General features: G+C 30.5%; 3 protein-coding genes, 1 non-coding gene and 1 pseudogene across 6 annotated transcripts; 2 read left to right on the top strand and 3 right to left on the bottom strand.

The window, feature by feature from the left end:
• Nucleotides 1–14,410: 14,410 nt before the first annotated feature.
• TRNAI-AAU lies at nucleotides 14,411–14,484 on the bottom strand. Its single transcript has one exon. It is a non-coding gene; the product is annotated as a tRNA-Ile (tRNA).
• A 16,360-nt stretch (nucleotides 14,485–30,844) lies between these two features.
• On the top strand, nucleotides 30,845–39,455 carry RIN (MADS-box transcription factor MADS-RIN). The gene is made up of 8 exons (XM_016691744.2): nucleotides 30,845–31,658; nucleotides 35,040–35,118; nucleotides 35,611–35,672; nucleotides 36,491–36,590; nucleotides 37,005–37,046; nucleotides 37,143–37,184; nucleotides 38,248–38,384; nucleotides 39,028–39,455. Exons 1-8 carry the CDS (start codon nucleotides 31,474–31,476, stop codon nucleotides 39,110–39,112), a joined length of 732 nt encoding a protein of 243 aa, XP_016547230.2. The 5' UTR covers nucleotides 30,845–31,473; the 3' UTR covers nucleotides 39,113–39,455.
• A 9,510-nt stretch (nucleotides 39,456–48,965) lies between these two features.
• LOC107846724 (truncated transcription factor CAULIFLOWER A) lies at nucleotides 48,966–58,066 on the top strand. The gene is made up of 8 exons (XM_016691030.2): nucleotides 48,966–49,292; nucleotides 52,754–52,832; nucleotides 53,290–53,360; nucleotides 53,857–53,956; nucleotides 55,225–55,266; nucleotides 55,965–56,006; nucleotides 56,710–56,819; nucleotides 57,678–58,066. The coding sequence occupies exons 1-8, from the start codon at nucleotides 49,108–49,110 to the stop codon at nucleotides 57,775–57,777; spliced, it is 729 nt and encodes a 242-aa protein (XP_016546516.2). The 5' UTR covers nucleotides 48,966–49,107; the 3' UTR covers nucleotides 57,778–58,066.
• On the bottom strand, nucleotides 56,033–56,098 carry LOC124889146 (annotated as a pseudogene).
• A 1,057-nt stretch (nucleotides 58,067–59,123) lies between the features above and the next one.
• Nucleotides 59,124–65,614, bottom strand: LOC107848149 (E3 ubiquitin-protein ligase At3g02290). 3 transcript variants are annotated; one of them, XM_016692838.2, is made up of 5 exons: nucleotides 65,483–65,614; nucleotides 63,160–63,346; nucleotides 60,899–61,799; nucleotides 60,625–60,734; nucleotides 59,124–59,559 (listed from the first exon to the last, which is right to left on the bottom strand). In XM_016692838.2, the coding sequence occupies exons 2-5, from the start codon at nucleotides 63,277–63,279 to the stop codon at nucleotides 59,533–59,535; spliced, it is 1,158 nt and encodes a 385-aa protein (XP_016548324.2). In that variant the 5' UTR covers nucleotides 63,280–63,346; nucleotides 65,483–65,614; the 3' UTR covers nucleotides 59,124–59,532. The 3 variants fall into 3 exon arrangements, with proteins under 3 accessions (XP_016548324.2, XP_047255449.1, XP_016548325.2); XM_047399493.1 differs by having other exon boundaries at nucleotides 60,899–61,682; nucleotides 63,160–63,397; nucleotides 65,483–65,566; XM_016692839.2 differs by having other exon boundaries at nucleotides 63,160–63,397; nucleotides 65,483–65,564.
• Nucleotides 65,615–72,089: the final 6,475 nt, after the last annotated feature.

Here is a 72,089-nt window from a genome sequence, read left to right as displayed (position 1 = left end):
CTTAGTTCTTTTATGTTGAACATGATTTTTTGCTATGTAAATGGCACTTGTTTTATCACAAAAAATAGGAATACATCCAACATCTATATCAAAATCCATAAGTTGTTGCTTAATCCATAACAATTGAGCACAACAATATCCTGCAGCAACGTATTCAGCTTCACCAGTACATAGGCAAAGCTACTGAATTTTTCTTCTTAGTGGACCAGGTAATCAAACATGATCTAAGGAAGTTTGTTATACCTGTATTGCTCTTCCCGTTAACCAAATATCCTGCATAGTCAGCATCAGAATATCCAACCAAGTTGAAATTACTACCTTTTGGGTACCATAAACCAAGATCACTGGTTCCTTTGAGATATCTAAAAATCCCTTTAACAGATTTTAGATGAGACTCTTTAGGATTTGCTTGAAATCTTGCACATAATACTACACTGAACACAATATCAGGTCTACTTGATATAAGATATAACAATGAACCTATCATTTCTCTATACACCTTCTGGTCCACATCAGGACCTGTTTCATCCAAATCAAGCTTTGTAGCTGTGGCTATTGGAGTGCTGATCTCTTTTGCCTCTTCTATGGAAAATCTTTTGAGGAGTCTTTTATGTACTTCTGTTGATGGATCATTATTCCAGATGTTGTTTGTTTGATTTGAAATCCCAAGCAGTAATTTAGCTCCCTCATCATACTCATCTCAAATTAACAACTCATAAGTTTGGCAAAATCATGAGTCATGTTCATGTTTATGGAGCCAAAAATGATATCATCAACATATACCTGGACAACCAACAGATCCTTTTCATTAGTTTTCAAAAAGTGAGTGTTGTCAATTTTACCTCTAGTATGGCCATGTTCCAGTAGAAACTTTGACAATCTCTCATACTGAGCTCTTGGAGCTTGTTTCAACCCATACAAAGCATTATCCAGTTTATATACATGATCAGGAAACTTCTTGCTTTCAAATCCTAGACGTTGTTTAACATATACCTCCTCTTTGAGAATGTCATTCAAGAATGCACTCTTAACATCCATTTGATAATTATAGCTACAAGAGCAAAAGTTTTATCAAAATCTATGTCTTCTTCTTGATTGTATCCTTGGACCACCAATCTTGCCTTGTTTCTTATAACTGTTCCATGCTCATCAATTTTATTTTTGTACACCTATTTAGTTCTAATTACTGTTCTGTCTTTTGGGAGAGAAACTAAGTGTCATACTTTGCTTCTCTCAAACTGATTTAATTCTTCCTGCATGACTATGATTCAATCGGCATCAAGCAGGGTTTCAGTTACCTTCTTTGGCTCAATCTCTGACAGAAATGCCTTGAAGGCACACATACATTTTAATCCAGACCTTGTAGTTATCCCAGAAGTGAGATCAGTGAAAACATTCTTAATAGGATATGATCCTTGATACTTGTTATCTTTTGGGACCAAACCTAGTGCACTGCTGGGATTACTGCTGATGTTTTGAGCTGCAGTAGTTGATGGCTTAGTTCCCCCTGTCACTGTGCCTCCAAATTCAGTTCCCTCTGTTGATGTGTCTCCTTGTTTGGTGGCTCCATTTGATGAGCCGGGTTGTGTAACCTGTTCCTCAGAGCCATTTCCTTCTTGCAGGTTAGTCTTAACACAGGATTCATCAAAAACTACATGCATGATTTCTTCAACACAATTAGTTCTGATGTTTCGAACCCTATAAGCCTTACTATGAAGTGAATAACCTAAGAAGATTCCCTCATCAGTTTTAGCATCAAATTTTTTCAGATTATCCTTTCCATTATTATGTATAAAACATTTACAACCAAAGGTTCAAAAATGAGAAATATTTGGCTTTCTTCCTTTTAGTAATTCATAAGGAGTCTTCTATAACATAAGTCTGATCATGCATCTATTTATGATATATGCTGCGGTACTTATTGCCTCAGCCCAAAGGTTTTTAGCAATATTTGTTGCAAGGATCATTGTTATAGTCATATGTTCTAAGTTTAAGAAAGAAAAGTTATGTAGTGCTTGTGTAAGGTGGGAGCAGGTAAGATCTTCTTTTAAGTCAAAGAACCATGTTAGCACCACCAAGTGTCTTGACCTGGTTCATATGAACTTGTGTGGACCAATGAGACTTCAAAGCAGAGGTGGAAAAAAGGTATGTTTTTATAATTGTTGATGATTATTCTAGGTTTACCTGTATTTTATTTCTAGCCTCTAAAGAAGATGCCTTTGATGTCTTTGCAATTTTCATCAAGAAAATTGAAAAGAAATTGGGCACTTGCTTAGTTTCCATAAGATTTGACCTTGGCACAGAATTTGAGAATATCAAGTTCTTAGAATTTTGTTAAGCAAATGGTATACATCATAATTTCTCTGCTCCTAGAATACTACAAAAAATGGAGTGGTGGAAAGGAAGAATAAAAATGGTCTTGGGTAATCCCAGTACTATATTTTTGGAGGAAAGTATATTTAGTTGTTTCAGATTTGTATGTCCAAGTCTCCTATACCAAAGGAGGGAATCATTTTCTATTGCACTAAGACAAGTCAACTCTGGTCCTAGTATTGCCATTACGTCAGCTTTGTATATATTTTTGTATCTTCTAGAAATGAGTACAATCTCCTTAGTGTCCATTCTCTTGACTTTGACACCTGCAGAAGTGAAAATAACTTTATTACCTTTACCACGCAGTTGTGAAATGCTCAGCAGGTTGTGCTTTAATTTTTCTATAAGATAGACATCTTCTAATGCTCTTGACTCAAATGAGCCAATTTTTCCAACTCCAGTAATGATTCTCTTTTTTCCATCACTAAAAGAAACTCCTGCTCCATTGATTCTTGAGAGTGAAAGGAACTTTTTATTATCACCAGTCATGTGTCTTGAACAAGCACTGTCCAAGTACCAATTCCTTTTGCTTCCTTTCACCTTCTCCTGCAAAAGAAATCAATGGTTAGACTTAGGAACCCAGACAAGCTTGGGTCCTATTTTATGAGTAAAAGGTGAATTGAATTTCTTCTAGTCCATGCTGGAAATATGTAGTGCAACCCATTTCTCTGTCCTGAACTAGTTCTTTTCTTTTTTGTCTGAGAAAATTTATTTTCTAGGTTTTGACTGTTTGATCTGCTTTTAGCAGCTACTGGACATTCAGTGGTTGGATGTCCAAGGTTGCTATAGATATAACACAAATCTTTAGGATCATCACTACCTTTGTGGAATCCCAAACTTGTCTTTTCATTGTGAATTCGTTCACTCAATTTGTGAACAATTCTTGAAGAATTTGTCCACCTATTAGCTCTTTCATGATCAAGTTTTAATTTAGAGAGTTCTTGACTCAGCTTATTTATTATGTTAGCTGCATTACTACACTCTAATTTGCACTTTTCTAATTCAAGTTCAACACTTTCTTGTTCTTTACTCATGGCCTTTTTCTCATTTTTAGTGAGAGTCAATTTAAGGATTTCAGACTTAAGATCATTATTTGAAGAATCAAGTTCTTCAACCTGTTTCTTGAGAGTACAATTTTCCTTGTCAATTGTAACTTTACAAGCCTTTAGTTTAATGAGATCAAATTTAAGGCTTGCAAAACTATTGAACAACTCATCCCTATCAGAAGTTAATTCTTAAAAATCATCAATTAGTGCACTCATCAAGAAAACAAGTTTTGATTTAGAAAACAAATGTAGTTTTTCTTTAAGTTCAAGTATGCTTACCTCAGAAACATCATCTTCTTTATCTAAGTCTGAATCTCCAAGTACCATGAATGTAGTTTCATCAGCTTCATTCTCATCTGAATCAAACCCCAAAGCTGCTATCATTGTATGTTCCTCTTTCCTTTTGGCCTTTTCCTTTAGTTCCTTTTCAGCCCTTTCTTTCTTCCATTCTATTTTCCAGACTGGACAGTCTCTGATCTGATGATTAGTCTTGCCACATTTGTAGCAGCCATTTGGATTGTCATTTAAACATTTCTTGCTACCTGTTCCCTTCTTCTTTTTAAAGAATTTACTGAAGCTCTTAGTTATGAAGGAAACTTGTTCCTTATCAAGTTCAAATTCCTCATCATTATCAGAAGTTTTCAATGCCAAAATTTTCTTAGGAACTTTTTGGTCTTTGGTTCCATCAACTTTCATTTCATAAGTCCTTAAGTTTCCTACCAGTTCATCCAGGATCATACCTGTGAGATCTTTATTTGCCTCCCTTATTGCAGTTACTTTGACATTCCACTTAGATTTTGGCAATACTCTCAGTACCTTTTCAACTTTTTCCTCCTCAGTGATTACTTTTCTCAATAAAGTCAGCTCATTTGTTAAGGTAGTAAGCCTAGTCATCATCTCATGTAAGGATTCATTATCATTCATCTTAAATGCCTCATACTCAGTGAAAAGAAGAGAAATCTTGAATTTCCTTACCTGAGAGGTACCCTCAAGTGTATTTACCAATGCATCCCAAATTCGCTTAGCAGTCGTGTATATTGACACCCTATTGTATTTAGTAGAACCTAATCCACAGACTAGGATGTTCTTAGCTTTTGCATTTTTCTTTAATGCCAATAAGTCATCAACAGTAAATTTACTCCTTACTTTCTTGACTGGTTCACCATCAACCATTTTCATTGGAATAATGGAACCATCAATGATCCTATCCCATAGTTCATAATCTTCACCTTGGATGAATATCTCCATTCTGGCCTTTCACCAGATAAAATGAGAACTATCAAAGAGTAGAGGTCTAGTAATTGACTGACCTTCATTGTGCCCAGTAGGATGTGCGAAATTCATCATTATGATCTTTCTTAGGTGCTTGCCTTATTAAAACAACCCCGCTTTGATACCACTTGTTAGAGTGCGTGCCCTACTGATTTTAATATATTACTCTACCGATTGCCTATCTATGGAACTAGTAAGCTAACGTGGTTCACAGAAGTTAAACTTGAACACAGTATTTTTACGTGAAAAACACCCAGCTCAAGAATGGTGTAAAAAACCATGACCTGTACCTCTACAGGATTTAACCCTAACTTCACTATAACTCTTGAGCCTCAACAATCAACAAATTACAAGACGTCTTGTAAACTAGGAATTAAAACTTCTAACTCCTACTTCTACAAAAATAGTAATCTTCCCAAGATAAGTCTTCGAGTTTCCCAACTTGAAGACGTTAATCCTAATTCAGTTTATACTTCACCGAGACTAGAGATGACAACTCAATATGACTCAATAACCAACCTATTACATATAGTCTATGACTCTAAGTAAAGAACCAGGTTGTTCCAATAGCTCATTCAAGTTGTCGAACTAATTTGCTAATTGTTGACTGTCTTTTCAGTGCGTGAGTAAAATACTTGAATGTCGTTTGTTGTATTTAAGCTATCTCCTGATTGAGTCTTTTAGTTGATGTATTCTTCTATCTTCAATAGGACTCTCAGGGAGTTTCACTCCTTCATTGCTCCCGTCCTTCCGTTCTTAGTTGAATAGGACTCTTCTCTTCTAACCCTTAGTTTTGCAGGACTCCTTGATCAACTCAACTTCTGGATGCTGTAATTATCCTCTCTTTTGCATGTACTCAGTTGATGTGATAAGTGTTGAGAGCATGTCTGAAGATTGTTGCTTATCCACTCTTATTTTTACGCAGTGTCATCATATTGATAGTCTTTCCTGTGATTCTTCTTCCTTCACTTGTGTGAAACCGCTTGCATAACATGTTTCATTCATATGTCCATCATCAAAACTTCACATTCCCTAACATCATGGATATATTTTCACATATTTTTTCCTCAAACCAATTCAATTTTTAGACTGGATTAAAATTAATAAGGTAAATTTATAATGGTCGAGATAGATAGTCATATTTACATAAGCTAATTTTTTTGCTCCTAAGCAATATAGCTAGAACTCCTAATAAACATCGCCTTTGAGTTTAATTTTTAATATAAGCATAAAGTATGATTACACAAATGACAAAATTGTGTATTTAAAAGAGATATAACGCTTCCTGCTTATATATATATATATATACTAGTTACTAATAGCCGTGCAAGGTACGGGCTCAACAAATATTTTTTAAGAAAATTATTTTAATTATTGTGATTTATAGTATTTTTTTTTTTTTACATATTTTTTAAAAATACATAACAAATTATTTTTTTTAGATATTTTAAGTTGTTAACTATTATAATTTATAATATTTTTAATGTAATTTTTAAATGCTTAGATGACCATAATAATTAATTATGAGTGATATAGTAAAGTTACGATTGAAGCAGCGTATCAGACATGTCTTAATGACTCACAACACCTAATTAGAAGTGATATAACAAAATTACTGTAAAAAATACCTGTGCAAAATTTCAAATGGTCATAATAATTAATTAGGAGTGACATAGTAAAATCACAATTGGAACAACGAAGCAGACATGTCTAATTAGAAGCGATAGAATAAAGTTATTATACAAAAATACTTGGTGAAGCAGCTGAAGTAGACATGTCATAAATATCTAGTTTATTTTTTCATTAAATATTATTATTTTTTTAATACATAAATAAATTTATAATAATTAATTAGAGATGATATGATAAAATTACGAAGGTAGCAGCTTATGAAGCAGACAGGAGAAGCAAGCAGGAGCAGGCATTTGGACGAAGAGGTGCCTGCTTCTCCCACCCCATTCCCTCTTATAATATAAGACTAGATACTGTAGCTCGTGTCAGCACGGGCCCAACATATGTTATTTACGTTATCTCAATTTATGTAGCACAAATAGCATTTGGAGTGTCAATCAAATTTTTATTAATATAAATTTTTAAATAATTTAAGTTGCTAATCATTGTGATTTATAGTATCTTTTATGTAATTTAGTAATTTATGTTACTCGCTTTGTCCCAATTTTAGAATTTAGTAAGTCAGTCAATTTTTTTTTACTAATATATTTTTTTAAATATTTTAAGTTGTTAATCTTTGTGATTTTAGTATCTTTTAATGTAATTTCAAATAATTTATGTTACTTGCTTTATCGCAATTTATGTGACACTATTAGAATTTCAAAAGTCAATCATACTTTTTTACTATATGTTTTTAAAATATTATAAGATGTTAATAGTTATGACTTATAATTATTTTTTTGCATAATTTTTAAATATATAATATTTTAACAAAATAAAGTAAATAAATTAAAATAAATAAAGTACTAATTTTTTAAAACATGTTAAATTCGAAAACATCATTTGGATCAACAAATTACTAAATTAAAATAATAAAACATGCAACTTATAAAATTTCAAAACTATCCCGAATTTACGTGATACAAATATAATTTAGATAATCAATCAGATTCTTAATATGTTTTTAAATGTTTTAAATTGTTAGCCATTGTAATTTATAATATTTTCTTATGTAATTTTCAAATAATATGTGTTACTCTCCTTATCCAAATTTTTGTGGCATTGATATTCAATTATATTCTTAAAATAATTTAAGTTTTTAATTATTATCATTTATAATACTTTTTCTTCTATTCCAATTTAAGTAACAGTGAAATAAATTCGAGAGTCAACCAAATTTTATGATTGAAGCAGCGAAGTGTATATGTCCTAAATGACTTATAATACCTAATTAGAAGTGATATAGCAAAATTACTATGAAAAAATATTTGTGAAAAAAAATTAAATGAGTATCATATAAGATGTCATGTTAATTTAAAACATCAAGAATTAATTTATCATTTTATGTCAATTTTATTTTTATTAAATATTATTAAATTTTTAATACCTAAATGACTTAAAATAATTAATTAGAGGTGATATAGTAAAATTATGGTTGAAGCAGCTGAAGTAGACATGTCATAAATGTCTATTTTACCTTTTTTTTATTAAATATTATTAATTTTTTATATGTAAATGTCTTACAATAATTAATTAGGGGCAATATTGTAAAATCATGGAGTAAACATACTTGTGAATGTTTTTAAATAAGCCTCATATAAGATGTCCTATTAATTTAAAACATCAAGAATTTATCTATCATTTATATCTATTTTATTATTTATTAAATATTATTAATTTTTTAATACCTAGATGACTTATTATAATTAATTTGACGTGATATAATAGAACTATGATTGAAGCAGCTGGAACAGACATATCATAAATGTCTATTTTACCTTTTTTTAATTAAGTATTATTAATTTTCTTATATATAAATAATTTAAAATAATTAATTGGAGATAATATAGTAAAATCACGGGACAACTGAATCAGGTGAAGAAACAGACATGTTGACGAAGAGCAGACATGTTGACGAAGAGTTGTCTGCTTCGTCACTCTTATTAATAATAGTAATATATATATACATAGAGAGAGAAATATTATTTGTTTCAGAAATTTTATGAACACTACAATAATTTAAATATAAACTCGTAAAATGATAATAATTTAGGTGGGTGTATTTAACTTACCCACCCTAATTTTATATTTCCGCCAAGTGATCCAAAATCAAATTCAACGAACTAATTTAACGGTCATTCTATTAGGGAGGTGTAAAAATTGAACCGACCGATAAACCGAATCGATAAAAATGTTATTAGATTATCGGTATTTGGTTATTGGTTTAATGGTTTTTTATTGGTTTTATAAAAATTTTTATTGGGTAAACGGTTTGGTTTCGATTTTAGCTTATTGGGTTATCGGTTATCTATATATATCTATATCTATATCTATATCTCTCTCTCTCTCTCTCTCTATATATATATATATATATATACTATTTATTCACTATTCAGTGATTCACAAAGTATTAACCTAGTCAGGGCAACAAAGGAACAATATAAAGCTCGGGTATTGTCGTATTAGAAAGCTTGAAGCATTTAGTAGCTTCCAACAATTAGGATTTAGTTTTTTTCAGAACTAACATTCAGTTCAAGTTTGAAGATTCTTGTAAACTAAAATGCATTGAGCAGGATTTTGGCTGTAACTAAGATTTTATTTTTTTATGTTAGTTGTTACTATTTCTATTTTATGAGTATTTTCTTATTGGTTAAACCGAAAACCGAACCATTAAGGACCAAAAACCGATAAATTAAAACCGATAAGAAAATATTTTATTGGTTGGTTATTGATTTTACATATTTAAAAATTGAAAACCGATCGATAAATCGAACCAATAACAAATAAAATCGAACCGAATCGACCGATGCACACCCTTACATTGCATGGGGTATCATTAGCTAAGTTACCTATAGCGCATACATTGTTTGGATACAATTTTTTCATTCATTATTTCAATCGGTTCAATTTTTTTTTTGTTTGGAATTCTGAAACATTTTTTTAACTCCTTACTAGGAGCTCTTGCCCCTTTTCCTCCCCTTATGACTCAAATTTACAACTTCCAAATTAAAAATGACAGATATTTTTCATCTGTGCAACTCTCTCTTGTTTGAAATTTCGAAACAAAAACTCAACAAGTGGGGATAATACACACGAACGCAACTATAAAGCAATGAAAAGTGAGATAGGAAAAGATATATACTCCACTTACATGTACTTCTTGGAAAATAGCTCTCTTTGTTTATTTGTTTAAAATAATCAAATTTGACATTTATGAATTTTGAATTTATTTGTAATTTAAATTAATAATCTATTCACATTAAATAAAGTTATAAGATAAATATAAAATTCAAACAAAGCAATTGAATCCGACCGAAACCAACCTTCTTCATCGGCTCCCATCAAAAATATCATTTACAACTTATACAAAACAAAAAGGAACAACCTGTCGCATTAAAATTCCCGCTATGCATGAAGTCTGGAGAATGACCGTACCACGAGGGTCTATACAATTAAATAAAAGCAACTCAATTTATCTAACAGTTTAATTTTTCAAATAAAATGATTCATATAATTCAATTCGATGGGAGATAAGAGTCATACAATTTGACAAGGTTCTCACGCTTAAGTGCTTATTCTAGACCTAGAAAGGTGTTTTTTTACCAAAGTAGACTGAAACAACAACAAAAAACGTACGTTAAGGTCCATGTTCTATACCTAGAAAGGTGTTTTTGTACCAAAGTAGATCGAGAGGGAAACAACAAAAAAAATCTTACGTTATGGTCCATATTCTAGACCTAGAAAGGTGTTTTTGTACCAAAATAGATCGAGAGGGAAACAACAAAAAAATCTTACGTTATGGTCCATATTCTAGACCTAGAAAGGTGTTTTTGTATCAAAGTCGATTGAGAGGGAAACAACAAAAAATATCATACATTAAGATCCATATTCTAGACCTAGAAAGGTATTTTTGTACCAAAGTCGATCGAGAGGAAAACAACAAAAAATTGTACGTTAAAGTCCCTAAGCAATTACTTACTGGAAAAGATGATCGAGGAATGACGACAATCGGTAGGTGGGCTTAAAAGCAATCATTTAAAAAAAAAAGCCTAATAGTTCACTCTAATAATTTAAACTATTTATTAGATAAGACGATTCAACCAATTAAATATAAATTCTTGATAAGAAAAAACGACTACAAAAAATCAAATCCTACCTTATCTAGATAAAAAGAAAGTGTTCTTTGTCCCTTACCTTTGGAAGAATCAATGCATTTAGAAAGAAAAAAAAAGTTGTTAATCAATATGACAATAAGGGTTGTATTTTTCTTGCCATTTTATAGACAAAATGTGGCCACAATATTGTTTTCATGATTTTATGTCTGCCTTTATTACTATTTTTCCATTGTCTGACTATCAAATTGGAACAGCATCTAACATTATTGACACCTAACAAGATAAACACCAACATGTTTTTCAAAATGACAACCTCATCAACCACTAAAAATAATTGGTGTATACATAGATTACATTGTCCAATGATAAACCAAAATGGTTTCTTTGAAATATCCACAACAAAGAATTGATTAGTAAAGTCTTACATTATTTTATATATCTCTACAATAGCTTCATTGGTTTTGAGATATTTTGGCTGCTATAGAGATTGGCTATTATATAGTAGTACCTATAATTTTATTTTATTTCTAATAACATCTAGATAATATTTGATTGGTATAGACAAAAAAGATGCATACAATCCAATCTTTCATTGTTAATGTTGTAAAACATATCTGACCTTGATCTTGACAAGCGACTATAATATGAAAGTTTATCAAGATTACGAGTTTTGTAAACAGATATTTCATCTTGTTAAGTCGATAACATCAACAAAAAGTGATTGAAGTAAATTTTGATAACTTCAAGTAAGAATATATGATATTTTGACCTTCACAAGGATGTACCGTTTCAACTTGAACCATGTACATCTAAAGTTTTTTTTTCCGATCGTACGAACACATTTTATTATCTTCAACTATCAGCCGCTCTTTGTGGAGCATTACAGTGCAAACGAAAAGAATAAAAGCACAACTACCTCATCAGCCACATCTCGACCCTACAACTCCTATTTTCCAGTTTTTGATCCTATACATTTGTTCTATGTATATAATTTTCTATCCAAAATCTATCTCTACAGTTATCCAATCAAAAATTCTATTTTTGCTCTCATGTTGGATTTTCCTGGTCACATTTTCGGGTCTTGGGACCATGTTGTTCCACAGTGCTTGATTCCTTGCTTGCCATATGTGATATATTACCGCTGCAATTGTTGCCCAGATGACACTTCTGCTGATCTTGCCTACTGCCTGCCTGCCTTGCCATTCTGTTCCATATATTCTGTCCAGGCATAATCTTGAGAACTTACATTCAAACATTAAGTAATCTATTGCTTTCGGAGCTAGATCACACAGTAAACACTTATCACTTTGGCAGACTCCCATTTTTAACAACCTGGTTCTTGTTAGCAGCCTTCGATGCATTGTCAACCAACTAATGAAGCTATGTTTTGGTATATTTCTACTATTCTAGACACACCTCTCCACCAAGACCATTCATTATTAGCCCTTGTCCTTCAACAATAGCCACTATGCATGGTGTACTTACCCCCTACAGTTAGCCAGTGATCCTGTATGTATCCACCCTGAAATTTCTCTTTAATTGAACAGATTTTCCTTCAATATATACTAACAACAATCTTGAGGTGGTTGATATTGCCACCAATTCAGCCCCTTTATATATACATGATCCACCCATTTCATCCAAAGGTTCAGACATACTTCGTAACTGCAGCCTTATTCCACACAACACTATCAACTATGCTCAGTCTACCTTCTGTACATCTAAAGTTGCACTTACCAAATTATAAAATTAAATAACGATCGAAAAAATGGGTCGTTGACTCTTATTGAAAAACATAACTAAGTATATCATATTTTAAAAAATATTTATCATTTATAGCTACAAAATTTCAATACATATGTGTTATTGGCCAAATCATCGACAGACACTCAAACTTGTTTCGAAAATTCTCTTAGACTCCTCAACTAAGACATGTACCTATCAGGCCCCTAAACCCCCCCAAATTTTGATCCAATTGAGCATTTTTTGCCTACATGGCACTGCGCGTGCAATGCACTTGCGGTAGGTGCGTGAGGAATTTTTTTTTACTAAATTACGAATTGAAATGTGCCAAGTGGCACTGAGGGGCCCAAAAAAAATTAATTAAAAAGTTTATATTTAAATTATTTATTCATATAATTTTTAATTATTATAATTTCTTAATTCTTTTTTTAAAAAAGCACTCCACCCCTCTATGTCATCTTCTTCACAACACCCCACCGCATCCCACCCCTGCGTCTTCAACCCCACCCACCCTACCCCGCGTCTTCATCGTTTCAACCCCACCCCACCCTGACGTCTTCACATGAACAAATTCTTTTTAATCCATCATAATTATTCCCATTTCTTGAAAACTTCCAACAAAATTTACTTTTTTTCCTCCACTAGTATCACCATTTCTTGAAGAATTACAATAAACATCACTTTTTTTCCTATTCCTTGAAAATTTTTACAATAAAGATCACTTTGTTGTTGAAAAATTACAAAAAAGATTACTTTTTTCTCCATTAATATCACCATTTTACAAAAAATTTCAATAAAGATGGCTTTATTCTAGACCCCCATTTGAATTATTGAAGTAGATTTAAACAAAAATTTTGTATGTGTGTGTTTTTGAGGTTCATGGAGAAATTTAATAGAAAAGAGGAACGTTGGGGGGTGGGGGGTTGGGGGAAGGTGGGGGAGTTTTTTATTTTCATTTTTTAAAAAAATTTATAATTTATTTTTAATAATCAGTTTTATTTTCATCTTTTAAATAAGATTATAATTATTTTTTAATAATTTGGATCCTCAATGCAATTTTATATTTTTTTACATTTTATAATTTCTTTTTATTAATCAGTTTTTTATTTTTATTTTTTAAATAATTTTCTAATTATTTTTTAATAATTTGGATCCTCAATGTCATTTTTTATTTTTATTTTTTAAATTTTTTTTTAATAATCAGTTTTTTATTTTTATTTTTTAAATAATTTAGATCCTCAATGAGATTTTTTATTTTTATTTTTAAAAATAATTTATTATTTTTTTTCAATAATCTGATTTTATTTTTATTTTTTAGTAATTTAGATCCTCAATGACTTTTTTTATTTTCATTTTTTATAATTTTTTTTTTAATAATCAGTTTTTTAATTTATTTTTTAAATAATTTTAGAATTCTTTTTTAATAATTACCTCAAATTTTTATATTCTTTTTGTAAAAAAATTATAATTAATTTTTAATCATTTTTGACCCACAATACCACGTGTCACCTTCCAATTAGCTCATTTTGCCACATCATCGCGTATGTGCAACACACATTTTGAGCTTTTAGCTGATAGGGAAAAAAATGCCCAATTGGATCAAAATTCGGAGGGTTTAGGGGCCTGATAGGTACAGGCGTTAGTTGAGGGCTCTAAGTGAATTTTCAAAACAAATTTGAGTGTCTGTCGATGACTTTAACCTATTATATATAATTCGCTTTTAATATATAGTGCAAATTTTTTTATCAAAACAAGTATTATACATTTTAAGATATTTATTGTACATTTATATTGCATGCATAATTCACTTTTAGTATGTAGTGTAGTACTTAATTCTATATTGCATGCGTAATTCGTTTTTAATATTTAGTGCAGTTTTTTACCAAAACAGATATTATGCAATTTAATATGCTTATAATACATCTATATTGCATATATAATTCATTTTTAAAACATAGTATAACAGCTATAAATAATAAATATTTTTTAAATATGATATAGTTGGGTAATAAATAAAAAGTATATTTAAAAGTAATAAATATTTTATAAAAAATACTCAAAAAGTAATTATTCCTCCTGTTGTATACCTTCATTGGGCTGCGAGCCCAAAATTTGGTGCAAGTGGACTTTGTTTTGGGCTTAATTAAACAAAGGAAAAATGAAGAAAAATATGAAACAGAACAAAAATCTTGGCCCATGCAGGTCTCGAACCTGCGACCTTCGCGTTATTAGCACGACGCTCTAACCAACTGAGCTAATGGGCCAATTGTGATAATAATTCTAATAATTTTAGTTTTATTGATGATGGGAATGGCATTCAGTTTACACCCCAAATGATTTGGTTCCCTTTTTGTAAGTCACTCTATATTAATCACTAGAGTTGATATGGTGATTTAGCACCATGACCCTTAAGCAAGAGGTCGGGGGTTTGATCCCCGCCTCTGACGAATGGAGCAAACTCTGTGGCCAGTTCCCTACCACTTAGTGCGCTGACACAGGAACGAAGGATTAGTCTCACGACTGCCGGGTGTGGGGATACCTTGGGAAACAAAAAAAAAAAAAAAGTCACTCTATATTACTTTCGGTCCATTTAAATTGCCGTGTTTACTTAAAATAATTAATTCAAAATAATTGTTATTTTTAAAGGTTATTAATTAATTATTTATTTTTAAATGTTACTCATTACTCCTCTGATCCATTTTAGTTATTTTTTTCTTGATTTTCATCTGGTGCTCGATCAACTCTAGATTCACCACGAGAAGTCTTACGTTGGGGTGTAAAAAACTTCTTAATAAAGACGACTTCGTATTCAGAATGACTTAAACATCAAAATCTCTAATTAAGATTGAGGAATACACATTTTAATTATTGTGCTTACTAAAAAACAAAGTTTTTGTTACAAGAAATAAATGAAAAACAACCAAACGGCTAATTATAGTAAGAAAACGATTTGTACAATTTTATCGTGGACCCTTTTTTCCTTCAATCAATTTTTTGTTTTTGACTTCATGTAAATATAGTTAATGTTCTTTTCATTTTAATTTGATATAATTTGATTGAACACGACATTTAATAAAGAAAGAAATACGTTTAAAACTTGTATCCTTTTAACGTATCATAATTCATATATAACATTTCTACGATTACGAGACTGAGGGGTCGTTTGGTAGAGTGTATCAGAATAATGTAAAATATGGTGTAGTAATAATACTTGTATTAGTAATGCTTGTGTTAGTTATGCTTGCATTTTTCTTATGCAGTGTTTGATTCGATGTATTAAAAAAAACATGAATTACATAATTTCTAAAAAAAAATTTGAGGGGTAATAGAGTCTTTAAGCATGTTAATGCATGCATTAGATTCATTGCATTACTAATTCCATGAATTTTGAGGTATTAGTAATACACACCTCAATACACACATAGGGTAAAAAGGTATATCAAACAAGGTACTACTAATACACATTAAACTAATGCATGCATTAACATTTTAATACACTCTACCAAACGACCCCTAAAATTAAGATATTTGGTTTGATAGAATTTTGCTATTTTGTTTTTTTTTTTTACGAGAATTTTCTTTTAAAGAGACAACTATATTGTCTGTATTTCTTATTAATTAACTCTACCATTAGTAGGTAGGTACTGCCTAGTATCTTTAACTTTGCTTTGTCCTTGGACAATTTCTAATACAATTAAGGGATCTTAATATTTTTACTCCGATTAAAAAAAAAAAAAACTATCCGCGAAGTATTAACTTCATTATTATAGTAGTAAGTGCAGTTTAATATTCCCCCGTCTCAAATTGAGATGACACATTGATTAAGAAAAATAATTAATAACATGGCTAGTTTACCATAGTATCTCTATTAAATAATGTTTACATTTTAATTTGAAGAAAAAGTAATTAATGCAAATGGTCAATATGGAAAAAAGATTGTGTCTCTTCTTAATTAATGAAAAAAGACAAGTAAAATGAGAAATTAAATTAAAAAATTTGGGACGGAAGGAGTACTTTCTTCGTCGCATTTTATATGACACTATTTAACTTTGACACGGTATTTAAAAAAAAAAAGACGACTTTTGAAACTTGTGGTTTATGATGATTCTTGAATAATTGTGTGGTTGTAAATTGTTTTACCAAGGGGAAAAGGGGAATTTAAGATTAATTTTTTCAAAAATATTCCTCAACCTTTCCTACAAGCCAAAAAAGTGAAATAATTATCCTTCACTACATTTGTAAAGAATTTTGTACTAATTACTCTACTATACAATAGTCCCACAAAGTTCACAAGAAAACGAATAAGTACTAATCTATATTTTATAAATTTTAGAGGGCATAATTATATTGTACAATAATTATGTTTAGACAGTGTACGCTTCTAAGTTTAATTTACTCATTGTAATAACAAAAATTAGTTTACTAAAGTGACTTTGTTGTTAATTACTAATTTTATCGATTTCAATTCGAATAACTAAAACAATTAGATGGTTGTCACTTAGAGACAAACAGAATATTACTATGTTTATGTTGATAATTTGATTCCTTTAAGGTATAAGATTAAATGTTAGTTTGATTCCCCTCTAAGTTTTAAATTGCATGTGAAACTCCTAGCAAGTGCACATATGCTACTTTTTCTTTTTCATAAACTAAAATTCTGGTCAAATTCTAGAAAGAATATATCTAACATTTTCCCAATTCTTAATGATCATTTTCTAAAGCAAGAACATTAAGGAGAAAGCAAAATATTCTTAATTAATAAGAAAGCAAAGATGAACTATATATTCGGCAACAATTTTGTGTACGAATTTTGCTTTTAAGTAAATAATTTTTGAATTTATATTCGGTATAATCATTTAGTATTTGTTACCTACTGATCCGACTAAAATAAAAATGTATCGCTAATTCGTACTCCAAAAAAATTATTTTGTATCGAAAACTCAATATTTTCTCCAACTCCAAAACAATGGATACTTGTAAAGAAAAAGAGGTACAAAAATATTAATTAATAGATGGGGTACCTAATTTTTTTTTTCTTTCGCAAATATCTTATTTTTCAAGTTATTAATCTACTTCGATATTTAGGTAGTTACAAGTTAAACGAACACATTTTACCTAGGGTCAAAAAATTTTAAGGGATGCAAACTTTCGAAAAAAATGAGAAATAAGGTCCAATACCTGAATGAAGTACAAATCACTTTGATAGATTATGTTACATATCTAAAACAGTTCGATTTTTATATATGATAAAATTTTGTTAAGTTGAGGAAAGGAAGAAGTCATTGTAAAGGAAGACGACATTGACCATTTCCGCTGCCTGCCTTCCCCGGTTCAAGGTATGGGTTCTTTCTCTATGTTTGAAAGTCCCGGTGTGAACTCCCCTACTGATCTGACTCCAGCAAGGAAATTTTTTTTTTTTATCAAAATTCTAAAAGGGTATATCAAAATTGAAAAATATCAAAACGGACAAGGTAAACATACATGATTATCTTGTCCATTAAAAGTTAACGCGTTTGGTTACATGCTAAAGTGTAAGGTAAAATCATGATTTTACATTACAAGTAAATGGACTCGCTTACCTTATTATATTCTTTGACTGAAAAAGTTGGTGGGGGTTGAGAATTTAATGACACCAATGTACTCCCTCCATTCATCTTTATTTATTCACTTTTCTATTTTAGATGTCCAATAATATTTGTCCAATTTATAAAACTAATGGCTAATTTATTTATTTTTACTTATTTTACCCTTGATATTAAATACAATACATCACTCATTGCATTTTTTTTAAATAAAAAATTTATTATATATTCAAAGGGTGATATAGTGAAATCACCCATCTATTTATTGTTTCATAAGACACATGTCAAGTCAAAAGTGAACACATATTTATAGACGGAGAGTATTTAGTGAAGAATTTATTTCAACTTTAGTGCAAGGTAAGGAGACTATTTTACCTTACAAGGTAAAAATTATTATTTTCGGATACACAAAAATCTGTATTTTGGCAAAACAATTTCAACACAAGTTCAAGAATAAATCAAGAACACTTATGAAATTTCCAACACCTTCAACACAAGATCAAAAATGACCTTTCAAAGAAGTGTGTTTTCAGTATTTCAAAAAAAAAAAATAGATCAAGCAGAAAAAATCAAGTCATCTGAATTCACGGAGTATGTCCTTAAGGAAATAATTTCCCTCAAGTACCTGAGGTTGCGAATTTTTTTCTCTCAGGATAAAATGACATAACAATCTGACTGTAGTGGTACCTCAAATGATCGGATTCTCTTCGAACTCACTCAACAGTTAGATGATCACACAAAGTATTTTAGAAGACAAGAAATGTTTTCAAGTGCAGAAAAATTCGTACTAAACTTGTGGAAAAATATAGGTTTATATAGTCATTAAGTGCCCTTTTCAAAAGGTGACAATGGTTCACCGGAAAGGTGTATCCTTTCTGAACAGTCATGTCTGTCCATTCGAAAGAGTGTACCCTTTCCAAATAGCCACAACCATCCAAACAGTCATATCTTATTCCGAAATAGTATGTCTTTTATTCGAACAGTTGTGTCCCTTTCAAGCAACTTTTCATTTTCCATTCACACCAATTGAACCCAACAATCCCCCAAATGAATAGGGAATGACTACTCTTTGTAAAACTTAACGGATAAGTATGTGATCATCAAGCAAAGACTGATTGCATCTGGATAAGTAGGTTTTCCTTTGAACTTTTCGTAGTGAACATACATCGTATGCACTCGATCAATCGGTAGATTTGATATCTTTGAACCGTCGAGCTTTAATGTACACCTAGACAACACATGTCACACAACCAGCCTTTTACCGTTTATAGTTCTCACGGTTTTGTTCGTTTAAGCCATGAACACATCCTGATCTCATGAGAGCTTAGAGAATAGGCCTTTACTAACATTCTTCTTGAAGAGGCTTCCACTTCGCCCTCACATAGGTGATTTCTAAACGTTCAATCCTATGGATTAAACTATATGGCCAAATTATCAAATTTAGATAATCATTAAAAGACTTCACACCATAAGTCTTATCCTTGTTTACCAAGCATTGTCTACATCATTAGAATGAGTTAGGTAAATTGACAATGTTGAATCTGTCAGACACAACTTTGTTTGATCTCCTTGAACCTAGCTCTTGGGATCTCCAGTTTGCTAGGTAGAGTTACCGTCATGCTGACTTGTCCTAGGCCGTAAACTCATTCCCTTGGATGCTCTCTCAACTCCTTCTCTAGTAAGGTCTTTTTTAAGTGGATCCGACACATTATCCTTTGACTTCACATAGTCAACAGTGATAATTTCACTAGAGAGAAGTTATCTAACAGTATTTTGTCTCCGTCTTATATGATGAGATTTACCGTTGTACATCATGCTCCCTGCCCTACTTATTGTTGCTTGACTATCATAGTGTATACATACTGGTGTCACTAGTTTGGGCCAATAAGGAATATCTTCCAGGAAATTTTGAAGCCATTTTGCTTCTTCACCGGTTTTATCCAATGCAATAAACTTAGATTCCATTGAGGAGCGAGCAACATATGTCTGTTTGAATGATTTCCAAGAGATCTCTCCTCCACCGATAGTAAATGAATATTCACTCGTGGATTTTACTTCATTTGATCCGTTGATCCAATTTGTATCACTATGTCCTTCAATTATCGCGAGATATTTACTATAATGCAAAGCATAGTCTTGAGTGTATTTAAGATACCCCAAAACTCTTTTCATTGCCACCCAAAGAGTTCTGTTGGGATTACTCGTGTATCGACTCAACTTACTAATAGCACATGCTATGTCTGGTCGTGTACAATTCATTATATTCATTAAACATCCCAACGCTCTTGTGTACTCCAATTGTGAGTCACTTTCACCTTCATTCTTTTAAAGTGCGAAGCTCATATCCAATAGAGTTTTGGCAATTCCAAATTCCAAATGCCTCAATTTATCAAGTACCTTTTTGATGTAATAAGACTGTGACAATGTCAATCAGTATGGAGTTCTATGGATTCCTATTCCTAAGATCACATCCGCAACTCCAAGGTTTTTCATATCAAACTTGCTCTCGAGCATTCATTTTGTAGTATTTATGTCAGAAATGTCTCTACTAATAATCAACATATCATCTACATACAAACAAACAATGACTTGGTGATTTGGAGTGTTTTTAATGTAAACACATTTATCACATTTATTTATCTTGAACTTGTTTGCCAACATAGTTTGGTCAAACTTCGCATGTCACTGTTTAGGTGTTTGTTTTAGATTATGAAGTGACTTAACAAGTTTACACACCTTATTTTCTTTTCTTGAAACCACAAAACCCTCAGTCTGTTCCATGTAGATTTCTTTCTCCAATTCTCCATTTAGGAATGCTGTTTTCACATCCATTTGATAGATTTCAAGACCATATATCGCCGCTAAGGCAATTAACATTCGAATTAACGTTATCCTTGTTACTGGCGAGTATACATCAAAGTAATCAAGGCCTTCTTTCTGTTTGAAGGATTTTACTACAAGTCTTGCCTAGTATTTGTGAATAGTTCCATCTTCCTTCATTTTCCTTTTGAAGATCTATTTAGAACCTAAAGGTTTATTTATTAAAGGAAGATCAACCAATTTTCACGTATGGTTGCTTAAGATTGAATTAATCTCACTTTTGACTGCCTTTTTCCAAAAGGATGAATCCGAAGACACCATCGCTTCTTTAAATGTTTGAGGCTCATTTTCTATGAGAAATGTTATTAAATTCGATCCAAACTAAGTTGATGTTTTTTGACATGAACTACGTCTTGTATTCTCATCATTATGTACATCCTCACTTGGTTCATCTCGAGGTCGTTTAGACCCCCCACTAGACTGTTCATGTCTAGTTTTGTACGGATAAATATGTTCAAAGAATTCAGCATTATTTGACTCAATTATTGTGTTTTTCATTGATATTCGGATGTTTGAATTTATGAAACAAAAATCGACATGCTTTACTACTTTTAGCATATCCTATGAATACACAGTCCACCGTCTTAGGTCTTATCTTTACCCTTTTAGGCATAGAAACTTGAACCTTCGCTAGACACCTCCACACTTTGAAATATTTCAAGTTGGATTTCCTTCATTTTTATATTTCATATGAAATTAATTGTGTCTTACTATGGGGCACTCTATTTAGTATTCGGTTAGCTATAAGGATAGATTCCCCCTATAAGTTTTGTGGTAAACCTGAACTTATAAGTAAGACATTCATCATTTCCTTCAAAGTTTGATTTATTCTTTTCGCAATTCCATTAGATTGAGGTGAATATGGGTCCGTAGTTTGATGAATAATTCCATTCTTTACACATATTTTCGTAAAGGGAGATTCATATTCTCCGCCCCTATCACTTCTTATAGTTTTAATCTTTTTCTCTAACTGATTTTCAACTTCTATTTTGTATTGTCTAAACGTATCTATTGCTTCATCCTTACTGTTTAGCAAATAGACATAACAATATCTGGTGCAAACGTCAATAAAAGTTGTAAAATACTTTTTTCCACCATGAGATGGTGTTGACTTCATATCACAAATGTCAGTGTGCATTAAGTCTAAGGAATTGATATTCCTTTCAACGGACTTATACGGATGCTTAGCATACTTTAATTCCACACATGTTTGACATTTTGATTTATTGCTTTCAAAGTTTGGCAAAACTTCTAAGTTAATCAGTTTTTGCAATGTTTTGTTATTGACATGTCCTAATCGTTCATACCATAAATCATAAGATTTAAGCAAGTAAGCAGAAACTGAACTCTTATTGATTTCGACATTCATTCCATTCATTTTGAATAGACCTTCAGTGAGGTAGCCTTTTTCTACGTACACTTCTCATTTACTAAGTTCAATTTTCTTGGAAATAAATACATATTTGAATCCATTTTTGTCAAGAAATGATACAGAAATTAAGTTCTTCTGTAACTCCGGTACATACAGAACATTGTTCAAAGTCAACACTTTGTCTAAGGTCATTTTCAGACAGACTTTTCCTGTTCCTTCAACTTTTACAATTGCGGAGTTGGCCATATATATCTTTTTTTTGCCCTGAGTCGGAGCAAAACAGCAAATAACTCATTATTAACACAAACGTGATGGGTGCCACCGGAATCCATCCACCATTTTTGAGGATTTTCCACCAAGTTGCATTCAGTCAGCATGACACACGGATCGTCCATTTTTTTCTTGGATTCATCCATATTTGGTCGGTCCTTTTTTTTTCCTTTCTTTGGGACACGACAATCTGTTGACTTGTGGCCAATCTAGCCACAGTTAAATCATTTTTCCTTGAACTTCTTCTTGGGTTGATTGCTTTCCTGTCTAACTTTCTTTTGCTTTTTGGAGTTGTTGTGGTCGTCTTCTATAATATTTGCTCCACTTATTACAAAATTTCCTTTCGACCTTCTTTCCGCAGTTTTGTTGTCTTTTTCAATGTGCAGTCTCACTATAAGATATTCGATTGTCATCTCCTTTCGCTTATATTTCAAGTAGTTCTTGAAGTCTTTCCACAATGGTGGTAACTTTTCTATTATTGCCACGACTTGAAACGCCTTGTTCACGACCAAACCTACAATTAAGTTCATGTGAACATTAAGAATATTTTTAATATATTCAACTAAGATATTTGTAGACACTTAATTTTATCCCTCCCGAAGTCTAATTTTATTCATTTTTAGTTCACCTTACTCACCATCTGTCCAACCCCATGTAATTATATCCCATAAAAATATAAAAATAAACAAAAAATACCTCTAACTAATTTATCTTATCCTAACAACCTACCCAATCAAAAGCTTCCACCTCCCTATCCACTCACATTTTTATTAATCGGTAGGCAAATTCTAGATTTTGGGGTAGGCAACTCGTAGGAATCTAATCATCGAATGTTTAAATGTTTATGTTTGAGTGATTTTTTTCATTTTTATCGTATTTCATTAAATGTATTCGTTTAGCCGGGGAATTCCCAAAGGCTCATTTTATTTATTCATCAGGGAATGCCCCGACGTATCATGTTGGCAGCAAATGATCGTGATGAAGGCCCGAGGCGTCGGGTAGAGCATTAGTATAAGATTAGTTTAGGATAGGATTTACATTTTCGCATTTTTTCTATTTTAGGACTGTATAATTGGACCGGACACTGAATTTTGGATTGTTTTATGTTGTGTGCTTGATTGATTGTTTTATGTGCTTTGTGTGGTTTATGCACTTGTAATATCAAATTAGCCGATACGCTCCACCAAGCGATCGTGGTCGAACCACGGGATTGAGGGGTGCCTAACACCTTCCCCTCGGTCAACAGAATTTCTTAGCCAAAATCTCTATTCGCAAACCAGTTTTAAAAGAGTCAAAACAGTTTTTAAAAGGATTTTCCAAAGGTGACTTGGCACACCGGATTATGTCAAGTGGCGACTCTGAGTTTAAATGTAAATAATCCTTTTTCAAAACAAATTATCAATCTTTTGTCACTTTAAAAATAAAACCCTTTCAGACCGTAAAATGAATCTTTTGGGAGTTAAAAAAAGGGGTGTGACAGTATTCATCAAAATCATACCTTCCGCGAGGAGATCGTGGATGATAACTTGCAGTTCCTGGACTTGCGATACAACAGACTTGCTGTCAATCATTTTAAATTCTAGGAATCGTGCTACGAAGAACTTTTTGGTTCCCGCATCCTCAGTCTTGTATTTTCTTTCCAGTGGGCCCCATAACTCCTTTGCCGTCTTCATTCCACTATACACGTTTCTTCTTGGAGACCATTTAGAATGTAATTCCTGCATAGGAAATCTGAGTGTTTTCACGCCTCTCTAACGACAAATTTCTCCTGATTCGAAGTACTTTCGGGCACCTCTGGAGCGTCTTCAGATATGAATCTTTGAAGACATAGAGTTGTAAGGTAGAAGAACATTTTCTGCTGCCACCTTTTAAAATCAACACACGTGAATTTTTCGGGTTTCTTCGCTGGTGCCATTGCCTACGGAGCAATCGTACGACTCGTTGTGGCAACATTAGTTGTTGTCACAGTCGTTACAGTATCATTAACTTGACTGTCAGTAGTCATCTTCCTGTCACAAAAAGACAGTAAATTAGTATATCAAAATACTACTTATAAAGTTGCACCAACTTTAAACACCCCCTGTTTCTAGTTTAACGATGAAGTTTTTATGATTTTCAATCGTCAACCGAGTGATCTTTAACTTGAGATGAACAGAGGCAGATCTAGAATTTAAAGGTTGTGGGTTCCCAACTTATAATTCTTTACCACTAGACCAATAACATACTTTGTTTATGGGTTCCCAACTTATAATTCTTATATATTTACTAGTTTTTTCAATATAAATTCAAGAACCATACAAAAGTTACTGGGTTCCTGGGAACCCGCACGTAATACTCTACATCCGCCCCTGGTGATGAAGATTTTATTTCTTCAAATCACTATTTAAGTTCAAACGGAGTAGAAATCTTAAAGCTTTAATCCCCAGAAACCAAGCACTACAGATTATGAAAAAGAAAAAAACTTTAGTGAAAAGAAAATTTCACCAAACAAGCAAATTTTGTTTTTCAATTTATTTCCTTAAGATTGTTGTTTTCGGGTACACAAAAATCTGTACTTTGGCAAAACAACTTCAACACAAGTTCTAGAATAAATCAAGAACACCTACGAAGTTTCCAACACCTTTAACACAAGATCAAAAATGACCTTTCAAAGAAATATGTTTTCAGTATTTTAAAAAAAATTAGATGAAGCAGAAAAAGCCAAGTCCTTTGAATTCACGGATTGTCCTTAAGGAAATAATTCCCCTCAAGTACCTGAGGTTGTGAAATTTTTCTCCCAGGATAAAATGGCTTAACCATTCAACTGTAGTGGTACCTCAAACGATCGGATTCTCTTCGAACTCACTCAACAGTTAGATGATCACACAGAGTATTTTAGAAGACAAGTAATGTTTTCAAGTGCAGAAAAATTCGTACAAAATTCGTGGAAAATGCAGGTTTATATAGCCATTAAGTGTCCTTTCAGAAAGATCACAATGGTTCACTGAAAAGGTGTATCCTTTCTGAACAGTCATGTCTGTCCATTCGAAAGAGTGTGTCTTTTTCGAACAGCCACAATCATCCAAACAGTCATACCTTTTTCAGAAATAGTGCGTCTTTTACTTGAAGAGTTGTGTCCCTTCCAAGCAACTTGTCATTTTTCATTCACACCAATTGAACCCAGCAAAATTTGCCCCTTATCTTATTGATTTTCTTTTATAAACCACCCATTTCATTTATTTTTTATTCACATTACTTGTTTGTTACCTGTTTCACTCTTTTCATTCTCATTAGTTGGGTGTTTGTTCTTGTTCTTGTTCAAAGTGTATTTCATCAAAAATTCTGCACTTTAAGATATATTTTATTCACATTTTTATATAATTATTTCAATACCTAACAATATATAGTATTAATATTATCAATCATCTTTTTAGCTTACTAATTTGTCAAAAGTCTGTAAATTGAGACAATTACCAAAAATTTTGACGATACGAAGAAATAAAAATAAAGAATCATTTCAAATAGGAGTGTCACCAAATATTGGTTGTCTATTGAACGTAAAATAATTCGAATATCGACCAGAACTGACCACATCGTCTTCCGAATTAGTAATACTCATTTTACTCCTAAACAATCTTTTCAAACGATCATACTTGAGAGATAAAGAAAACGATTGTAACCACTAGAAGACGCCGACAATATTGCATCGAATCTCCATCATGCAAAACTTCATCACCCCAATGTACATTTACTCTTACCTTATTTTCATCCATCTTAAAGTAAGAAATGAATAAGTTATGAACTTTGACAAAAAAATAATTTAGTTGATGCAAATGAAAGAAACTGCACTCATACTTTTATATAGCATCATGAATTTTGAAGTTGTTACAAGGCAAACATGGGATCCTACCTTACAAGATGAACATGAGATCCTACCTTACAAGGTAAGACGACTTACAATCAGCCAGTAAAAGCCCTTGTCAGCGGTAAGTCTCATCTTGCAAACACTCTTTCCCTTTTTCTAGTCAAAAGATAAGGTAAGTGACTCCATTTATCTTGTAAGATAAAACCACAATTTTATCTTGCACTTTTTCAGTCAATCTTCCTTCAACAGATAAGGTAAGGTAAGGTAAGTGGGTTCATTTACCTTGTAAGGTAAAATTATGATTTTACCATACACTTTGTCATGTAATGGACAAGGTAATCACCTGTGTTTACCTTGTCCGTTTTGATATTTTTCAATTTTGATATGCCTCTTTGAAAATTTTGATTAAAAAAACTTACCCTTTAGACTTTAAACTCAATAAAACAATTCGATTTTTATATATGATAGAAATATGTTACATTGTCCATCAGAATTTTGTATTGATGCTTTTCTCAGGAAAAAAATGCACCATTTTAGTGTATAGTGATTTGTTAATAATTTTTAAGTGATTTGATTTTATAAAAAGTACTTTTTTTCTATACGTATAGAAGTTGAACTGTAAAGAAATTGCAAGTTTGTGATAGTGATTAAAGTGTTTAATTCAATGTATAATCCTTTTCAATTAGGAGATACAATTTAATTGCATTTTTTCATTACCCTTTATGTAATATTATTTATAGACTTTCTACACTATGTCCAATTTTGGAAAAATGGAATTCTATTCTAAATGGGTAATGCTGCCAACAAATATTATCTGGACTTATTTGGTAATCCAATTCGAAATTGGATTCTAACTTATAATCTAAATTTTATTTTAAATAGAAATCTATAATTTACTCACAAAATTTATATTTTCTGTAGTAATAAAGAATAATATTTTATTTAACCATCTGATGGAATGTTGGTTACAATTTATTCGCAATAACTTGTAGATAAATAATGCGGTATTCTTTTTTTTTTTTTAATAAATCTAAATCACCCTATGATATGTTTTTACTGTCAAATCCTAGTTATAAAGTGGCTAACTATGTATGCATATCAAATATTTTTGACTGATAAATAATCTATGATTATTTATTTTTTTGTCATTCTATTGCCCTGGCCAAGAACTTAATTTAGCCATTTACAATTCATAACATAGAGCTAAAATTTATTACCCAGAGTTGATAGGTTTCATCTTAATCAATTTTTAATTCCACAAATATTTAATCGTACCAAATACACTTTCAACCATTGTCATATGATCATAACATAGAGTTGATAGATTATCATAACATAATTCATAATATAGAGCTAAAACTCATTATCAAGAGTCGATAGATTTCATCTTAAATTTTTAACTTTACAGACATTTAATCGCACCTAATTGTGCTCTAACACTACTTTATATTAAGCTATAAAAAAGATGTGATCGTTATTGTCACGATCTCCATCGTAATGTCAAATCCAAAAATATAATGAACAACTTTATTATATCAATAAAAAAAAAATGATAATAAAACAAATACTACTGAAAAGAACTGCAAGAAATTTAAATTGACGGCGTAAATGAAATTTTAGTGGTTGATTAAATGTATAGTCCCTTTTCAATTAGGTGATTTAGTTCAATCGAACTCAAACACTATTAATGGTAGTAATTTTGTGTCAAAGTTACTAATTGAGATTCTAATAATGATATATCTTAAGATAGATAACATACACATAAAAGGATAGTTCGATACATAAAATAATTCATATATTCACGCAGGATTCGAAAAAAAGCCGCGCACATTTTAACTAAGTGACTTGGACAATCAGTTATTATAATATAAATATTAACGATTGTTTTCACGGCTCAAATATATAACCTATAAATCATACAAAAATAATTTTATTTTTGGATACACCAATGTTAACCAGTAATGCTTCAGATAGACAACAAAAATTATGTGTTATATCCCCAAATTAGTTGCACTCAAAAAAAAAAAAAGTGAAATTCTTCACATTTTCACCAAATTATAACTAACTTTATAACTAAATCAAATTATAACTAGATAACTTTAAAGTAGAAGGCTCTAATCTATTTTTTTTTTGTTAAAAAAAAAAAAGAAGGCTCTAATCTGGATAGGACACTTGGCAATCTAGGTGATTTTAAGGTGTCCCTATATTATAAAATAAAAAGGTATATTTAAGTTAAATAAATGTGGGAGACAAATAGCTTCAACCTTTAACAATTTTGTCCCACAATTTCTATATAGGTTTGGAATATGAGAAGTGATTGATGGCAACACGTTCAACAATTTTTTTTTTTTTTTTAGTATTGGAGTTAATGAATTTTTATAATAATTTAAGTTAATATAATAATAACTGAATTCACAAGTTAAATAGTTATAAAGATTTGTGAATTTTTAATATACAAATATAAAGGCTAAACAAAAGATAATAACTAACTTTACGTGCTCGCATTCTGTAAAGACTAGAAATTCACATCTCTGTATATGTCAATTTTGAAATACTGATAGCGTAAAAGAATATATTTATAATTTTAAATAGAACATCTAAAAATTAGGTTAAGGAAGACACATATGAAGACGAGTCGAGGCTCTCAACTTTTGAACTTACTAATTTTAAATTTATTATGAATAGAGAGTTCTTATTATTTATCTGATCATTTAGAAATTGAAATTGAATATCTCGATTAATTTGAATTTGCATTATAAAGATAACTATTAGGTTATGAAAGACACGTATGAAGAGGAGTCGAAGTTTACAAATTTAAAACGCATTAATTTTAAATTATTCTAAATAGAGAGTTCTTATTATTTATCTAACCATTGAGAAATTGAAATTGAATATCTTGATTAATTTAAATTTGCATCACGTATGAAGAGGAGTCAAAGCTTACAAATTTAAAACTCCCTAATTTTAAATTATTCTGAATTGAGAGTTCTTATTATTTATCTAACCATTGAGAATTTGAAAATGAATATCTCGATTAATCTAAATTTACGTTAAATAGATCACTGAAAAAGTAAAACGCTCATTATCAAAAGTTTTTTTTTTTTTAAAAAAAAAAAGTTTCTAATTAGGTCAATTGTCGTTTTCTTAGAGGGGGGGACTCCACACTAAATGCTTGAAACGTGGAATTTGACTTGACATCCAATTCTATGAAAAAGAAACATAATTCCTACTTATTAATTTCTACTTTTTCCTTTTTCTTTGGAGGTTATTCTCTTTTTCTTTTGGACTTTTATTTGGGGATTAATTCAACATAATTGTTTGATAGGTATCAACTAAGATGAGGGTCTATTAAAAATAATTTTTATATCTTTGTAAGGTAATGGTAAGATCTACGTACATTCTATTCTACCTTTTCAAATCCTACTCGTAGAATTATGTTGAGATGTTATTGTTATTGTAATTCAACATGATATCACAACTCTGTCTACCTCCAACTCAAAGATTGTAAATTCGAATCATCAAAAAACAAAAAGTTGTGGGAGCTTTTGAAAAGGGTAAAAAATGATTAATTAATTGAGGATTTTTTGGTTCATTAAACGAAATCAATAGCTTCTTAATTATTGGTTAAAAATAAAGTTGTAGTCCCTGTTTCCTATTAGTTGATCATTTTACTAAAAATGGTTGTCCCACAATAGTTGACTATCCTACTAAATTAAGAAAACAATAATTAATTTTATTTCATATTACCCTGAAATTAATTCTTTTTTAAAGTGTTCACACTTGATTGTAAAGTTTCTAAAAAAAATTTAAGGGGTAAATTAGTAAAATTACTTTCTTATTTATGATTTTTTTTGAACATGTGTGTGAAAAGAAAAACAACCAACTAATATGAAATAGAGAAAATATTAATGAGTGAAATAATATTAGAGGGAAAAAAATAAGAGAAGATTTTTAGAATGGTGTGGTTGGTATGAATGAAATGTTTTCGAGGAAAATAAGTGTCTTTTATTTATTTTTATGTGTATGATACGTAAGTAAGAAATATCATTTTAAAGATATTTATATATAATCAAGACACGATGGAATGTTCGAGTGGGATATATAGAGGCCGTTATTGTGAGGTGGTAGGGATAGGGATAGGGCTAGGGGGTTAGGGTGAAAATGAGGTGCGTGGAAAAGATATGATCAACATGAAACATTATTTATAAAATTTATTTTTTCTATTTTTACTAGGCGAATTCTTTTCTTTTTTTTTTTAAGAAATTTATTTTTCTATTAAAATTATATTTCAAAAAATTTAACTAACAAAACATGATAAATTAAAAAAATGCTTTCCTCCGCACCCTAAAAGTTGATTGGAGCACAGCATTATTTTTTTTTTTTTTCCCCCCCCCCCCCCCCCCTCCCCCACAACTTTGATCTGCTCATCACTTACAAATTTTAAAGGAAAAAACTTTAGTTACAAAGTTAAATTTTACCATTATGTAAGGACCTTACAACTAAAGATTTTGAAAGAGAAGTAACCACAAATTTTTCAAATGAAAAAAAAAAAACAAAGGAACAATCTTTTTCTACCGTAAGGGGGATGTGATCTGTTTGATAGAATTCATTCAACCTAGTGGGGGGTTAATTTTTTTTTATATATATATAAATCGATTCAAACTATAAAAAGCTAAGTACACCAAAAAAAAAAAATATATGAAGTCCATACATTGTAATTTTTGTGCTTCAATTGACACTCCTTGGAGCTTTGCCACTTCTCCATTCTTAATTAGAGATGTCTCGTTTGAGCCTCCCAAAAACTAGAAAAAGAATCTAACAGAAATTAATCGAAATAATAAGAGGATCATTTGCACTTTTATCCCGTATTTTGTGCTGGTTTTAGTTTTTCTCCTACATAGCAAACAATTTTTTTCGGGAATATAAGTTTATATTTTCAGGTTATAATATTTCATAAGTTATGTCTCGACATGAAAGGAAAAACGTTAATGACCAACCCATTTAAACGGCAAAATGTCCAATTTTATGAATACCTTATAGCAAAACAAATTAAAAAGGATTTTTCTCTTTTCTTCTTGGCTAGGGAACCATTAGATTTTAAAGATAAAAAATCTATTAACCTTACCCTAAGGAATAAGAAGACGTAAAGGAGAAGTAGGAACAACAAAAACCATATATATATAACATAGTCTTTTAGGGCAAAACAAATTTAGAAAAAGAATCTTGTTTACATGCATTATTTTTTTTCTTCATACTATATTTCATTGAGAAACCAAAAGAAAAAGAAAGCTATAGCCTATACACAATGGGTAGAGGGAAAGTAGAATTGAAGAGAATTGATAATAAAATAAATAGACAAGTGACTTTTGCAAAGAGAAGAAATGGACTCCTCAAGAAAGCTTATGAACTTTCTGTTCTTTGTGATGCTGAAATTGCTCTTATTATTTTCTCTAGTCGTGGCAAGCTTTATGAATTTTGCAGCAGCTCAAGGTATGTATGCATCTTCTTCATTTCACATTTTTATTCTTCTAGTGTCTTGTAAGACGCTTGTCGAGGGTCTTTTGGAGACAGTCTATCTACCTTTCTGAGGTTGTGGTAAAGTTTGATACACTCTATCCTCCTCTGACCTGATCAGTTGTGAGATTTCACTGCATATGTTATTGTCTGGTAAGACACTTGCCGAGGGTCTTTCGGAAACAGTTTCTCTACCTCTCTGAGGTAGTTGTAAGGTTGATCAGTTGTGGGATTTCACTGAATATATTATTGTTATTGTATGTTATAAGTGTCTGGTAAGATGCTTGCCGAGGGTCTTTTGGAAACACTCTCTACCTCTTCGAGGCAGTGGTAACGTTTGGTATACTCTACCGGCCTCCCCTATCCGATCAGTTATGGGATTTCACTGCATATGTTGTTGTAATTGTCTGGTAAGTGTCTGGTAAGATGCTTGCCGAGAGTCTTTTGGAAACGGTCTCTCTACCTCGCTCTCCGAGGTAGTGGTAAGATTTGGTACACTCTACCCTGCGGGGACATGATCAGTTGTGGGATTCAACTGCATATGATCAGTCTTTAATTTATGTGTGCTTGTGGAATTTCAATGCATATGTTGTTGTTTCTGGTAAGAAACAGTCTTTAATTGATGTGTGTTGTTATATGAAAGAGATCTTGATTTTCGTGAAGATTAGAAGATGTCATATCAATTGAGAGGTATTTCTAATCGTGTTTGTTATTTTGTCCTCTTAAGACATTTTGATTTTTGATTATTTATCATATTCTATGAAAAAGATCTCAATTTCTTAATTAGGGATGTCATATCGATTGAGGGGTACTTCAAATATTATTTGTTTTTCCATCTTTAATTTTTGAGGTAACTTTATTTTCTAAGACACTTCGATCTATTTTCATGCTATTTTATTAAAAAAAATCATTTTTTTCTTCGAATAGAAATATCACTAGTACTATTAGCCTGTCGGTGGAGGGGGATTTTGTATCGTATTTATGATAAGAGAAAAATATTTTTGGGGTAAGTTTTTCATACATTTCTATACGATCTTGGTATGTTGAAATTAACTTTGTCTATATATTATTTTTGCATATATTCAAGAATGAAATATTACACATGATCTAGGGTTTTTTTTTTGGTAGATTATAAATGAATATTATCATTATAAATCAAGAATCTTGATTAATTAATTAATAGATAAAGCACTAATAATTATAAGGAGTACTTGAGGGAAGTCTTCAATTTCATGATTTAACTTTGGTTGTGATTTGATGTGCACCTCCATATTTCTTCATTTTATGAAACTTTGTTTTTGTTAAAGTAGAGACATATATAAAGACAAGCGTGACAATTTTTCATATAAAGCTGCACAAATTCTTCATATATTACAAGCAAATGGAATATCTAGATTTAATCATCATCACAATATTGAAATTAATCACTTCTTTACTTTATGTGACGGATACGATCCCCTCATCTTTAACCAAATCTCGGGTTTAAGTTCAGGATATGAAAAAATTCTTATTAGAGAGTGCTTCCTCTTAAACGGATAGATTAGTCAGGCCGAAATATGTATATCGAACACTAGACGAGAAATTAAAATAAAAAAGAAAAAGAGAACTTCTTTACTTAAAGCATGATTTTGGAGTTTAGGTATATATCTTGACCATATTATTTTCCTATAATTCATCTTCTAAAAACTGGTCCTATAATTGCAATCAGACTAATTAAATTTATTCAGTGATCATAGATTTTTTTTTCTGGTTCCATCCGATGTTTGGTACCCGCATTGGAACCCGACTAATCTGGATTCGCACCACGTAGGGTCCATTCGGGGGAAACGCTTCCCACCAAAGATTTTTCCATACCCAGGGCTCGAACCCAAAACCTCTAATTAAGAAAGGAGCAGCTTCATCTGCTGCACCACATCCTTTGATGGTCAGTGATCATAGATTAATACAATGTATATGTGTTAAGTCTATCTAATGAAATTAGTCTCTAAATTTTCTATTTCTTAGATATTTAGCTTAAAATATTTTCTGAGGTTTGCCTATAAATTGTTTCAAATTAAAGTAATAATAGGTTATACTAACTTCATTTGTTACTTCTCATTTGGTGCTCAGTACTCATTTAGAGTCTCGATAAATATAAATTTGTGCCACGTAAAAGTAGAAAACTCAAATTCAAAATTACTAATTAAGGACAAAAAATCTACTATTCACCTATCATAATCCTTGATGATACTTGTGGATTTTTGGATGTAAATTGACAATTAAGCAACACCATAATTAATTACAAATTTTTTCTGATAATAATATTATTGTTCTAGTTGGCAAATTGCAACTTGATAACATGAGGTTTACTGAAAATTATGAGATTTATATATTGGAATGTTGAATATAAAGTTTAAGAGGATATTTTTCTCTTCATAATTCAGTTAGATTATGTCCAAGTATAAGCATGTCAAATAATTTTTGGTTAGGAAAATTGAACATCATTGGAAAAGAAAAAAAAAGACAAATTTGTGGGCTCGAGGGAGTAATTAGGAATAAAAAGTTCTTTTTCAGCATTTTTACCTGCCCTTTATTTCACCTTTTTTCCTTTTTCTTTTACTTTCTACAGTTCCCTTTCTTTGTATCACTTCAAAAACACGACTAAAACAAGTCAATAAATATTTGTATCACTATAAATAATTTCATTAAGGAACGTATCCATTAAAAGGTGATCGAAAATTATTTTTAATAAAAGTTTGTTAAAAACGTTTTTAACAAGTCAATTTCCAACTAATTTTGTCAAAAAATCAAGTTTATTTTTGAATCACATAAATTTGGACGGAGTGAGTATGAGATTATATAGACAATAATCCTAAAAGCTTTTAAGTTCTGTTTTTTTACAGAGTATAGTTTATTCATTCTGTTGCATGTGTACACTTACGTACGTTTTAAAATTGCATATCTAGACGCTTTAACTCGTTTTTAGTGTGTCAGTCGATCATCTAAACACCTCTAAAGTTTATATACAACATGAGCTTCAGGTGTTCATGAGACACAGCACAGATAAATTGGAGCGTTTAGTTCCAGTTGAGACCGAGTTGAAATATCTAGATATGCAATCTCAAAGTTCAAGTACTACTTGTCAGTAGTATCAAAACTAGAAATTTCATTAAAAGTGTTCAAAATTTAATGTATATGTACGTACGAAAATAATTTTTAAGCTATATATATACTTCATATAATTTTCTATACACATATATATAGTAAAATTTTTTGTAGGATGTTCAACTGGACACCTTACAATACATGTGATTACGTCATTGCTTGCATTTCTGTTTATGTGTTGTGCCTTTAAATATTTGTGACTTGTATTTCTAGTATGTCCAAGACATTGGAGAGATACCACAAACATAATTATGGTGCACTTGAAGGAACCCAACCATCAGCAGATTCACAGGTTTAATTTGTTCTTCCTCAATCATCATATATCATAGTTAATTAGTCAAAAGTTTGCTGAGAAAATTAGAAATAGTTAATTTTTTGACCTAAAATAGTTAGTGAAATTAAGAGTTAATGGTCAAATACACATCTAAATTATCACTATTTTCGTGACTTTCATACCTTAACTATTCAACATTTGTATTATAATTTATAACAAACCTCGATGCTAAGTTGGCCAAAGATTTGTTTCTAATCGACCGTGGACCTACTCAGCATTAAGGTGTGTTTTAATATAAAGGGAGTTATAGTTGAGGTATGAAACTCGCAAAAAGATAATAGTTTACGCAGGTAAATAGAACAATGAATAGTTGAGGTACGGAACTTGCGAAAAAGTGATAGTTTAAGTGTATCTTTTGTCATTAACTCTTAAATGGAAGTTAATGTTGTACGTTGTCTAATTTTGTGGTAATTATATTGATTTGCTTGTTGTGCTATGTGGAAAAAACAGAACAACTACCAAGAGTATTTGAAGCTTAAAACAAGAGTGGAAGTGTTACAACAATCTCAAAGGTGAGAGAAATACTACTCCCTCCGTTTTATATTAGTTGATACTATTGACTTGAAACTCATTAAGAAAATATTAATTAAGGGATTTATTTTACCAAATTAACCTTATTAATAATGCTTTGAAAATATAAATTTAAGTAAATATACTTTGTTTAGTCATTTAATGTCAAGGGTAGTATTGGAAGAACATAATAAAATGCTCTTGATTTCATCAAAGGGACAACTAAATTGAAACAAATATTTTTAGAAAGAGGGTCAACTAAAACGAAACGGAGCGAGTAAATAATAGAACGAGATTAAATGTAATTTTTAATACCGAATGCATTAAGATCTCTGTGCGGGGTCTAGAAAATGGCCGGACCATATTGAATTTAGGAAGAAAGGTACGAAATATGCCTAAACTTCTGCGAAATTTGTTGTAACACGTCTCAACTTTGCGGGGGCCCTATAACCCTCCTAGATTATTATTTTTACCGTATTACTGTGGCATATATTTGTTAGCTGGACCGTTGTGTAAATACACGCACACTGAGCGCGTAGTGATCTGAAGTGGTTCAGCTACGCAAATATATGTCATAGAAATAAGGTAAAAAATAATCTAGGGGGGTCATAGGACCCCCACAAAGTTGAGGCGTCTTATAGCAAATTTCGCCAAAGTTTAAGTATATTTCGCACCTTTTTTCCCTTGAATTTATCGTGTGCCACTTGAATGTGTGACCTCCTGATTACACGCCAACAACTCGATCATTCATTTTCTATATATAATTATTTTTCTTTTTTAGGGTTATATATGGTCAAAATAACTTGTTTATTTTGCTTAGGCATATGCTTGGAGAGGATTTGGGAGAATTGAACACAAAAGACTTGGAACAACTTGAACGTCAATTGGATTCATCATTGAGGCAAATAAGGTCAACTAAGGTGTGTTCTTTTGTAGCTTATAAGATGTATTTTATGAATAATGTTTGTCGGAAGCGCATTCAATATTTAAACTTTATGAGTTTATATTTTAAGGTTGTTAATATTAAACTTTTCTATTTTTAAAAATATTGATCCAAACCTAGAATTTGATATAATTTTAGTTAATTTTACACACAAATTTGCATTTCGTTTTAAAAGTTTTGAATTCAGATGAATTTGTGGTCGCAACATTGTATCCACCTAGCTGTATGTTTATGTTCAAGTTAATTAGATTATTTGTTATTCCTACATAGTAAGTTCATATATCCAATACCAACATCTTATTAATTACTTAAATTGAAATTGAGGAATATATAGTTATTTAATTGATCCAATAATGCATTAATTATTAACTAGTTAAATTTTTTTTTTCAGACACAACACATGTTTGATCAACTTGCTGAACTTCATCAAAAGGTAAATGTAATGTATATAATCCATAAGAAATTGAGATTATACATTTAGTGCTATTTGTATAGAGAATATAATATATGCTATTTGTTTCTTGTACAGGAACAATCTCTTACTGAAATGAACAAATCTTTGAAGACAAAGGTATCAATATCACCTTGATTATAGTTTTAATCAATTTACAGGATAATCTAATAGTGGCACATAACCAACATGGGTGATGATGGTTGAGATCTCTTTATTCTTAATTAAATGTCTCGAATTTAAGCCAATGAAAATGACAAAAAATCCTGTTGGAAGTGCCGCGATCACTATAAATGAGCCCAGCAAAGTGCTAATATCCATTTAATTGCATGGTTTGCGCTTTATATGAACTGGTCTTTAATTTTGCCCTTAGCAATCAAACTCATGCTTTAGCGGGGCATAAGTTCCTTAAGGGCGTAGAGCATAATTTGTGGGATATTGTGATACGAAAGTATAAATTTATACACTTTCAAAAAGCCGTCATTTGCCTTGAGAGGCAAAAGTTAAAGACTAGCATAAAATAGGAGCAAAAATATAAATGATCCACCAAATTTAGCCCGACCTCGATATGAACATCAGACACCGAACGTGAAGAAACAAAAATAATGTAGCACATAAATTTATACCCTTTTAAAAAGTAGTCATTTGCCTTGAGAGGCAAAAGTTAAAGACCAGCATAAAATAGGAGCAAAAAAACAAATGATCCACCAAATTTAGCCCAACCTCGATATGAACATCAGACACCGAACGTGAAGAAACAAAAACAATGTAGCACATAAATTTATACCCTTTTAGAAAGTCGTCATTTGCCTAGAGAGACAAAAGTTAAAAACCAGCATAAAATAGGAGCAAAAATACAAATGATCCATCAAATTTAGCCCGACCTCGATATGAATATCAGACACCACCGAACGTGAAGAAACAAAAACAATGTAGTACATAAGACTAGTGCATATGTGGAGACCATATTAATCCTTTCAGATTCACAAACTATTCAATCTCCACTTGAAATCATGTATGTTATAAGTAAGGTGACGATTATTTTTTGTTATATTACAATAATTGAATTTAAGTATGAATTATTATAATGGGGTAAAGTTTGATCATATTCGTGAAATTAATTCTATAACATGATAGTTGTTATTCTTTTGACATGATAGTTTTATTATATTATTAATTGCAGTTGGAAGAACTTGGTGTTGCCTTTCAAACATCATGGCACTCTGGGCCTGGGGAGCAAAGTGTACAATATAGACAGCAGCAGCCTGAGGGATTTTTTCAACAAGTGGATTGCAATAATCATACAGTGCCTGATATGAGGTGATCTTGAAAACTTCTAGCTTTTAATATACACATAAATTCGATAATTAACTAAAATATGTCGATTGTTAACTAATCGACGGGGTGAATATAATGAATGATTGAAGATATCTATATCCAATATTTCGAAAAAAAAGATACTATTACCATTTTTTGAAAAGCATTTCAAGTAATTGAAGTGAAACTTGACCTGTTGACCTCTTGACTAGGAGGGCCATACTAAACTTGACCACCCTGAATGTTGAGTCTTTCTCGATAGTCAACTCAACGTCAATACCTGCAAGATAATGTCAAAAATCTGACTATTGAAACGGATCCCTCTTATTATTTGGGGTGGGGGTGGGGGTGGGGGTGGGTGGGGCCGGGGGGCTTCTTATCTTTTTTTTTTCCTCCCTGGGAGCTCTCAGCCCTTATGCTCTCTCGGTGACTCGAACTCACAACTTTTGGGTTAGAAGTAAGGGTGCTTACCATTCAAGCAATCTCCTCTTGTCGGCCCTTCCTATCTTATTAGTCAAGCGTGCAGTACATGTTACATTTTTTTCTTAAAATCTTATTATAGACATGCATATAGTTTGAATTCACTTATGACTTTATCATTCAACTTGTTTGAGATTGAGACATAGTAATTATGTTGTTGATTCAGGTATGGATACGATAATGTGCCACCGGAATATGCAGCACCATCAACACAAGATGCTCTTGGAGTTGTACCTGGATGGATGCTTTGAATTTGGAGTCCAAAAGACAAGAAAATTACATGAGTTAGGAAAAACTAAAAATTGCCACAATGATGAAATCTTTCCCTGACATAAAAATAGAGATTCATTGTTGAAAAATATTAGTACTATTTGCATGTTTAACTAGCTAGCAAACACTTGGAATTATGCAGATAGAATTTATGACATGTAAAAGGTTTATACATTGTGATGTAGTTATTGTCAAGAAGTGTCTGGCAATAACACTATATATATATATATATGTAATACTAGAGGAGTATGGCCCGTGTCAGCACGGGTCCAACATTAAAATATTTTGATTATGTATGATAAGTTAAATTGATGTTAATTTGAATTGGGGAAAGGAAAAAAATAACACCTAAAACTAAAATAATTTTATAAAACTAACACCTAAATTTAAAAATCCGGAAAATAGCACTCGATCATGGTGACTGCTTTCCACAAGATCTCCACTATCATTACTATATATTTAAACGGCTACACGTACTTCACTCGTGCATGGATCTATCAACCAGCACTCAAAAAGAATTGTAATAAGTTTGGTATGACTCCTTTTCTTTTTTAAAGATTTTATTCTTTTTAAACAATTGAGTAATTACTTTCTTTTTTTTCAGATTATTTTGCATTCACCAACATTATTAAAATAACATACCATTTGTTTTGTTTTGTTTTACTTATTTATACAATAAAATACAATACCATCTACTTTTAATATAATACAATTATTAAAGATATATATTTATATATAATAATGATACAGTTTCAACATATATACATATTCTATATAATAATTATAGCATTTTTATACACATTCTATACAAGTTTTAATTACAATTATTATTTAGATATATATTTTATACAACTCTATATAGTTTTTACATGCATTATAAAAATGTATCAATCTAGTATAAGGGAGTATCAATTGAATATATGGACACTGCAAGTGTTTCAATGTGGTATAAAAGTATATTAATGTGGTATAAAAGAGTATCAACTGGGTATAGGGACTACATGTAGTTGCATAGAATTTCCTTTCTCTTTTTTTAAAAAGTGTATCAATATAGTATAAAAGTTTATCAATGTGGTATAAAAGTGTATCAATTGAGTATAGAGACTGCATGTGCCCAATTTGGCCAAATGGCTAAAAAAGGAAATTAATTTAGCCGACTGACTACAGCATGTCCACCTCTTCAAATGTGGGCCATTTTTTTTTTAAATGGTCAACCCATGTCCTTTTCCCATTTGAAAGAATTATGAAGTATAAAACATGAATATAAAAAACATATTAACTACTTGATAGTATTTTTCAAGCAGCCAAATTATTTCATAAGATAATTATGTATAACTTTTTACTGCTATAAACATCAAAATTCGATGTATTTTGAAGTTTAGATCTTTAATTATATGACCAAGATTTACTACATTAAGTATAAAATATGTGATAAAAATTGATACATAAGGCTTGACACCTGTTATATAAAATAGAGAATAATTGTTGAAAAAAAAAAGTTATCTAGTCATTGCATGTTACATCACATGTAGGCTGCTATTAATAACCCAAAATTGCATTATATTCCCCTACTAAGCCGGCATAAATATCTTTTGCTTTCATTTCTCCTTCTCTTTTATTTGTCAAATTGTTCTTTGAAGTTAAATTAAATTAATATTTTAAATTTAAATTTTAAGTGTTTAAAAATTAAATAAAAAAAGAAAACTATAAGTTACCATCTGGCGTATTAATTTAAGTTATTTGACTTTAAGAACACGATAAAACATACTTCTATAAATGTTTTATCAAACTTTGCTTTTGTATATGTACCTTCCATTGAACGTAGTAGTCGTTTGTTAGAGTGTATAGAAATAATTTTGAATAGAATGTATTAGTAATGTGTGCATTAATAATGCTTGTATTAGTAATACTGGTATTATTTATGCAAACGCTATTTCTTATACATTGTTTGATATGTTGTATTAGAACTTGCCTTTTCAATCTTGATATGTTTAAACAAAACTTTATAAAAAAAGTATTGCGTATACATTCTAAGATTCATCCGGAATATAGCACGGGTTTAATATATGTTATTTTTTGTCTCAATTTATATGACGCAAATAGAATTTAGATAATCAATCATATTTTAATATGTATTTATATAATTCAGTTGTTAACTATTGTAATTTATAATATTTTTTACGAAAAAGGCTCAAAAATACCCTTGAACTATCTGAAATAGCTCAAAAATACCCCTCCATTAAATATTTGGCTCAAAAATACCCCTTCCTCTAACGGAATTCGAAAAATGATCAAAAACACCCCTGAACTATCTGAAATAGCTCAAAAATACCCTTTCCCTTAACGAAATTTCACCAAGCATGCCACCTAGATAAAAAAAATTACGTGACTATGCCACATTACCATCCACATGTAAAATGTTAGTATTTTTTAATTATATGACATTTCTTTCTTCTTTATTTTTTTAAAAAAATTTATTAAATGTAACATCGTTCTTATCAAATTCCTTTGATCATCTAAAAAATAAGTTTTTTACTGTTAATAGGTTTAAAAGTATGAAACCCAACAAAAGAGTCTTATTAAACTGATAAACCCATTAATTATTAGGTCAGTATAAAAGTTAAAATTATGATTTACTCGTAAAAGTAACAAATTTCAAACTAAACTTCAAATTAATTACTCAAAAGATGTTTGGCTTTGCTAGCTTTTACTCAAAATACTTATGTTAAAATGATTTAATAAATACCTTAAACTCTAAAATTAATGAATCTTTGAATGTGGCACACATCTTCAAAAAGTTAATGAATGACATAATTAAATAATAATTTATCAATATTAAGTATCATTTTACTTCTTTTCGAACTTGTTCTAAAAATAATAAGATTATTCATCAAAACTGAATTCAGAAAAATAAATTCATTTCGAATGATTAAACAAGTGTCAAAAGGAATTCATTTATTTTGATAAGAATTTGCATGTAGTAAATTCAACTCAATTATTAGTACATTAACATTTGCTAGCTTAAAAGTTAAAATTCTAGTTCCTCCTCCGAGTCAACATCAGATCAAGATCAAGTTGTCCTTCATCCCAAACGATAATAAAAAGATGAAATTTAGAACTTTTAAAACACTAATGAAAAGGTGAAATCTAGAACTTTTAAAACACTAATGAAGTAATTAGCAAAAGATTGATTTTTTGGTTTTTCCGTTTCATTGCTTTGCAAAAAAATAAAAATAAAAATAAAAATAAAGAAGAAAGGAATGTCATATAATTAAAAAATATGAACATTATACATGTGGATGGTAATGTAGCATAGTCACGTGATTTTTTTTAAGAAATTTCGTTAAAGGGAAGGGTATTTTTTAGCCAAATATTTAACAGAGGGGTATTTTTGAGTCATTTCAGATCGTTCAGGGGTATTTTTTATCCTTTTTTGAATTCTATTAGAGGGAGGGGTATTTTTGAGCCAAATATTAAACGGGGGGTATTTTTTAGCCAAAAATCTAACGAGGGGCATTTTTGAGCTATTTCAGATAGTTCAGGGGTATTTTTGAACCTTTTTCATAATTTTTATGTAATTTTCAAATAATATACGTTACTTTTCTTGTCCTAACTTTTATGGCATTGATAGTTAATTATATTTTTAAAATAATTTAAATTTTTAATTATTGTGATTTATAATACTTTTATTCTATTCCAATTTAAGTGACACTAATATAATTTCGAAAGTCAACTAAATATTTTATATATTTTAAATTTTAAGTTGTTAATTATTGTGATTTATAGTATTTTTTATGTATTTTTTAAAATATATAACAGATTAAATTATTTTTAGATATTTTAACTTGTTAACTATTGTAATTTATGATACTTTTTATGAAATTTTTGAATAATATATGTTAATATCCTTGTACAAAATTTTGTATCGTCGATAGTCAATTATATTCTTTAAATAATTTATTTTTTTACTGTGGTGATGTATAACATTTTTTTATACCAATTTAAGTGGCGCAATGCTTAGATCACAATAATAATTAAAAAGAGGTGATATAGTAAAATCACGATTGAAGTAGAGAAGCATAAATGTCTTAAATAACTTACAACAATTTAGAAGTGACATAGCAAAATTACTATTAAAATACTTGTGAAAAAAATTTAAGTGGACCTCATATAAGACGTCAAGTTAATTTAAAACATCAAAAGTTAATTTATCATTTTATATCTATTTTATCTTTTTTATTAAATATTATTAATTTTTTAATACTTAAATGACTTATAATAATTAATTTGGGGTGCTATTTAGTAAAAAACTATGATTGAAACAGCTGAAACAGACATATTATAAATGTCTGTTTTATTTTTTAATTAAATATTATTAATTTTTTAATACACAAATAACTTATAATAATTAATTAAGGGTGCAATAGTAAAATTATGTTTGAAGCAGCTGAAATAGACATGTCCCAAATATTTATTTTATTTTTTAATTAAATATTATTAATTTTTGAATACATAAATGACTTATCATAGTTAATTAGGGATGATATAGTAAAATAATAGATTGGATATTATCAATTTTTCAATACATAAATGACTTATAATAATTCATTATGGGTGATATAGTAAAAATACAGTTGAAGCAGCTGAAAAAAATATGTCTTAAATGTCTATTTTATTTTTAATTAAATATTATTAAATTTTTAATATATAAATAATTTATAATAATTAATTAAGAATGATATAGTAAAACCATGAAGAAAGTAGCATGTTGCTGAATTAGGCGTGTCGAAACCCGCCGACACTGGAACATTTTTGAATTACTACTTACTTCTTTTCCCTTTGGGTTCAACCATGAGAAAATAGGAGAAAATTCGAGGTTGAAAAACTCGATTTTTATTAATTTGACTTGGTTTATAAATTTAAGACATATCATAATAGATTTTGTTTGGTATTTGAAAAATTCGAACCAACATGATCTATGTTAAAATATTATATTTCACCAATGATATTTCAAACAATATGTTTCCGAATGGAAAATTAGGTCATGAACCTAACTCACATTCCAAAAGCTAATTTCCCCCACCCCCTTCATTGACGTTCTTTATTCGAGCACCACAATCTGGTTTGATATGTGCACATTCATTGATCGGAGATATTTCCAGTCCCTCAGTTGTTTGAGACCCATGCATGGGGTCCACATTAAATTGGACCGACTTGATTTCATGTTAAATTCAAAAGCTAACTTAGAAATAAAAATTGTCCAAGCCGTATAAGCAGCTCAAGATCACTACTTTTATGATCACCTATCTCCACCCCCACCCCAATAAGTTAGTCAATTTGTCACGTTATACATGTTTTCTTAGCAAATTAGTTTCACCAATACCTTGATAAATCTATAACTAACTAAACTTAAAGACATTTAAGATAACAATTGAATCAATAAAAGTCATCCTTAAAGTAGCATTTTTCTTAAGTAGATTATAATCAACTTACACCGAAAATATAAGCGAATACAGAATAAACTAGGTATTAAGTGCCCAACCAACGACACTAGACCGACACAACTTCAACTTCAACTTCAAATAAAACACTAAATAATATTTAATTTTCGAGTTAATTCCTCAAAATGTCATTGAACTTGTGTAAACATCCCACTAAAGTAACTTTTGTTTCTTTTAGGATAATATTGTCACTGAACTATGCTCTTCTTTCCATTATAAGGTAAAATTAAGAAATTGTTAAGGATATGTTTGGACAACCACAAGAAAAGTGAAATTAGATGTAATTATATAGTCCAATTCTCAATTAGGAATAGAGATTTAGGTGCAATTACGTGATGTAATTACAAAACTATATTTTATTTTTTTTAAAATAAAATTTAATATCTTTTTCTTTTAAATTTCTTTTTTATTTATCTCTATTCCTAATTTTTTTTATTTTTACTTTTTTTCATTTTACATTATTTATCTTTCATCTCTTTTCTTCTCATTTTCCAACCTTTACTTCTTATGATTTCATACAATTACTCGTATTTTTTTCTTCATTTAGCGCATTATTGCATTTTTAGTCTAGTGTTTGAATTAAAGTAGTATTTTATTATTGAATGAGATTATAGACTTATGTGTTTTTCGTTCTTCTGAATTATATTTACTCGTCGAAATTTTATACAAGAGTACATTATGTTTTTCTCTTGGATTTTGAATTTATGTTTAGGTTTATTTGTTTTAGTATTGAGTTAATACATAAAAATGACCCTAAACTTGACACAAAATTATAACTTTGACCTTAAACTTTTATAGTGCACAAATATGACCTTTAACTATCCAAAACTACACAAATATGACCTCCAATCCTATGTGGCAAAACGCGTGTTCAACAAGCAAAACTGGGCGCGTCCAGCTGACCTTAAACTTTGACAGTGCACAAATATGACCTTTAAATGACTTTTCACTATTCAAAACTGCACAAATATGACCTTTAAATGACTTTTCACTATTATTTTTTTATTATTTTTGGCTCAAAGATGAAAATGGCATCTAATTTCTTTTGTCATTGCGGAAAAAGAGCAATATTGAAGATTTATTAATTAGGTGGGTCAGCCTCATACGAAAAAATCGTGCGGGTATGTATATATATTATAAAGCAGAGGGCGAATTTAAGTTATATAATATATCTAAATATAATTTATTTAAATATTAAATTAAAGATGAAACTATACTAATAATAAAAAAATTATAGTTTTAGTAAAACATTATTAAATTAACGTTATTAAGGATAGTAGTAGTAGTATATTAAATTAACGTTATTACAATGTTATTAGATTAACGTTATTAAAACATTATTAATTTAATGCAGGGGCGGACCTACGTGGTTGCCAAGGGGTTCACCGAACCCCTCGGTAAAAAAATTACTTTATATATATAAGGTAGAAAATCTATATTTATGTACGTATATTAATATTGAACCATATGAAACAAGACACTTAGATAGCCCAGTGGTGTTATTTGCTCTTCTTGGGCGCTTCCTTCAGCCTACTGTGCGGCTTCAATTTTTTAATTAAAAAAAAAGTTAGATGTTGCAGCTATAGAAATAAAAGTAAAAATAATAATAATAATAAAAAAAAAAATGTCCCCTTTTTAAAACAAAAAGCAAAACTTTGACAGTGTACAAATATGACCTTTAACTATTCAAAACTGCACAAATATGACCTCCCTCCAAGTCAGCCCTTTTAACGATGTGGCACCGTGTGATTGGATTACCTTTCCACGTAGGCGCGAGTGAAACTCACGCATGGGGTTGCAAAATCGGAGGTCATATTTGTTCAGGTTTTGAATAGTTAAAGGTCCTATTTGTGCACTATCAAAGTTTAAGGTCAAAGTTATAATTTGGTGTCAAGTTTAGGGTCATTTTTATGTATTAACTCTTCAGTATTATAGACATGTTATTTCATATTGCATGTCACTGCAAATTGTCTAATAACATATAATTTCAATTTTTCTATGGCTTTCCAAATATGTCCTTAACTATTTTTTAGTTTCACCTTATTTTGAAAAGATGTACATAGTTTAATGACAATATTTTCCTAAAAGAAATTAACAAAAGTTACTTTAGCAGGATGTTTGCACAAGTTCAATGGTAATTTGGAAAATTAACTCGACAATTTGAAGTGACATGCAATATAAAATAACAAGTTTATAGCACTAAAACAAATAAATTGAAACATAAAACAAAACACAAATTGAAAAATCAAAAAAAAAAAAAATGCAATACTCTTATATAAAATTCTAACGAGTAAATAACTCAAAAGAAAGGAAAAGCACATAAGTCATCTCATTCAATAATGAAATACTATTTTAATTCGAACACTAGAATAAAAATGCAACAATGCGCTAAATGAAGAAAAAAATACGAGTAATTGTATTGAATCATAAGAAGTAAAGGTTAAAAAATGAGAAGAAAAGAGATGAAAGATAAATAATGCAAAATAAAAAAAGAAATAAAAATAATAGAAATAAAAAATAAAATTAGAAGAAAAAGATAAAATTAAAAAAGGAAATAAAATGTAACTTTGTAATTACATTACGTAATTGCACCTAATTCTCTATTCCTGATTGATAATTGAACTATGTAATTACATCTAATTTCACTTTCTTTATGGTTCTCCAAACATATCCTTAATAATTTCTTAGTTTTACCTTATAATAAAAAGAATAACATAGTTCAGTAACAATATTATCCTAAAAAAAATAAAAATTACTTTAGTGAAATATTTACACAAGTTAAATGATATTTTGAGGAATTAACTCATTCATTTTCGATGACAATTAATATAAAGTAGTATCTTTTATATTAAAAGGTGAAGCCATCAACAGTGTTTAGAAAAGACAGAATTGCACAAGTTCACAGAACAGTTTTATTAGTACGAAACATTATCTTAAAAATCTGAGAGAGACATGATATATCCACCATACAAAAATGAATACCATACTAAGTTCTCCTTTCAGCCAATCATAGCTCGACAACACATTCTTAAAAACCATCTGGTTTTTTTTTTTATAAAATACCACTTTCATAGTACTTTCTCTCTTCTCAATTTATTTACACCCTTTAATTTCCTTACCTATTCTTAGATTCAATCCAACACTATGTAAGAAACTTCTCACTTTTCATTTTTCCTAATTTATTGACATGTCTTTTCTTTAATTCTGTCTCAAAATATTACTCCCTTCGTTTCGTAAAGAATAACCAATTTTCACTTCACACATAATTTAAGAAAATAAATAAAAACTTTAAATCTTGTGTGTTTTAATTAAAGTTATATTAAAAGTACCAAAATTTCTTTTAACCTTGGGGTCTTAAGTATTCCAAGAAGAAAATTGAAATTAAAGTATCGTAAAAAAAAATAATATTTTTTTAAAATGAACTAAAAAAAATAAATTATTCTTTTCGAAATAGTAAGAGTAATTTTCTTTTTTTTACTGTTAGTGTAATGATTTTGGTTAGTTGGTCAACTTGATAAAGAAAACAATGATTATTTTGGAGAATTGATTTGGTTGGCCAAATTTTTAAGAAAACATACGTGCTTTTTTAGTAGAAGCACAAGTTATTTTTCAATAGCTAAATTTAGAAAAGAAAAATTGAAAAGCATTTTAATATCTTAGTCTTTCAAAAATTGTTGCTACAATATTGGGAAAATTGCTTTTCAAATTAATTAGTGATTCACCAGATGTTGGAATATGTGATCATTTCATCTAAAAGTTTAAGCTATTAGAGATAACATATTTTTATTATTTAATTGTATTTTCAACAAACAATCATGCACCCTCACATGCAAATCTAATTCTTTTTCATAAATTGAATACCTGAAAATTCTTTTTAATAATGGGTGAAATTCGATCTCAAGATCTTTGTCTGCTTTGATACTATGTCGAGGAAATGAACTTTGAGTTTAACTTAACTCCAAAAATTAACTTATGAAAAAGGATTGTACGAGTCATATTAAGACCACTCATTTCATTTTTCATCTGATGTGTGACTACTCTTTGATATTTCTCGAAAGTACTTTTTCAAATAGCACTTTAAACAAAAGATATTTTTTCAAAATAAGCAAATTTTGATAAGTTAATTAGCCAAACAAGCTAATAGACTTGTTTTAGACAGAAATTTCATAAATATTCCCTGTTTTTTAAACCTCATATCTAGTCAAACAGTATCGCGTAAATTAGAAAATTTGAAGTGGAAAAGAAAAAACAAAACAACAAAACAGAAAAGAACAAGTGGGGAGTACTTTTTACCTTTTAAAAATAAGAAGGGATCTTTTAATTTATTTCTTTTACATTGTTTTGAAATAGTAACTAGGGTTTGTTCAGAGTGAAATATAATTTCAGGGTTTCCATATTTAGATCATATTTCTTCCTTTGGAAAAAAAGAAGTGAAGTTTTTTTTTTTTTTTTTTTTTTTTGTGTGAAGTGTGAAGATGGGAAGAGGGAAAGTTGAATTAAGAAAAATAGAAAATAAAATAAATAGACAAGTAACTTTCTCAAAGAGAAGAGGTGGATTAGTGAAAAAAGCTCATGAAATTTCAGTTCTTTGTGATGCTGAAGTTGCTTTAATTGTTTTCTCTCAAAAGGGAAAGATCTTTGAGTATTCTTCTGATTCTTGGTAAGTATTTTAATTATTTTTTAACAAATTAATTATAATTATAATTGAATATTCTTTTCTTTGAAAATTAAGTATCTTGATTTATATAGTAATTCTTTTGATTTCTTACTAGCTAGTGTAGTTTGTTTTTTTCTCCTTTTGTATAGGAACAAAATTTTAGAATTGTTTATGAAATGAATGAACATTCTATCTTATGAGAAGGATGATATATAACAAAAATAATAATTATTCATGGAAAGAAAATTGATCTTCTTTTCTTTGAAAATTAGCTTAACCTTCTTGTTGCATGATTTTTATTTTCCAAAAAAAAAATAATAATAATTTAGCTTGTTTGACTTAAACTTTTAAGATTCCATCTTCATTTTTTGAAATTGTTTTTTTTTTCTTTTGTAGGAATTAACAATATTTTAGTGATTATGAGAAGGTTGATAATAATTAAATTTATATTTGTAACAGTCAAGAAATTAATTATGGAAGAAATTGATCTTCTTTTCTTTTGTTGCATGATTGTTCTATTCTTTTTTTTTTGTGGCTTTTTTTTGGAATTTCTTTTATATAGTTCTTTAATTTAGCTTGTTTGACTTTAACTTTCAAGATTACATCTTTTACAATAGCATAATGTAGTTTCACAAGGAAAGTATGAGACGGTAGATCTTATATTAATCCTTGTACGGTAGAGAAGTTATTTTTTATAGTCCTTCAACTCAAAAAAAATATAACCGACATTGCGAGTTAAAGTAGGGGGGAAATGATAACAAAATAACAAACTTTCAAGATCCATCTTGATTGTGTGTAATTGTTGTTCATCCTATAATTTTCCTATTGTACTGTTTAATACACAATTATTAAATTTTTCTCTAATTTTTTTGATCTTATGGAAGGAAAGGTGTTGACTTTCTTGTTTCTGATTTTTTTCTCTTTTTCTTTCTTTTGAAAATTTACTTTCTTTCATATAGTTATTTAATGCTTATTTTAGTTTCATCCTCATTGTTTGTAGTTGTATTTCCTATTATCCTATTGTAGGTAAAATATTTTTCTTTTCATTTTATTATTAAGGGAAAATAACAGAATTTTATGGATTATCTTTTTACTTCAATTTGTTAAGAATTTTATTAAGCTCTAAGGCTCAGTAATCATATGATTGTTCATTTCTGAATAACATGTACATCATTCAATATACATAGTTGTTCATTTCTGTATTTACTTGTGAACCTTCTCGATGAAAATTCTGACTCCACCACTATTTTAATACATGGTTATAATTGAAAAAATATTAATTTTTATCTTGAATTCACTTTTATTTTAGCTTTTTTTTTTCTTTTGCTAAAAATGACGCTTATTTTTAGAATTGGGGAGTAATTTTTTCTTTTTTTGTTTTTTGCTTCTTTTTTTTTTCTTTGTGGTTACATAGGAAATGACAAACTAGAAATTCTGCACCTATGGCTACTTCTCTAACAGCCATACTTAATTAGTTCCAACGACATTTGGTAGCTCCAACTTCCAACAAAAATCAGAACAACATACTCTAAATTCTTTACTTTTTTTCAGAATTATTTTCATTTTATTTGAAAATTAGTACTTATTTAACTATAAAAATTTCAAAATTCAAGTTGAAGTTGTATTTCAAATTTGAAAAATAGTTTACAGTTCACGACTTGTTTTACAACGTACTTTTTACTTTTGAACTTGTATACATTTAAGTAGTACCTTCAAGCATAAACATTATTTTAAATACTTTTTGTAGGAAGCTGAACGAAACAAACAATTCTATTTTTGATAATCCAACTCCATAAATTTCAAATAAAGTGAAAAATATTTATAACCTATGACCAAACATTCATAAAAGTCCGAGGTCTATCAGAAACAAGTTCTCTACTTCAGCTAAGATAGTGATATGGACTGTGTATACTTTACCCTCCTCAAATCCCACTTTGTAGGAATACACGGGATATATTGTTGTTGTTGATCATCAAACATCTATAATGAATACTATTCTCACAGTTTATGTGGCAATTTTTCTTTAGTCTTTCTTCTTTTTCTTTTCTTCAAAAAATATTTTCAAAACTTTCATTTTTTTCTTTAATTAAAATGTGTGCCCAATTAGTGGCATTGCCGCATATAGTTAAGTTTAGGATGTCCAGTCAAACACCCTTCGTCAAAAACTAGAAATTATATAAGTTAAAAATTATTTTTCATAGCTACATATTAAATCTTGACTTCCTCGGAGGTAGTGGTATCGACTGCATATATTTTATCCTCTCCAGACCTCACTTTGTGGGAATATACTAGGTCTGTTGTTGTTGTGGTTACATATTAAATCTTAAATATCATTAACGAAATTTCTGATTTCGCGGCTAGAGCTCTATAAACCCATGCCACGTATGTGAAATCTAAACTGAAGGAGTATATTCTTTAAAGTGTGTACCAGTTATCTTATGCCACGTAAATCTTAATTTTTTTTTTTGATAAACATTCTTAATTTTTCTTTAAATTTTGTACCCAATTAATCTATGCCACGTAAATCTAAACTGCAGCACAAGTATATTAGACTACTAACTAAATGCTTTATTAGAGAGATGGAAGAACTGTCACTCAGAGATTACTGATCCTTGTACTCTGCAAATACACTTTCCAACTTCCAAGAAGCATCTACTAATTTCAGTCCTTAATTTTGACTTCTTAATGTCTTTTATGTCCTGAGTTGAACGTATATCGGAATCAACTTTTTTACTTCTTAGGAGATAGTGGTATGAATTACGTACACTTTACCCTCCCCAGATTTCACTATGTGGAAATACACTGAGTATGTTATTGTTATTGTTAATTTTGACTTATATGGAATCCCTAACATACAAACTAGAAAGTACATAGGGCACATTTGGTACACGTGAGAAGGGATAATAGTTCGGGATCATTATTTGATAGGGTGTATAAGAACAGTATTGAGTAGAATGTATTACTTAGTAACTTAGGAATTGGTTATATTGACATTATCTTTTATCGATTGTTTGATTTGAACAGAAATATTATTGATATTGTTAATGTCGTGGCTTATTATATGTCTATAACTAATACATACATTAGTTATATATAGATTGAGAACATTCCAACAAGAGCTTAAATAAATTTCGAAGATAATAACATCATTATTTTCTTCACAAAATATTTTATTCCGCGTTTGATCGATGGGATAGGGAATAAGAGTCCCATAAAATGTTAACCTGTTTGTGCATGTTGTGAACACAATGAGCATATTAGCTTACCTCGCCTAATGAATTTGCTTTTTTTAAAAAAAAAAAAATCATATAACATTCTAATTCTTATTTTATTGTATGTTAACTTCATAATATATTATTGAGGTAGCCTTGATTATTGCATTAATTATCCATTCTTCTACATGATCATTTACTCATAATTGTTATTAGGAGTCTTGATTATTGCATTATTTTTTATTGGAACAGTATGGAACAGATTCTTGAACGATATGAGAGATACTCATATGCAGAGAGACGTTTGCTTGCAACCAATTCTGAATCACCGGTATGACCCTTAAAATAGGATTTTAAATAAATTTGATGAGATTTGAAATTTTGAAAATAAGATATATTACACGATACAACAATTAAATACGACATGATTGATTGATAGTGTAAAATTATTTATATTAATGGTGTATATTATGAATAAAGGTGTGTAGGGTGTATATTATGAATAAAGGTGTGTAGTATTAATGATGATGTTTTCTTTGTTTCGATTTATCGTATTTTCTTATGTTGCTTCTGTTCCTTTCTCCTTTATGTTCGATCTGTCTTCTTCACTATTGTAATTTCTTTTGTGGGTCTGTCATAAACAACATCTCTACCTTCATAAGGTAGAGGTAAGGTCTACTTTTGAAATTACACCAAATGTATTATTATTGTTGCATGTTGTAGATTTAATGACCTTTTTTTTTTAAGCTTCAAGATGATTTGTTGGTTTTTGTATATATAATATATAGGTGCAGGAAAACTGGAGCTTGGAATATACTAAACTCAAGGCTAGGATTGATCTCTTGCAAAGGAACCACAAGTAAAATCTATGATTGCTACTTTACAAACATATATATATATATATATATATATATATATATATATTTATATTTTGTACAGAAAAAAATATTTTCTAGAATATGTTTTTTCAATTTTTTTCATATTTGATGGATTAGTCAACATGTTTTGAAAAATATTTTTTATTTTTTAAAGAAAAAATAAAGTGAAAACAAGTTTTATAAGTTAAAGAAGTTTATGTCTCCTCCCCATTCACCCAATAATACCCTAAATCCCACCCTCGACCTTCACTTTCCACCCAGATGTCTCCACAGTATTTTTGCTAAATTTTTCAGAAATAATTTTTATTTTTTTTTGCGTATTTATCAAAACTAGATTATACTTAAAAACTTGATTACTTTTTCAAGAAACTATTTTCCTTCTTATCAAACACTATCTCACTTTTTTTTTTTCAAGAAGATTTTTTTCGTCTTACCATATATTCAGACCTTCACATTATTTTTAAAATTATTTTTTAGGCATTATATGGGAGAAGATCTTGATTCAATGAACTTGAAGGACTTGCAAAACTTGGAACAACAGCTTGATTCTGCTCTTAAGCTTATTCGATCGAGAAAGGTTAGGTTCCAGCTTTCTTGTTCTTTTCACTTTTACTTTTTATTAGCAACTTATGAGAGATAATTTTTAATGATTTTTGGATCAAAAGTAAATTGAGTCTATTAACTTAGGTAGGTTAGTAAAACTAATAATCACTTGAAAACTAATTTTCTTTCTTTACCATCTGTCAAGCACGTGACGTCTCAATAAAATTAGTGGTGTAAAATTAAATTTTAATGTGATACCTTAAAAATACATATATAAATAATAAATAAATAAAATAATGTTGTTTTTTTGTGTTTTTTTATAACTATTAATGTGGTATTATATTTCACATAGTAATGTTATTACTTATAATAGTAAAGATTGATTCAAGTTAATAAGATATTAACCATACATTTTCAACATATTATCTTGGATGTTATTCTAAACATATTGTTTATTATTGTAAAGATTTGAGTAGTTTAATTCAAAATTTTAAATATTTCATCGAATGATGAAAGTTTCTTTTACTATATTCAGTATTGTCAAAGAGAAAAGAAAATTATAAAATTAACAATTAAAATTTTATGAGGCCTTGAAATTTTGGGGGACCTAAAGCAAATGTTTTACTAGTCTTGAGTCACCCCTTTCATCTGCTTGTTTTTCAAAAAAATTATAATTATGATGTCTGGACCAGTTTGTGTGCACGTTAGTTATTTTATTTGGCATTTGACACTCACATCTGCTAATGAAGGTTTAGGCCTATAGAAAGAGATGATCGACTGAAAATTTTTCTGTCTCTAGGACCATAGTCTCCGAGAGGGTGGCGATACGTTGAAGGGAGGAGTTCAACTGAATTTCCTTTATTAAAAGAATTATATTATGAAAATAAATAAAATTGAATCCTCTTTGGTAATTAAACTTTCCCTATTGAATTCCCTTGATAGAAAAAAATATTCTAGTATAGTGATAAAAGGGTTTCCAATTGCTTTAGGTATTCAAATCTCAAATATGACATCCCTGGCATTTTTTTTTAATTTCGTAATATTACTTCCTCTTGATTCCATCACCATAATGTTCACTCACTTGGTGATAGCTATATACTGCTCGAACTTTTTAAATATGTTGTTGGATATGTGTTGAATTATTCAGAAATAGTATATTTTTCAAGAATATAACATGAGTGTGATAATATTTTTAGATAATCCAAACAACATTAACTATCACTACACCTTTTAGTGCATTGCCATATGCTTTCTATTATGCAACTTTTTGTATTTTTGATTTTAGTTGTTTTTGTGTGGCAGAACCAACTCATGCATGAATCAATTTCTGAACTGCAGAAAAAGGTATCACTAGAAGTTTTTTCAGTCCCAAGTTTTCTACTACTATTATTATTGCTCCTTCCGTGTATCTTTATTTATTCATTATTAACTTGACATACATCTTAAAAAATGATAAATAATATGATTATTAATGTTAATATATCATCCTTTGAATATAATGAATTCTATGCTTTGTAAATGCATTGGGTACTAAATACTAGTAGCATATAATAACAAAGGTAAAATGAAGACAAAATGATAATTTATCTATTACATTTTTTAAATGGGACAAAGTATTGTTATTGGATATCTATTTTTGTACAATGGACAAGTAAAGATGGCGAAGGAAGTACTTTCTATATATATATGCTAATTTGTATGTTATATCTTTAGTTGTAGTTTATTTCAAAAAAAAATGTCATACTTCTTTATTTAAAAATAATTTAACTTTCAACTTTTCGTTTTATCATCATGAAATAATTTATACCACACAGATCTTTGTGTCTTGTTTTATAACATTTCACAAATCTTTCATTATTTCTTTAATTCCTTGTCTACTCAAACACCTATGCGTGCTTGTCCTTTATTAAAAGTATCTTCTTCTTTTTTTCTGAAAATATGATTAACCGGAAATTATTATGTTCGCTATTCTTAAGTATGGCATATTAATCTTGCATGATTGATGCCTTGATGAGTGCAATGTTTTCTCTATGTTTTTACAGGAAAGGGCAATCCAAGAGGAGAATAACATACTTGCCAAGAAGGTGAGTTTGTCTCATGGTTTTTGTTTTTTTCGCAATAAGCACACGGTATTCTTAAGTAAAAGGCGAAAGAATAGTTCGCTATGAGCTCATCATGTGGCACTCAAGGATGTAACCTAATGGTCAATGAAGTGGGTTGAGAACCGAGATCTCATGTTCAAATCCTAGCAGAGACAAAATTCACTAGGCGATTCTTCCCATCTGTTAGTTAGCTATTGAGCTCACTGTGTGGCACCCAAGGATGTGACCTAGTGGTCAATGAGGTGGGTTGAGAACCTAAGGTCTCAGGTTCAAATTCCAGCAGAAACAAAATTCACTAGGCGATTCTTCCCATATGTTAGTTAGCTATGAGCTCACTGTGTGGCACCCAAGGGTGTGACCTAGTGGTTAATGAAGTGGGCTTAGAACCTGAGGTCTCAGGTTCAAATTCCAGCAGAGATAAAATTCACTAGGCAATTCTTCTCATATGTCCTAGCCATGTTGGACAGAATTACCTGAGTTACCTGGTACCTGTTGCTGGAACGTGCGAGGTGAATGAGCTCATTGCATGGCTGCATGAGTTTGTCTCATGCTATTTATTCTAAAGTTTCAAAGTTTTCAACATTAACGCATATTTAGCACTTCAAATTCTTCACAAATTTAAATATCATTTAATAGATAATAGTAATTAACAGGTTATTTGCACTTTTGAATTGCATCTAAACAGATCAAAGAGAAGGATAAGATAGTAGTGCAGCAAGGTGAATGGCACCAGCAAAATCAAGTACCTGCTTCAACATCTTTCCTCTTACAACCACATCCATGCCTGAATATGGGGTAATTTTCTTCCTCTATTAGTAGATAAACAAAATCAGTAAAATGGCGAAGACAGGATTTTTATTAAGAGTATTCAAAATATAAGGAAATAAACACACCAAGAAGTCAAGAGGATTCAGAATCTACTGTATACACATAAAACTTTTTTTTTTGGGGGGGGGAGGGTTTAATTTGTTATTTTATTAAGCAAAAATGTCAAGATGGACCAACCCATCCATCTTAAACCAAAAACAAAACTTAATTTTATTTTAACTTTATATTTTTATACTAGTATAGTTTTTCAACATTGGGGTTCAACGGGTTGCCCTTTTTTGAAAGTAATTTTTTGAGTAACTGAGAAATTTCTGAGGACTCATGGTTTTTCAATAGCTTAACCACATTTAATTTCTCAAGGCAAGCCTTGACGTAATTGGTGAAGTTGTTGTCAGTGATCAGGAGATCACGGATTAGAGTCGTGGAAACACCCTCTTGCAGAAATGCAGGGTAAGGCTGCATCCAATAAACCCTAATGATTTGGCTCTTTAATTTCCACGATGGCCATTGCGAGAGCTTAGTATACCGTGTTGCCCTTTGACCACATTTAATTTCTCAAGGGGAGTCTTGGTGTAACTGGTAAAGTTGTTGTCAGTGATCAGGAGATCACGCATTAGAGTCGTGGAAACATCCTCTTACAGAAATGCAGGGTAAGGCTGCATCCAATAAACCCTTATGGAATTGGCTCTTTTCCTGACAGGCATTGCGGGAGCTTAGTATACCGCGCTACCTTTTAACCACATTTAATTTCTTTTAGGTAGAAAGTTTGTTAAGCATTACTTGTTTTTATGATGGTTTAATTAACTCCTAATTAATTTTGATTAGAGGTAATTACCAACAGCAAGCAGCAGATGCAAGGAGGAATGAGCTTGACCTAAATCTTGATTTATTATATCCACTTTACCACATGAATAAACACCTATGAATTTCACTCTTGCTGGTGTTCAAGCTCATTATTAAGCTTTATGTGGAGGAAAATATCTATGAGATGTTAATTAATCTTTGCTTTGGAAGCTATTAATGTATTGAGTATCTTTATATTTGAGCATGCATGCATGTATAGAACCTTATTATTGTATTTGTATTAATGTTGAAGTGTGTTAATTCCTTAACCATTGTAAATGGAAGGGGTAAAGTGGTCCGTATGCCTACTTTACCTACTTGATGAATTAAAGGGAATGAACAACGTTTTATTTCCTCATTTATGGTTTGAATTCAGTCAGTCTCACGATATAATCATGTTTTTATCTGCGGCAAGATTTGAACTCGAATGTGTGGAATCGATGATGATTGCTTTTATTACTGAACCAAATGTCCATAAAATATTTTTAGGACTAATTAAGCAAATTAAAGTAGTTTGTCTATATTTATTCTTTGAGTTTAGATTAAAGAATGAATTTCTCAAAAATCTTTTTATCAACATTTCATTGTTTTACTTCTTTTTTTTTTATATTGGTCTGGAGTAGTAAAATTGTCCATCATTTTTTTTACCGTCGATACAAATTCTTCTGACTATTTGTATGCATAGCCACTTCAATCTTGCTCGTCCTTTCTCAAAACTATCATTTTCGGAGTAATTTGGTCAACCAAAAATTATTATGTTCGCGACTCTTCATCCATCGATGAGAAAGTGAATTGACGGTAGATCGACACGAAGTGATTCACCGTGCTCAAACATGAGCCAATAGCTCATTAGGGATGATCCATAGATATCATTAATTATGTAAATTTCCAAAAACAAAATGAAAAAATGATCAAGACCACGCAAACAACAATACATCATATCCAAATTCATTTCTCGCCTTTGAATAAAAGATACAGTAATTATAGTTGGATTTATCAGTCAAAGCAAAAGATAATAGTTCGTTATTCTGCTCGATATTTCCAAATTTTGAATTCGATAATTTGGTAATCGATAATTAAAAGTAGACACCACATACCGTACTTTTAAACTTCAGTTTGATAATTCGATAATCGACAAATTAAACTTTGATTTGATACGGTAAACCCTATTTAAGTAGTATACTTTATGAATATATTTTCATGGTCCAAGGATTCTTTGGGATGAGAATACTATTGTCTATTGGTTCGATTAGATATATTGTGATACAGAAATGTTGAAATTTTACTCTCAAATACCGTACCATATACCGAGTTACGGAACACCAATAACCAAATTTTTCGATTCAATTTGGCAATTCGATTTTTGATATTTTATGCCCAGCCACATTGGCAACTATAAGCACCCAAAGGAGTAAAAACAAGGCAATGTGTAAAAGACTAGTAGCATTATGATGTTTATTTCTCAAACGTTCACTCAACGAATAGTTATTATCATATACCGTCAGTCACCCTTCTTCAAACTACTATTAGTTGAATGACCATATGAGAAATCAACTCTAGCGTTATGCTACCAATCATAGAGCAAAAAAGAAAGCACAAGTAGTTAGTCTCACTAGCTTTCCATCTTAACACCACCCACAAAAGAACCTGGTGCAGCAAAAGTATTTAAGTACTAAGAAAAAAGTTCAGACTGTATTTGTGTACTATTTGATCCTTTGTAGATGTCGACGACCAGTGTGATCAAAAATTATGTACACCATACTAAGTTGGAGGAAATCTTCACATCTACGTCTGTTTTTATCATTTCGGTTAAGCAACTTATCTTCAGCTCTGACCATCAATTTGACTGCTCGAACTCCATCAACTGCGCAAGGAAATCAAATTGTTAAGAGACATGAAAGCTAAAAGAACTAGCATTAATCGCCATCTTGGCACATTTCTTTCCCAGGGATCGATGATTCTCTGATCCGTTATGCTCTTTCAAATCGTAGGTATGCATGCATTATCAGACGGAAGTTACTGAAAGTGGATGTCAAAATGTGTCTTAAGAACAACGGGTTTGCTGCTAACACTTGTGTTGAGCAGTAAATGAGGTAAGGTAAAACTTTTGCTATATGGGAAATGAGTCTACTTAGAGCCTGCTGCATCGCAAATTCTAATGGTGTCAAAGTGTCCCGCAAAATAATCAAAGGAGATCAAGGCGTGCAGGGTAGAGATATCAGATTGCAGATAAAAGTTTATATATATATCACCAATGCACGAGCCACTTTAACACGTACATGGAGCAGCTCAAATACAACTGAGCCATCTGAACGAACAGGTGATCATTGACTACAAAGACTTTATCTAAAAACTATGTACGCTATAATACTGACAAAGCATGTATTCCATCAGTCCCAGTTCATGTGGCAATAGTTAACTTAGGCACAAAGTTGAAGAATAAACGGATTACTTAGAATTTTGTAGTCTAAGACAAGTCGTCGACATTTGTATGGCTCTAAATCATCTCATTAAGGTAAAATGGAGAATTTAAAATTGAATTGTTTCTAAAGGAACTATGACATTGTTTCTGAAACAGAAAAGGGGAAGTACGCCACAAAAATTGGGTTAGAGGAAGTATAATAAGATGGCAATTAAAGTCCCTGGTAGAACGGAAACATATTGCCAACTAGTAAAGACATCAAGTCAAGAAAATTTTATTTACTATGATTAGAGGCCCAATTATCAAGATAACAGAAGCTAGTACTGAGAGAGGAGAAGCAAATCTAGCATTCACTAATAAAACATTAGTTATTTGATTAACATAGCAATATTTAGACGACTCCTTTGAGGAAGACTTAACACGACTATGCAGCAAATGAGATAGCAGACTTGCAATACACCAGAGTAACTTAAAATCGGAAAAGTAAAAGGAATAAGAAAATCTTGCCTTTCCACAAACTGGACATGTTGCACTTCTCATCTGCCACTCATATATACAGCTGAGGTGAAAATGATGAGAACATTTTGTAGATATCTTGGGATTTTCTGGTGTATACTCTGCCAAAAGAAAGTGTCATTTCACTGATTAGGCAGATCAAGAAAAACATCCAACCTTGTAGCTAAAATATCAGCTTGGAGCCTTATTGCAGCCTCTTTTGTCACTCTGCTGCAGCTCAAATAGCTCTTTTAACATCACAAAATTGTAAAATAATGTCAGCTACCTTCAAGGCATGTGGGACATACATCCTCATCTTCTGATGAGGAAACTTCATATTGAGCTCCAGTCACCATCGTTGATGAATACTCCTTCCTAGGGGACTCGGGAAAACATTCTTTAGATCCTCCATCACAGTTTGATTTAAGCAGCTTGTCTTCTCTTAAAAGCTTTTCTGTTATTTCAGCATCAGCATCTGGTTTCGGCACAACTTGTGAATTACTTGTTGTTTTGTCCGGTTGTCTTAACGCAACATCTTGTTGCATTTGTGGCTCTCGTGGAGCAGCGCTATTTGGTAAACCTGTATCCTGAGATATGATTGTATTACATGAAGTATCTATGGCAGATACAGCAGTCGAAGATGTCATGCCTTGATTATCAGAGTCTGATTGAAGCAGCTTGTCTGCTTTTAGAAGCTTTTGTGTTATTTCAACATCAGCATCTATATCTAGTTCGGGCTCAACTTGTGGATGACTTGTTCCTTTGTATTGTTGCATCTGTGGCTGTCTTGGAGCAGCACTATTTGGTAAACCTCCATCCTGAGGCTTGATTGTATTACATGAACTGTTGATGGAAACTACAGCAGTCGAAGATGACGGTTCTTGATTGACAAAGAGTGATTTAGGCAGCTTGTCCGCTTTTAGAAGCCTTTGTGTTATTTCAGCATCAGCATCTATATCTGGTTCGGGCTCAACCCGTGTATGACTTGTTCCTTTGTCCTGTCGTCTAAATGCAACATCTTCTTGAATTTGTGGCTGTCTTGGAGCAGCAATACTTGGTAAACCTCTATCCTGAGAACTGATTGTGTTATGTGAACTGTTTATGGAAGCTAGAGAAGTCGAAGATGACGGGACTTGATTAGCTGAAGTCCCAGCAGTTTGTTGTGCTGGACCAAATATGGCTCCACACTGATGACAAGTAATACTTAAAAGTAAATATCATGATAAGGAACCGTCAGCATTTTGTAAATAGCTAGCATCTTAATGAGGACAAAAGGCCAAAGCGAAAAATGAATCATTTGAAAAGAAGATGCTCGGCAAGCAATCTAGTCATGATTTCTGTTACTACTATTATAATTAAAATGTTTCAGGTTAGCAACAATGATCAATAGAGCCGTCATCAACTTATCTAAATTCGAATACAACAGAGCTTCTCCATGTTTAGACTTGTTCAAGTTTGACGAGTGGTCACATTAGCGTCTCACATTCTAACCAGGTAACTAGTTTCTCGTATTCTACGAATTTGCTGTTTTATGAGCTTGTAAAACAAGACACAGAAAGTTCCATCAAGTCATCGTCGTACATATACATTACAATAGAATACAAGTAGAAAAAGGCGACTAATCTTGAGTATTAGTTGCTTAGAAGCTACACCAATATCCATAACATTATGTGGCGGACTGAACAAGGAAAGAAGATGCTGCAAATCCTTCACATCAGTATAATCCAAAATCTTTTAGTTTTGGTTTCTGAAGAATCATGTTTTCCTTGGAAGCATCTTCACCTGCTATGCTACTTAAATATTCATTATTGTTATCGTTAGTTGAGTTTGGTGGTCTAACTGCTTGATTAAGTCATCAGTTCGATGCGATTTTAAGAATCTAGCCATCATTTATTCATCGAAAACTGAAAAAGCAGAATTAGCTAGGCGGCAGGGGGGCATTTGATACAAACAATGTGATAACTACATCAATTTGAAGCGAATTCAAGAATCTAGCCATTCATTTATTCATTGAAAACTGATAAGGCGGAGGGGGGTTGATACAAAAAATGTGATACCTACATCAGTTCAACGCAATTTTAAGAATCTACAAATTCATTTTTTCATAGATAACTGATAAGGTGGAATTAGCTAGATATCAGTTCGATGCAATTTCAAGAATCTAGCCATTCATCTACTCATCGAAAACTGATATGGCGGAATCAGCTAGGTGGCAGGGGGTTTTTGATGCAAACAATGTGATAACTACATCAGTTCGATGAGATTTCAAGAATCTAGCCATTCATTTATTCATCGAAAATTGATAAGCCGGAATTAGTTATGTGCCAGGGGGGATTCGATAAAAAACAATGTGGTAACTACAGCAGTTCGATGGGATTTCAAGAATCTAGCCATTCATATATTCATCGAAAATTGATAGGCGGAACTGACTAGGTGGCAGGGGGGATTCGATACAAACAATGAGAAACATTAAGTCGATGCACCAAACATTGTAAGAACAAATATACTAAATTTCATGGCGGAAAGAAAATCTGTTTAGAAAGGCACCTTGCTAATTAAGTTCTGAAAGCAGCAACTAAAACACTTGCATAAGATATGATTTTGACCATTTGAGGCAGAATGCCCTCCATCATCCGAAACATGGAAACAGCAACAAACTGAACCCATGACGTTTCTTCAATTCGTTACATAAATCTTCAACCTTTCAGTAGAAATTCCCTTTTAAATCGTCAACCTTTCAGTAGAAATTCCCTTTTTAGTCCAATAGCCAGATTTCCCTTTAAAGCTATAAATATAAATAAGCAAATAGAAGTAAATACTAAACTCTAGACAAACATAAAGAGAAGTCTTGTGCACTAAAGCTCCCACTATGTGCGGGGTCGGGGGAATGGCTTGACCGCAAGGGCCTATTGTAAAATGTAAACAAACATGTCACACCAAAAATTAATCATGACCACGTGGAAGGGGAATCAGGTAAAGCCAAGGGTGTATCTGACCCCTTCGACAGAAAATTACACTATCTATACATGGTTAAAATTATCTTTTATGTATATATTGAAGATATTGAACCCCTTTCTTTGGCTTCTTCGAGTGTTTACTTTTCATATTTTGAACCCTTTCGTGAAAAACCTAGCTCCGCCACTAAGGTGAACCACTAACCACGACCAAACAACAACATACCCATTATAATCCCAAAGTAGGGTCTGTGGAAGTTAGTATGTACGCTGACCTTACCTCTCCCTTTGCGGGGCACACAAAGTATAGTCTACATTTCCCCCCAATCTATTACTCTCAATACAAGATTAAAAAACATAAAGATACAATCTTTTTACCCTAAATAGATAGAGAAACAGCTCCATTCAACAGATACCACAATCAATTACTGAAAAATTAAAATAACCATCAAAGCAAACTCAAGGCATACCACAACCAAACATGTCACACCAAAAGTTAATCCTGACCAAGGGCGGAGCCAGGTAGGTCCGAGGGGTTCATACGAGCCTCCTTCAACGAAAAATTGCACTATTTATATATGGTTATTAAAATTATTTTTTATGTATACATAGTAGAAGTTGAACAATGAACACCCTTCAGCTTCTTTATGTGTTCACTTTTTCATATTTTTAACCCCCCTCGGTGAAAATCATAACTCCACCACTCACTGAGTCAACAACAAAAACAATTTACCTAGTGTAATCCCACACATGGGGTTTGGGGAGGTTAGGATGTACGAAGACCTTACCTCTATCTTCACGGGGCAAACAAGCCGCGTAGGCACTTTTCCCAATCTATTGATCTTAATAAAAGATTAAAAACATAAAAGATACAATCTTTTCACCTTAAATAGACAGAAAAACAGCTCCATTCAACAGATACCACAATCAATTACTGAAAAACTAAAATCACCATCATAACAAACTCAAAGACATACTAAAACAGAACAAAGGTGGCAACTAAAAAATAAATATATATATATATACATATACCAAAAACACACTAACCATAACATGCAAACATACTCATTCAACACAAACAAAAAAAAATCAAATACATGAAACCATTAATACGAACCAAAAAAAAAGGTGTGTGTGGGGTGGCAAAAAAAAACATACCCAAGAAAGAATTGAAAAAACAGGTCCAAAAGAACTAGAAGAACAATGAGACTAACTTTAACGCAATAAGACTTATGAATCAAGAATCACTAAGTAAAAGGGCAGGGCAGCGTGCTAAAGCTCTCGCTATATGTAGGGTTCACCGAAAGGCCAACCCACAAGAATCACTATATAAAAGGCAGCATAAGGTGCACTAAAACTCCCGCATTGCATGAGGCACAAGGAAGAGACAAACCACAAGAATCACTGTACAAAGGAAAGGTACTAAAACTCCCGCTATGCACGGGTACCAAGGAAGGGCAGTAACTACAAGAATCACTATATAAAAGACTAAGCAAGTAAAAACTAAAGCAGTAAACTATGCACAGGTCTGAGGAAAGACCCTAACACAATAATCACTATATAAAGCAAAGCCCAATGTACTAAAACTCCCACTATGCACAGGACCAAGTAAGGGCAATAACTACAAGAATCACTGTATAAAAGATCAATCAAGTATATTAAAGTTCTCACTATGTGCAGGTCTGACGAAAGGCCCTACCACAATAATCACTACATAAAGCGAAGCAAGTGTACTAAAACTACTGTTATGCATTGATCCCAAGGAAGGGTAGTAACTACAAGAATCACTATGTAAAAGACAAGTGAAAGTACATTAAAGCTCTCACTATGCTCGACAAAAAGTCCCTACCACAATAATCACTACATACAAAAAAAAAAAAAAAAACGTGATTAGAGAGAAAGAAGAGTGACAATACCAGAAACAATGCTTTGGGAGGAAAGGGTTTGTTTGTGGGGAGAAGAGAAGAGAACAGAGGGAAGAGAGTTTGACACAAAAAAAGGAAAAGTTGGAATATAATGGAAAATATATATATGTATGTTTGAAGTTTATAGGGCTAAGGCCGATTAATTAGCTCAATAATAGGAGTAACTATTTATATTATTTTATTAAAAGAAAAAATATTAATTAAAAAAATTTCCATTAAATTATGTTTATGTTTGTTAATATGGATAAAGTGTATAGTAGTAAAATTGATCATTTACCCATTCAATAAAAAGTGTGTAAGAATTTGGTTAGATAGAATTAAAAAATTAGCTTTCTAGCTTAAGTGATTAAATATTTAAAATATGTATTTATAAATTACGCAAATAAGTGTTTGGATAGAAGTTTAGAAACTGAAAAAAAAATCGATGTGTTTGGTAAATAAATAATGTTAAATATTTTTTTTTGGTCAAAATGACTTAAATGTCCTTAAAGTTGTTAACACCACAAATAAGGTGAATTATTTACAGTTTTCAATTTTAATAATTGAAAAATAATGATGGATTCGTTGAAAATAAAGAAGAAAGATTAGAAAACTAGAAAGAAACGAAGAGAAGCGGCAAAGAAAAAAAAGAAAGAAAATTATATATTTACACTCTGTTTGGATAATGGTTTGTCATGGTTTCATAATGTATGGTACAGTATGATATGATATTGTATTGTATGGTATATTACAATACAATGTTTGGATGGACTGTATCGTTCACTGTTGTTTAATAACAGTTTTATTGTTTGATTTGATGGTATGGTACTGTATCGTAACTGATAAATTTACTAAAATGCCCCTAATTATTATAAATTTTAAATTTATAAAAAAATATTAATAAATAAAACAGTTTTCTTTCTCTTATTGATGGATCAATCAACTCCAATATTCTTCCTTCTTTTGAGCTTGTAGATTGGCTCTCTAAATGATGACACAAAACTGTTGTTAATTGTAATCTGCATAAGTGAATAGGGAATCAAGAATAAGATTTGTAAGAATGACAAATTACCACTAGAGACTTCAAATTTACCTAAGCATGATGAAGGTCTGGTTCAATATGCTTCCTGAACAGAGGGAAAATACCGTCGATTACGCAAAGCATAAGCACCATCAGCTATTACCATAGAAACAATGATCATCAAAACACAGATATAAAAAGGATTGGTAAACAAATAGTAAGCATTATCACCACTCCTTATGCATTACTTTTTATTGCTTTGATATCGATACTTCTTCTTCCTTGGAAATCAAACACTGGGATAAATGTATCACGGTCATTTATCAAGTCCTAACCAAAAAGGAGCAAACTTTAAAGTGATCAGATAAAGAACCACAACACAATTTTAAGGAGATTAAACTGTTGTAAAATATCAGGCCAATTGAGCAATTTGTTGAGGATATCAATATATTCCAAGGCTGTTGACACTGAAACGTACAGACAACTGAACTTTCAAAAAAAATAATCATAGTGATTGATATAAAAAAAATCATAGAAAGATACGGAAAAGCGAAAAACTAAAAATAAATTAGGATTGAAAACAATATAAGTTAAAGGGTAAAATAGGATTAAATAATGTTATATAAGGGCATAATTGGAAAATAAAAAACAAAACCATGGGATACCACCAAATCGGTGGTTCTGTAAATTGACTGATTTCATGGTTACCAAATCATGAAAAGATACAATACCATACCATGCCTTTCAAAAAACAACCAAAACAAGCATGGTTCCCTTTGTAACCATACTATACCATACCATAAGAAACCACCATCCAAACAGGTTCTCAAGGGTTATAAGTTCATGGTATTGTTGGAATGAGTGGAATATATAGGAGATAAAAAGATAAATATTTTGGTCAAGTCTAGAAGAATTTTAATCTGAAAAGTAAAAAGTTAAGGTATTCAGCTTCTCACTTTTTACTTTTTTTTTTAATCAGTTTTTAATTTTTTAAAGCACTTTTAATTTTATCAAATACCTAAAAAAAAATTAATTTGACAAAATTTTAATTCTATCCAAACGAGCTCTAACTAATGTAGAAAAAAAGGAGTGTATCACTTTTTTTTATTTGTTATGTTTAAGGTATCAATTATTCTAAGTCCTAATCCCATTTGATAAATCTTTTATTGAAAATTTGAAAAGTTTGTTCGAGCTTATCTAAATAGATATTATGATTACATAAAGATTCTTATATAGTTACATTTCATTTTGGATAAGAATATATGTAATTGGACCTATTTTGTAACATGCTTATTTAATACTTTCCCTAATTCATATTAAAACATTTTTCATTTTCAAAATAAGCAAATTGTTTAAAGTTCAATAAAATTGTTGGAACTTTTTCCCATTTTTCCCCTATTTTGAATTTTTAGTTGATAAATTATACTATTTACAGTCAACTATCCCTACTTTTAAAGAATAATTTGAAAATAATCATTTCATTTGACTAGTGTATTTATTTGAAGATTAACTTATTGACATATATATACTTCTATTTGTCAAAATTCGTCTACATTTTTCAATGAGTTTAGAAGACAAGAAATAGGCCTAAACTCTAAGTAAATTAAACTCCATTATACTATTTTTTTTACTCTATATAATTACTTGATTTAAGCTCATCATAATTTAATATTATAGATTATACATGTATAACTAACATGCATGCTTGTTTAGCTAATAATGTAGTGCTAATTGCTAAATTAAGAAACTTGTTTAGATAAAATCATTTCAATAAACATATGTTTAGCTGATGTAATAGGCCAATCTTATCTATAGTGACATTTTATGTGATAAGAAAGACAAGTTGGATGAATTAATAAAAAAATATTGGAATTAATGGTGAAGAATCTTCCTTTATTTTAGTGGGGGGAAGCCATTTACAATTTTTATAAAAGAAAGATGTTGACTTCAGTGAATTTGTGATGTGGTTCCAATTGACGTATCCCATTTTTCAAGTGAATTTGAGTTGTAAACTCGTAAGGTTGTTGTCGTATAATTAGGTGATCAAAGATTCAAGTCATGGAAACAGTCTCTTACAAAAATACAACGTAAGTTTATTTACAAAAAATCATGGAAGGGACTCCAAGCGTAACAAAAAATTTTATGCACCAAACCGTCTTTTGAGTCATAAGAATGAAATTTAGATAGAGAATCTGTGTCCTCCTCCCTTTAATTAATTTTGCATAGGGTGAATGTTAATTAGTGAAATTTACAAAATTTAAATAAATATAATATCAGTAAATATATAGCTTAATTATATTTTAATTTTTTAAAAATAAAAAAATTAAAACGATATCATAAGTTGTAGCCCAATACATTGACTAGCATACATTCTTTCAACCACAAGTAGTAAAATGTTCTATTGTGCGTGACGAATATTTATACATTAAAAGTTAATATTTGAAATTTAAACGTGTTATCTGGAAATTTTGTTGTATATTGATGTATAATATACATTAAAAAATATTTATTATATACATTGTAGTGTATATTTTTTGTATGTTTACTTGGCAAATGTTTTTTTTTTTTTCGATCGACAGGTCAAATGTGTAACTTTCGCAATATTCATCCAATAATTCAATACTCAATATCAAACAAACTATCAGATTAATATGTTATCTAATTATTATTCCATTTATTATTGGAAAAAATATCCATTATTAACCAAACTCCAAAGTATGGAATGCATGGGCCAGGCAATATTTCTCAGTTATGGGCTGATGAGACAACCTTATTGGGCTAAATTACAGCCCAACAACAAAAATAGCCCAACAATCGAATCAAGAAAATTGCCCAACTTATGTTGGGTTAATTCAGAAATGACCCTAAAACGGGTTGGTCTTGATATTTTCTTACAAAAATTACCTTTATAAGGGGTTGTCTTGATTTTTTCGGCACTGCTCAGTAACGCTTGCCCATAAGGCAGAAGTTCATGATGTTTCAACATGTTCTGTCTTATAGACAAACGTTAGAATGTATTTAGCCAGGACAAAAAGTCAACACCACACACGTTGGAGATAAATTCAAGACCAAACATATAAGAGACTAAAATTCAAGACCATACACATATAACTCAAGTGGACCAATAACGTAGGCTAACAAGAAAATAGTCTGCACATCTAAGGTTTAGCAAACATAAATTTTTAAGCTATATATGATGAAAATAGATGGTGAGTGCTTATCGAATTGATCAGGTTATGTAGGAATAATATTCAAGTCTATCGTACCGTTCTGTTAGAATGTCTCAGCTGCACACATCACTGCACTTCTCAACATCTATTGTAATGATAAAACGGCTCATCTCGTCATAATCTTCTCTTGAATTTTCAAAAAGAGAAAAATAATATATCAACCCTTTTTCTACTATGTAAACTTTAACATCTGATAATAGGTTAAGTAACGTTTTATTGAGACTACATATGAACATATAAAAAGAATTAAATTAACCTAAAACTATGGTAACAATATCCTAAAATATGCCACTTATACAACAATCTTCATTAAAATAAAATCTTGTATTATAACTATATTGTGACGCTCATGACAAAGAGTGGGTCAAGAAGAAGAAATGATAGATTTGTTGGATGAACATCTTTTCAATAAAGGGTGTAGTGTATATATAACGTTTTTCGCAAATCACACATCAAAAAAGACAAGAAAATGAAGCGTTATTTATACACAAGTTTACAAATTTTTTCTTCACTTTATAAATTTATGAATCCGAAAAAAACATTTGAGATAATATTAAATTAACGAAAAGGGTTAAAAATACCCCTGAACTATCTGAAATGGATCAAAAATACCCCTCGTTAGTTTTTTGGCTCAAAAATACTCCTCGTTAGTTTTTTGGCTCAAAAATACCCCTCCGTTAAATATTTAGCTAAAAAATACCCCTCTCCTTAATGAAATTCCACCAAGTATGCCACATAGGAAAAAAAAAGCCACGTGGCTATGCCACGTCACCATCCACGTGTAAAATTTTATTTTTTAGAAAAGAATCAAAAAAACCCCTGAACTATCTGAAATGGATAAAAAATACCCCTCGTTAGTTTTTTGGCTCAAAAATACCCCTCCCCTTAACGAAATTCCACCAAGCATGCCAACTAGGTAAAAAAGCCACGTGACTATGTCACATCACCATCTACATGTAAAATTTTATTTTTTAATTATATGACATTCCTTTCTTTTTTATGAAAGAATTAAATAAAAAGATTATATTCTGTGATGTTGATTTATTTTTTCTGGACTCAATGAATGTTGATAATTTTTCTAATTTTATGTTTAATCATCAAGTATTCTTAGAATTTTTGAAAATTTCACTTTCAGAAAAGTAAATGACATTTAATAAATTTAATCATTAGAAAAATAGGGATATAATTTTCTTTAATAATCTAAGTGAAAAGTTTATCATATAATGAAAAAAATTGAATAATTTGTACTCCTTTAACAAAATTTATTTAGTACCTTCCCAATGTTGAGAAATCCCAAAAACGTTAAACTAAATTCAGTAAAAACACTGATTTATTTCATTTTATTTAAATATTTTTTTAAAAAAAATAATTTTGCTGATCATATTTTTTTTCCAGATCAATAAAATTGTTTTGCAAAAAAATTAAAATAAAAATAAAGAAGGAAAAAATATCATATAATTGAAAAAATAACATTTTATATGTGGATGGTGACGTGACATATCTACATTACTTTTTTTATCTAGATGGCATACTTGGTGGAATTCTGTTAACGGGAGGGGTATTTTTGAACCAAAAAACTAACTAGAGGTATTTTTGATCCATTTCAGATAGTTTTGGGGTATTTTTGACCCTTTTTCAAAAAATAAAATTTTACATGTGAATGATGACGTGGCATAGCCACATGGCTTTTTTACCTAGGTGGCATGCTTGGTGGAATTCCGTTAAGGAGAGAGGTATTTTTGAGCCAAATATTTAACAGAGGGATATTTTTGAGTCAAAAAATCAACGAGAGGTATTTTTGATCCATTTCAGATAGTTCAAGGATATTTTTGACCCTTTTCCTTTTAATTAAAACAGATAAATTATACCATAAAATTAAATCGTGACAAATACAAATAAACTAATTTCCTTATTGCTCCAAGGGTTAACACATCATTTTTAGGATTGGTATAATATCTTGTTCATGATATATCTATAATCTGTAACCAATAATCTATATCTATAATACATTAAAAGTGTGAAGACCCTTAGAAAAGTGATTTGAACTTTTTGTCCTTCATTAAAAAACCTCGCTTTAGACAAAATTATCTTTTCATTATTTTTTTCAATTTATTATTTAATTAACTTCATAATATTTGACTCATAAAATATATAGGATTAGATTTAATATGGTAAGACTTTTGGTTAAATTAGGAGTGTGCTAAAATATATATATGGTAAAAATTCTAAATACATGTAAAAAATCATATTTTCAGATTATAGGTCTTCAATTTTCATTAGGAGTGTTTGCATATTTTGGTACATATTTTCAAGTATGCATTCAATCCAAGTTCGTGTAAGAATTCAATCCGAGTACTTTAATTTTGTT

Source organism: Capsicum annuum, chromosome 11, assembly GCF_002878395.1.
Source record: "Capsicum annuum cultivar UCD-10X-F1 chromosome 11, UCD10Xv1.1, whole genome shotgun sequence".
Taxonomy (NCBI): Eukaryota; Viridiplantae; Streptophyta; class Magnoliopsida; order Solanales; family Solanaceae; genus Capsicum; species Capsicum annuum.
This window is presented reverse-complemented; position numbering and strand designations above follow the sequence as displayed.

Excerpts from the sequence above, each read along its gene's own strand:
- RIN (XM_016691744.2), top strand. The coding sequence starts at position 31,474 with ATGGGTAGAGGGAAAGTAGAATTGAAGAGAATTGATAATAAAATAAAT. Across the intron at positions 35,119-35,610 it reads AACCATCAGCAGATTCACAG|AACAACTACCAAGAGTATTT; the intron begins GTTTAATTTGTT and ends TGGAAAAAACAG. Across the intron at positions 35,673-36,490 it reads GTGTTACAACAATCTCAAAG|GCATATGCTTGGAGAGGATT; the intron begins GTGAGAGAAATA and ends TATTTTGCTTAG.
- LOC107846724 (XM_016691030.2), top strand. The coding sequence starts at position 49,108 with ATGGGAAGAGGGAAAGTTGAATTAAGAAAAATAGAAAATAAAATAAAT. Across the intron at positions 53,957-55,224 it reads AGCTTATTCGATCGAGAAAG|AACCAACTCATGCATGAATC; the intron begins GTTAGGTTCCAG and ends TTTGTGTGGCAG. Across the intron at positions 55,267-55,964 it reads TTTCTGAACTGCAGAAAAAG|GAAAGGGCAATCCAAGAGGA; the intron begins GTATCACTAGAA and ends ATGTTTTTACAG.
- LOC107848149 (XM_016692838.2), bottom strand. The coding sequence starts at position 63,279 with ATGGGTTCAGTTTGTTGCTGTTTCCATGTTTCGGATGATGGAGGGCAT. Across the intron at positions 61,800-63,159 it reads TTCAGAACTTAATTAGCAAG|TGTGGAGCCATATTTGGTCC; the intron begins GTGCCTTTCTAA and ends ACTTGTCATCAG. Across the intron at positions 60,735-60,898 it reads ATGTCCCACATGCCTTGAAG|AGTATACACCAGAAAATCCC; the intron begins GTAGCTGACATT and ends TTCTTTTGGCAG.